The 72,089-nt window shown below is 41.6% G+C and overlaps 1 protein-coding gene across 1 annotated transcript; it reads right to left on the reverse strand.

Moving 5' to 3' along the window:
* Positions 1 to 1,958: 1,958 nt before the first annotated feature.
* LOC132888459 (NACHT, LRR and PYD domains-containing protein 12-like) lies at positions 1,959 to 25,128 on the reverse strand. Its single transcript, XM_060924505.1, has 14 exons — positions 24,992 to 25,128; positions 23,132 to 23,242; positions 21,011 to 21,068; positions 20,349 to 20,553; positions 18,308 to 20,069; positions 11,710 to 11,883; positions 6,171 to 6,347; positions 5,005 to 5,178; positions 4,687 to 4,860; positions 4,372 to 4,545; positions 3,767 to 3,940; positions 3,032 to 3,446; positions 2,775 to 2,896; positions 1,959 to 2,136 (listed from the first exon to the last, which is right to left on the reverse strand). Exons 1-14 carry the CDS (start codon positions 25,102 to 25,104, stop codon positions 1,959 to 1,961), a joined length of 4,011 nt encoding a protein of 1,336 aa, XP_060780488.1. The 5' UTR covers positions 25,105 to 25,128.
* Positions 25,129 to 72,089: the final 46,961 nt, after the last annotated feature.

Here is a 72,089-nt window from a genome sequence, read left to right on the forward strand (position 1 = left end):
GCAGTTTTTGACAAAGTAGCATAAATTGATGGACTCTGCTGTCGATTAGCGCTACGTTAGCATTTTTCAGTAGAACACCACAAACCATCAGAACACCGTCCATTGTAGGGCTCCATGCACACACACTTTTACACACTCATTCACACCTAAAGGGCAGTTTATCTTCACCAGTCCCCCCACTAGCAGGCGCCCTTGTTCTGCATTATTATAAAACTTAGTGTGTTTCATCACTGAGTTACTCACCGCAGTGTCTCCAGTTTACACTCGTGTTTCTTCAGTAGATCACAGAGCTTCTCCACTCCTGAGTCTCCCAGTTTACACCCACTCAGATCCAGCTCTCTGATGTGTGATGGATTTGTACAGAGAGCTGAAGCCAAAGCAGTGCAGGATTTCTCACTGACGCTGTTCCTCAGTCTGCAGAGGGAGACAGAGAAAAGATATTTAGTCCTTTATTAGAGTGAACTCAACACTGTTACAGTATTAAGGTCAATAACTAAAGAATAAACCACTGTGTGTGCATGTGTGAGAGAGAGAGACAGGGTGGTGTGATGAAGTGGAGTTACTGTTCTCACCCTGAAGTTGATTATTTTTCTATAACAGCACATCTTGGAGTGTTATTCTTCTCATACCACAGCAATTTGCCAAAAAAAAAAAAAATCAATTTGTAGTTACATTAAATGTTGCGGAACATCAATGAAAGAAGTTAGCCAGCCAATATTATTATTCTACATGCACACTCTTCTAGTTTTTCAATGTCGGTTCATGTGGTTTTCTCTTGTAAACAGAGGGGAAGCGTCAGGGCCTTCCAGGCGTTCAGAGAAGCCCAAACATATCAGCATTTCAAATGTTATTTCATTTCTTTCATTCTTCAATTGCCTTTTAATTGCATTCTTGAAGGCCAACGCGAATTTAACCATGAATCGGCACCGTCAGCGCAGCAGTGAAGTCACCTTCCAGCCGGTGTAGCGTTCATCAGTAGTGTTAGCGAAAGCTAATAAAGCAGTCAGTGCTATCGAGAGCAAGTAGCACAGGCTAACGACCGAGAAACTAAGATTTCTGTCTCCAGACTCTTCTTCCACACTGCATGCTCACTACAGTATTTTTCACTCAGACTTAAGGATTTATTCCCCTGTGGAATTTACTGAGTTAAAATCAACATCGACAGCTTCACACAACAGAGCGACCTGGCAGCCTGACGCTAATCCCTTACAGAATCCTTTACCCTGTTGCTGTTTTGGTGTCTGAAGTCCCAGCTCTAATAGTAACGGTTCACCACTGCTTGTAAACATGCGTGAAGAATATCTAATGAAGTTTTGGGAGCCTTTCAGGTGTTCAACATGTCTTTAGTTTCAGTTTATTTATTTAGTGTTTAATTATAGCACAGCTAATCCTAGCACTGGATTAGCCGAATCTTTCTCTTTCCCAGCGAACAAAGAAATGGTTCTGTGCAGCAGAAACCTCCCTCATTGGATATTCGCATCAGCTCTGATGTGTGACGTCACGTTGTCTTGATAAATGAAATAGTAGTCTGTTAAATTCATGTGATTCACATTTAGTGGTTACAACTGACCTGTTTATTCTTATTTTTTCTGAAAAATAATGTAAATATATAAAATCTGGAAAATGTTTAAAATAATTGAGTCAGTTGTGTATAATTAGGAGTTGAGGTGAAATGCGGCTGTAGTGCTGTGGCCTACTATAAAAGCCGTGTGACATAATTAGTGAATATCTACAAAACTGAGCTGTAAGAAATGGAATATTTAAGCCTGGGCTTCAATGAAAACAGCGTTTTCTCGAAGAGGCAGGGACTCGGCAGGTTGTAAGGTGAGTACAATTCACTGTCAGCGGCTTTCCAATCAGCACAGGCACAGTCCGCATGGATACAGTCGCTTCTGGCTGTAAAAAACAGCAACTGAGTGAAAACAGAAAATAGAGATCGATGTGTTTATAGTTGTTTCTTACGCAAGTTTCTGCAGTCTGTAATGTGGATCCTGCAGCAGAGCCGAGAGCTGATCCACTCTGACGTCTTCTGATGTTATGTCGCTCAGATCCAGCTCCGTGTGCAGTAAGGGGTTTTTACTGAACATTCGAGTAAGAAGGTTGTAGGCTTCCTCTGCTTCAGCACTTTTCAACAACCTGTAGGGATTTGAAGAGAGAGGTTCTTTTCACAGTATTTATTTATTTATTTGTTTGTTTGTTTGTTTATTTAATATGATGTTTGCTTCTAGACGAATCACCTGAGTGTCAGTTTGTTAGTTTTGCAGTCAGTAAGTTGTTGGACTCCTGATGCTCCAGGGTCGTTCCCTCTGAGATCCAGCTCTCTCAGGTGTGATGATGGGTTTAGTCTCAGAGCTTCAGCCAGAGCAGTGTATCCTTCCTCTGTTATACTGCAGTCTGAAAGTCTACACAAAAACACACAACTCTCTGATTTTTTATGTATAAAATAAATTAATGAAGATGTGATATTGTATACAAATTGAGAATTTCATCTTTTTTCTTGTTAATTTATTAACTCTAGATTGTCATTCAATTTCAATTCAATTCAATTCAATTCAAAACACTTTATTTGTCCCCGCAGGGCAATTAAAAGAGCATCAAGAGCAGCATTAGGGCAGTCGAACATCAGACAACATAAAAACATAAAAACACAAATTAGAATACTCTACAGCTGTCAGTTCTGTGTGCATTCAGTCTGACGAGGGGCTGGACAATGATGTTGGGACAGGGAAGGGTCAGTGTTCAGGAGTCGGACCGCTGTGGGAACAAAGGTGGACCTCCTCCTTTGTGTCCTACAGCGTGGACAGCGCAGCCTGCGTCCTGATGGAAGCCACTCCAACACTGAGTGTAGTGTGTGTGAGGGGTCATGTAGGATCCTGTGGGCGGTGCGGATGGTTTGCTGGTCACAAAAAGCAGACAGAGCTCGAACAGGGAGTCCAATGATTTTAGAACAGACTTTGGTGATAGTGAGTAGTCTTGACCGGTCTTGTAGGCTGATGGAGTGAAACCATGAGATGAATGAAAATGTTAATACACTCTCAATGAAAGAGTGGTAGAAAGTCAGGAGAATGTCTTTATTCACTCCAAATGATCTCAGCTTCCTCAGCAAATATTGTCTCTGGTGGCACTTCTTGAGGATCTCCTCAGTGTTGGAGGAAAACCTCAGAAGACTGTCAAATATTGTGCCCAAATACTTATATTCCTCCACCAGCTCCACCGGCTCCCCCCGGATGGTGGTCGTGTGAGCCTCTGCCAGTTGTCTCTGCTTGATGGAGAATGTCACAATCAACTCTTTGGTCTTATTAGAGTTCAACTGGAGACCGGCTCCCTCACACCAGGAGATGAAGTCCTGAAGTACAGAGCCATGGTGTGGGTTAGAGGCGGAAAGCAGAGAGAGCAGGACTGTGTCGTCTGCAAATTTCACCAGATGACAGTCTGGCTGAGTGGACCTGCAATCATCGGTGTAGAGGATGTAAAGCAGGAGCGATAGGACACAGCCCTGTGGGGAGCCAGTGGAGGTGTGGAGGATGTCAGAGTAGGATCCGTTAACAAACACCCTCTGTGGCCGGTTGGTAAGGAAGTCAATAAGTCCATTAAGTCAATGTCACTTAATGGATTGTGTACAAATTACTGGGTTGTCATTAAAAACTGATATTATAATAATTCAGTGCTTGACTGAGCACGACTTCAAAAGTAAAAGAAATAGTGTTGAAGGATAAAAGCATTTCATGACACTTTGTCATGTTTTTAAGAAATGACATTGACATACTTGAGTGTTTCCAGGAGGCAGTGTGAATTCTGTAGGAGGTTCGAGATGTGCTTTATTTCTGAGTCTCCTGCTTTATTCCCGCTCAGATCCAGCTCTCTGAGCTGTGAGGGATTTTCTTCCAGAGCTGCAGCCAAAGCAGCACAGCCTTCAGCTGCTACACTGCAGTTACACAGTCTGCAGAAGGAAAGAAGGAGCACAATGAACAGATCGCATCTCATTTGTTCAATAAGAACGCAATATTTTCATTCTTTTCTTTAACAGTTACCTTAGAATTACAGCAATAAGACGTTTACATTGGAATAGAACTTTTACACAATTAAACATCTTTTAGTTAAATATAATAAAACTAATAATCTATTTTTTAATCAAAACATGCTGTTTAATTATATTGTGTTCTAGTTTAGTTATTTTTTTTCCTGATCTCTTTGCCAGACTTGGACACAGAGAATATGGAGACTCAGAAATGTATTAACAGCATTAAAGTCTGTAGAACATGTACTGCTTTTTTAATGACACATAATTCTGCAGTCGTTTAAACTCAGAGATTAAAATACTGAATTGATGCTTCACTGAAGGATTAGACATCATTTCAGATGTTCCTTCACCTCAGTGTTCTGAGTGGAGACTGTGGATTCTTCAGTCCAGCAGAAAGCTGAGTGACTCCTGGATCCTGCAGACTGTTGTTGCTCAGGTCCAGCTCTCTCAGCTGGGAATATTCAGAGCTCAAAACTTCAGCGAGAGCTGAACCGCTTCCATCAGTTAGAGCACATGCATTAAGCCTAAAGATGAAACCAGAGGAAGGAAGAGCAACAATAAACTGACACATTCAGAACAATAATCGTGTTTTATACCAAAATTCACCGACATTTTACATTTTTTAATCTGACCCGACTAAATATTCATAACCTAAATGAACTGACCTCAGAATCTCCAGTTTACAGTGACGGTGTTTCAGTCCAGCAGAAAGCTGAGTGACTCCTGGATCCTGCAGACTGTTGTTGCTCAGGTCCAGCTCTCTCAGCTGGGAATATTCAGAGCTCAAAACTTCAGCGAGAGCTGAACCGCTTCCATCAGTTAGAGCACATGCATTAAACCTAAAGATGAAACCAGAGGAAGGAAGAGCAACAATAAACTGACACATTCAAAACAATAATCGTGTTTTATACCAAAATTCACCGACATTTTACATTTTTTTTTAATCTGACCCGACTAAATATTCATAACCTAAATGAACTGACCTCAGAATCTCCAGTTTACAGTGACGGTGTTTCAGTCCAGCAGAAAGCTGAGTGACTCCTGGATCCTGCAGACTGTTGTTGCTCAGGTCCAGCTCTCTCACACTGCAGGACTTTAATTTGAGAACCCTGGCTAAAGCTGAACAGCTCTCCACAGTCAGATTACTTTTATTCAGCCTAGATATGAAATGTGATGTAGACGGAGCTTTATACTCAATCTTAATACTTCATTGTGCAGATATTATGGAAAACACAAGACATTTTATTTTCATGTGCACTGAAGTCCATATTCTGGGTTCATCTGGGTCATAAGGGGTCATTAGAGGTTATTTTTAACATCATTCTATTCATTTATTCCTCTTTTAATTTGTCTTGTCTGTTATGTCTCAGTGGTTAAATCAAGTGATTTATTTGAAAAGGTCAAACGTGTTGATCATTTCTACTCTTCTGTTCCTTTCTAGTTTCAGGAGCTTAACACTTTCCAGTGATGGAACATAACCCAGGTGTTTCTAGAAGGACTATGAGGTTTCTTTGGAGAAACACAGGCTATTATGTTATGTCAGCACTTATAGAAAACAAAAAACAAATCTATAATTAAAAATATATTTGTGCATACTTGGGTCATCCTTAATGGCAGGTCCCACTAGAAAACATTCTGTGAGTAAAACTCAGCTGACAGTGATGCATAAATAAAAATACTTACCGAATTTTCTGAAATTTACAGTGAGAGTCTTCCAGTAGAGCTGAGAGCTTCTTCACCCCTGAGTCTCCTGGTTCCTTCATGCTCAGATCCAGCTCTTTTAGGAGTAAAGGGTTTTCACCTAAAACTGAATTTAGCCAAGTACAGGCCTCTTGTGCAGCAGGACGTTTCAACAAACTGCAGAAAGTAAAATGTTTTTGTACTTGGTGTTTCCAGAATAATAGACCCACATTAACCAGAACAGTGTGACTGCTTTTGCTTATTTCCTGATGACTTCTCTTTAAATTTAAATGATAGTGCCCAATGTCTGTAACACACTGGGAAAAAATTAGGACCAGTCGAATAAACCATAAATTACAGTCAATTATCAACTTTATCCTTTTTTTTTCAAAGAAACTATCAAAGTTTTTGTACAGCATTCCTTTATGTTTAATATTTATATAATTGTGTTAGTTTATAGAAGAATCACCTCAGTGTTGTTAGTTTACAGTCTGGATCCTGGAGTAAATCAGTGAGCAGCTTCACTCCTGATGCTCCAGGGTCGTTCCCTCTGAGATCCAGCTCTATCAGGTGGGATGATGGGTTTAGTCTCAGAGCTTCAGCCAGAGCAGTGTATCCTTCCTCTGTTATACTGCAGTCTGAAAGTCTGTGTAAAATGTTGCCAAAGAGGATCGAGAATAAAAAGGGTGAACATCTTAGAAAACAATATAGAATTAAGAAGCTATTTGGCACACTGGAAAACATGGCACTTCTATTCATAATATTATATTAAACACAATACTGAAGACATCAAAATTATGAAATAACAAATGGAACATATGTGGAATTATGTTGAAAATAAAAAGTGTTAAAAAACAAAATGTGTGATATTTTAGATTCTTTAAAGTAGCCACCATTTACCTTGATGCTTTGCACACTATTCGGATTATCTTAACCACCTTCATGAGGTAGTCACCTGGAATGATAATCACCTCGAGTGATGTGGCAAAATGGCAGCCAATCGCTTTGTCACCATACTACTACTACTACTACAACATCGACCTCAGTCGGACATACAGTGGTGCCTGAAAGTTTGTGAACCCTTTACAATTTTCTATATTGCTGCATAAATATGACCTAAAACATCATCAGATTTTCACACAAGTCCTAAAAGTAGATAAAGAGAACCCAGTTAAACAAATGAGACAAAAATATTATACTTGGTCATTTATTTATTGAGGAAAATGATCCAATATTATATATCTGTGAGTGGCAAAAGTATGTGAACCTTTGCTTTCAGTATCTGGTGTGACCCCCTTGTGCAGCAATAACTGCAACTAAATGTTTCCGGTAACTGTTGATCAGTCCTGCACACCGGCTTGGAGGAATTTTAGCCCATTCCTCCATACAGAACAGCTTCAACTCTAGGATGTTGTTGGGTTTCCTCACATCAACTGCTCGCTTCAGGTCCTTCCACAACATTTCGATTGGATTAAGGTCAGGACTTTGACTTGGCCATTCCAAAACATTAACTTTATTCTCCTTTAACCATTCTTTGGTAGAACAACTTGTGTGCTTAGGGTCATTGTCTTGTTGCATGACCCACCTTCTCTTGAGATTCAGTTCATGGACAGGTGTCCTGACGTTTTCCTTTAGAATTCGCTGGTATAATTCAGAATTCATTGTTCCATCAAGGATGACAAGCCGTCCTGGCCCAGATGCATCAAAACAGGCCCAAATGGGATAAGGTTCTTATGCTGGAATGCAGTGTTTTCCTTTCTCCAAACATAACGCTTCTCATTTAAACCAAAAAGTTCTATTTTGGTCTCATCTGTCCACAAAACATTTTTTTCAATAGCCTTCTGGCTTGTCCACATGATCTTTAGCAAACTGCAGATGAACAACAATGTTCTTTTTGGAGAGCAGTGGCTTTCTCCTTGCAACCCTGCCATGCACACCGTTGTTGTTCAGTGTTCTCCTGATGGTGGACTCATGAATATTAGCCAATGTGAGAGAGGCCTTCAGTTGCTTAGAAGTTACCCTGGGGTCCTTTGTGACCTCGCCGACTATTACACGCCTTGCTCTTGGAGTGATCTTTGTTGGTTGACCACTCCTGGGGAGGGTAACAATGGTCTTGGATTTCCTCCATTTGTACACAGTCTGTCTGACTGTGGATTGGTGGAGTCCAAACTCTTTAGAGATGGTTTTCTAACCTTTTCCAGCCTGATGAGCATCAACAATGCTTTTTCTGAGGTCCTCAGAAATCTTTGTTTGTGCCATGATACACTTCCACAAACGTGTTGTGAAGATCAGACTTTGATAGATCCCTGTTCTTGAAATAAAACAGGGTGCCCACTCACACCTGATTGTCATCCCATCGATTGAAAACACCTGACTCTAATTTCACCTTCAAATTAACTGCTAATCCTAGAGGTTCACATACTTTTGCCACTCACAGATGTGTAATATTGGATCATTTTCCTCAATAAATAAATAAATGACCGAGTATAATATTTTTGTCTCATTTGTTTCACTGGGTTCTCTTTGTCTACTTTTAGGACTTGTGTGAAAATCTGATGTTTTAGGTCATATTTATGCAGAAATATAGAAAGGGTTCACAAACTTTCAAACACCACTGTAATAATGGACTCTCCACTCCTCTCTATCCATCATCAGGGTCCTCAATTCAGTGGTGTCGACCACTCCAGCATCTTCTTTGAGGACATCCACCACTGTTTTGAGTGGCCGCCCAGGGCATATTCTGCCATGTGTGGGCTCCCATAATACCATTACAGATACTGGGATCTCTGGATGTTGGAAGCAGTGGCCGGCTAGCCTGAGTCGCCTTGCCGCTATTTTCTCTGAGACCCTAGGGAGGTCTCCATACAATTCTTGATTGGTGATGTGTTGCTGCCAGTTGATATTGTGAATGGCCCTCAGCATTCTTGTATAACACCTGTCCAGGGACTTCGTAAGGGGAGTGGTCAGGGTCCAGACCTCACAGCCATAGAGCAGGATGGATTTAATGGCTGCTGTGAATATCCTGGCTTTTAACCCTCTTGATAACTTGGATGTCCAAACTCTTTTCGGGTTGTGGAGTGTGGATGGTCTTTCTGTTTCTTCGCGTGCAGCAGTAAAAGACCTCGGAGTGATTATTGACCCCAGTCTTTCATTTGAATCTCACATTGATAACATTACCCGGATAGCTTTCTTTCATCTCAGAAATACTGCTAAGATAAGAAATTGAATGTCACTACATGACGTGGAAAAACTAGTTCATGCTTTCGTTACCTCCAGGTTGGATTATTGTAATGCCTTACTGTCTGGATGTCCCAAGAAGTGCATAAACAAGCTCCAGTTAGTTCAAAATGCAGCAGCAAGAGTCTTTACTAGAACTAGAAAATATGACCCCATCACCCCTGTTTTATCCACACTGCATTGGCTCCCAATCAAATTTATTACTGATTATAAAATACTACTGTTGACCTTTAAAGCACTGAATGGTCTCACACCACAGTACCTGAGTGAACTTCTGCTCCTCTATGACCCACCATGCCTACTTAGATCAAAAGGTGCAGGCTATCTGCTGGTACCTCGTATAGTGAAGGCTACATCAGGGGGCGGAGCCTTTTCTTACAAAGCCCCACAGTTATGGAACAGCCTTCCAAGTAACGTTTGGGAATCCGACACAGTCTCAGCATTTAAGTCTAGGCTGAAAACATATCTGTTTAGTCAAGCCTTGTGTTAATGGTGTTTATGAGGTAAAGGTGTAGATCTGGAGGATCCTCAGACAGAGTGTTTTGGTAAACTGGGATGTATGGATGCTGTCAGTCCCCCACTCGCTTGCTCACTCGAGTTTGTTGATGGTGTAGTGGCTGCTGCTTTATGTCCCGGGGCTCCCTCATGCCTGTGTTACCTTCTGGCTCTCCCCTTTTAGTTATGCTGTCATAGTTAGTTGCCAGAGTCCCTGCTTGTACTCGGTGCAATATGTATACTGTTCCTACTTATTGAGGTGACATTGGGCATACCTAACAACCTGTGTTTTCTCTCTCTCTCTCTCTCTCTCTCTCTCTCTCTCTTCCCCCTCAAATCTGTCCCTCTGAGTTACATATCGGTCCTGGGATCGAGATGCTGAACCTCTTCTGCTCCTCGGACCTGCCTGATCTATCCTGGTGCCCTGTGTCTGGTTTGAGTCTCATCGCATCGCTCCTCTGGAGGATGGCCCCATGTGACAGTTGAAAGTCACACCTGGAGGATGCTCTGGACTCTTACAGTAATGCTTTTATGGCTGAGGACTACAGTTGACTTGCTAACTTTAGGACTGCAGTTGTCATGAACAGTTTTGCACTCAAGTTTCCATCAGTGAAGAGTTTAAAACATCAACAAAACTGACTTCATATTAAAACTGTTAATGTTATAGTCATGTTGTCTGTTGGTGCCCAAATGTGGATGGGTTCCATTTTGAGTCTGGTTCCTCTCGAGGTTTCTTCCTCGTGTCGTCTGAGGGAGTTTTTCATTGCCACCGTCGCCAAAGGCTTCATCATTGGGGATAGATTAGGGATAAAATTAGCTCATGTTTTAAGTCATTCAAATTCTGTAAAGCTGCTTTGCGACAATGTTTATTGTTAAAAGCGCTATACAAATAAACTTGACTTGACATTCTTTGACTGCCTTCCTTGCTGTTTGTATGCTAGGGTGGTCAGAGGCTCTTGCTTTCTTGATGCTTTTAACAGTTGGTAAAAGCTTCATTGCCTCTCTGTTCGCATCAATAAATCTGGATTCGCAGTCAGTGGAGCTTTCTTCAAGGTCAAGAGCCTCAAAATGATTCCTTACCTCGATGGTATATTGGGCTTGGAGTGTAGGATCTCCCGCAAAGGCCTTCCAGTCAATCTTTGGTGCAGGGATTGTCTTTGGCTGGTGTAGGCTGAGCCTAAAACTCATACTGATGACCCAACGGTCTGAGCCTACTGTGCTGAAGCTGTTATAAGCCTCAGTATTGATTACACTGTTCCACCACTTTCTTCAGACAATGATATAGTCTAGTTGACTTTTAGTCAGGGTGGACCTATCCTCCTGAGTCCAGAGTGTGGACAGTAACAAAGTATGACTGTACAAGCAGGATTCCCTTTAAATTCAGTAACTAAAATACAGTTGCAGACAGAGGTTATGCTTCAGAAGGACTTTCTCGCTCTAATGCTGAGCATTAGTCCAACCCCTCCTTGGGATGAATTTGTGATTATTTCTCTCCATACAGATGTGACTCGGTGAAAATCTTCAACTACTTCAAACTTAAGCTCTTCACTTGGGTGTACTCTCCTATGCTCCTGGATACCAAACATGTCAATCTTGTGTTCTTGCATTCTTGATGTAAGCTCTTTTGCATGATTTCTGAGGTGCAGTGTGTTAGCATTGAAGGTGTGACAATGCGCATTAATATGAGACCCTCCAGGCGCCACTTTATCTGGAGAGTCTTGACTTTCTTGACTTGAGAGGCTGTTATATCAGAATTGTTTGAGCTCATGGAAGCAATAATAGACCTGCAATAATAGACTTTGTCACTGTACGTGAGGAAGAATTACAAATGATGAAAGAAAATGCTGTTCCTAAAAGCACTAAAGATGATACGCAATTTGGTCTAAAACTATTCAAAGGTAAGGTGGAATTGTGATTTATTTTATCGATTTCAAAACAAAGTATTTTATGTGACTCGGCTTAAATAAGTGACACAAGTCTGCGCTGCAAAGTTATTACATTTACTTGTCGCTTTTGAAGTTTGAAATACTTTTTTTTTTCCAATATTAAAAAAAAAAATAATCAAATGTATTTTACAATAAAACAATGAGTCACAGGCTCAGTGAATATCGGTGAAAATGAACTTTTTCACGATATTCTAATTGTTTGAGATGCACTAATATATACAGATGTAAAAATAAACATTTCTGTAATTATTTTCCTCTTTATTCTTTGTGTATCAGTTGCAATAAGCAATTCTTCAGATCAAGTCGACTCAATAGGAGAGATGAACTCACCTCAGTTTCTCCAGTTTACAGTTTGGACTCTCCAGTCCAACACAAAGCTGCTTCACTCCTGAGTCCTCCAGATGGTTACTGCTCAGATCCACCTCAGTCAGTTTGGAGGATTCAGAGCTGAGAACTGTGTGTAAAGCTGAGCAGCTTCTCTCTGTCAGGTTACAATCACTGAGCCTGAAAGGAGGGAGAGACATTTTAAACAAAAATACTATTCAACCATTCTTTAAAGAATGATTCACCACCAACACCCCCCCAACATGCGAACGAACAGAGAGAGAGAGAGAGATTGAATGTTAACTTTACCTGGTGCTAGTAAAAACAAGGGAAAATATATTTTGAAAGACAATGATGACATAAACTATTCAATTTTTTATATTTTAATGACGATGTGAATATTTGAAAATCCTGACCCATCCCCACCTGAAAGCTGAAAATATCAGAGGAACTCATAAAACACTGAGCCCTTCATGAACACAAACACAAAACTGTTTGTGCTGTAAGACAGAAAATCACTGCTGTACACAGAATATTCACGGCGTTACCACGACCACAGCGTCACGACTGTTTCACTCTGTGCTGGTTGCTGTCATATCCTGTTCAGAATGAACTCCTGATGAGTTTTGATGATTAAACAGTATATTTAATCGATATTGTGAGGGAGAACTGAACCATGACTCTCTAGCAAGGTATCGACCCTGACAAAAGGAAGTGTGTGTCTCAGTACTCAGTGTATTAGTAATTCACACACACTGTATTTATTCGGCCCGCTTACCTTAATAATCCAGACTCAGAATATCTTTGTATGTGTTCAATTCCCAGCGGCTTGTGCTCATTTTTAATGATCTACTCGCCAATACTGCTCTGTGTGCTCAGCTCAGCCGTCCTCTCTATTTAATACACTGTTTATACACAATAAAGATGTTTTTATTGCGTTACTTGTATTGTAGGAAGATGTGATAGCTCCGCCTCCTGATATTTAATGGTTTTCAATCTGATTTGCTTTAAGCGTTCATCATTTTAGTGCATCAAGAACAGTCATTTCCTGTTAATCTTTTCATTAGTGCTACAACTTACATCACATGGTATCAGATGTTGGGACTGGACACTTTTTTAGGAGTACTGTCAGTAACGGCGCTGAAAACCTGAGTTCAGAGCAGCCTCCACACATGGCCACTCTGGACTACACTTCCCAAGATCCACAGCGACCCTCGTCACCAGAGTTCTAACAACATCACCTGTCTTCAGTCTACCTGCTATCACCTTCTCCATATACAGTGGGGCAAAAAAGTATTTAGTCAGCCACCAATTGTGCAAGTTCTCCCACTTAAAAAGATGAGAGAGGCCTGTAATTTTCATCATATGTACACTTCAACTATGAGAAACGGAATGGGGGGAAAGAATCCAGGAAATCACATTGTAGGATTTTTAATGAATTAACTGGTAAATTCCTCGGTAAAATAAGTATTTGGTCACCTACAAACAAGCAAGATTTCTGTCTCTCACAGACCTGTAACAACTTCTTTAAGAGGCTCCTCTGTCCTCCACTCGTTACCTGTATTAATGGCACCTGTTTGAACTCGTTATCAGTATAAAAGACACCTGTCCACAACCTCAAAGAGTCACACTCCAAACTCCACTATGGCCAAGACCAAAGAGCTGTCAAAGGACACCAGAAACAAAATTGTAGACTGCACCAGGCTGGGAAGACTGAATCTGCAATAGGTAAGCAGCTTGGTGTGAAGAAATCAACTGTGGGAGCAATTATTAGAAAATGGAAGACATACAAGACCACTGATAATCTCCCTCAATCTGGGGCTCCATGCAAGATCTCACCCTGTGGGGTCAAAATGATCACAAGAACAGTGAGCAAAAATCCCAGAACCACACGGGGGAACCTAGTGAATGACCTGCAGAGAGCTGGGACCAAAGTAACAAAGGCTACCATCAGTAACACACTACGCCGCCAGGGACTCAAATCCTGCAGTGCCAGACGTGTCCCCCTGCTTAAGCCAGTACATGTCCAGGCCCGTCTGAAGTTTGCTAGAGAGCATTTGGATGATCCAGAAGAGGATTGGGAGAATGTCATATGGTCAGATGAAACCAAAATAGAACTTTTTGGTAAAAACTCAACTTGTCGTGTTTGGAGGAGAAAGAATGCTGAGTTGCATCCAAAGAACACCATACCTACTGTGAAGCATGGGGGTGGAAACATCATGCTTTGGGGCTGTTTTTCTGTAAAGGGACCAGGACGACTGATCCGTGTAAAGGAAAGAATGAATGGGGCCATGTATCGTGAGATTTTGAGTGAAAACCTCCTTCCATCAGCAAGGGCATTGAAGATGAAACGTGGCTGGGTCTTTCAGCATGACAATGATCCCAAACACACCGCCCGGGCAACGAAGGAGAGGCTTCGTAAGAAGCATTTCAAGGTCCTGGAGTGGCCTAGCCAGTCTCCAGATCTCAACCCCAGAGAAAATCTTTGGAGGGAGTTGAAAGTCTGTGTTGCCCAGCTACAGCCCCAAAACATCACTGCTCTAGAGGAGATCTGCATGGAGGAATAGGCCAAAATACCAGCAACAGTGTGTGAAAACCTTGTGAAGACTTACAGAAAACGTTTGACCTCTGTCATTGCCAACAAAGGATATATAACAAAGTATTGAGATGAACTTTTGTTATTGACCAAATACTTATTTTCCACCATAATTTGCAAATAAATTCTTTAAAAATCAGACAATGTGGTTTTCTGGATTTTTTTTCTCATTTTGTCTCTCATAGTTGAGGTATACCTATGATGAAAATTACAGGCCTCTCATCTTTTTAAGTGGGAGAACTTGCACAATTGGTGACTAAATACTTTTTTGCCCCACTGTAAGCTCAGCTCTCACTCTCAGTATTTGTGAAGTATTGTTCTGTGTCCCTGTGCCTGACTTTACTGAGCCGTTTGACTATCTGCCTGACTTCCCGTTATTGAACTCTGTTTACGTTTACTTTCAACTTCGTCCTCTCGCCTTATCTGTGATATCCTGTTCGCCGAATGACTGACTCTTGCTCGTCCCTGACTACGTTTCTAGTTTCCCGATTTGGATTTGTTCACAGTTCGCGATGCACCCGCTCTCCCCTGCAACTGCATCCGGAAGTGCCTGCACCCTGACAAGTACATGTAACTCAGCACAGTATCAGACTGGAGCGGCGGCTACAATTATCGACACCTTAACGATCTTTTGGCCGTCGCAAAAGTAGAAGACTTTCAATACGTAAATTGTGCATGAATAATTCCTCAAACTTCCACTGAAAAAAAAAAAGAGTTGATTCCTGATTACTTCGCTTATCAGATCACGTGACACTGTTTCACAATCATCGACACCTTTGTCCAGTTATCGACATCCAGATGAATATTTATAGAAAATAAATCAGTATGTGGTATTAAGTTAACAAAACAGTTTTTATTTAAAATTTGTTTTCCATAGACTTATATTTAGGACAAAATATCTTTTATACAAATATATGGATGTCGGTGTTTACGTAAATGAGGAAGTAAATCTCATGTTTGTAAACAAATGAACTGATAATGTTTAACCTGCATCAGAAAATCTTTATGTTCCACTTTCTAAGGATTTTCGTAGATCACATTTTGTTAATCATTCATTGTTGTTTGTATTAATTTCTAGTTTTGTCGTTTAATAATAAATGTCAACAGGCAATCGACACTGTAACCACATTAACATCCAGGTCAAAGGTCGCATCTCATTCCTTGAACCAAAATTAAAAAAAAAATGTCTACTGATACTGTAATATGTGGTAGATTTTTACAACAAACTGAAAAAAAATTAATTAACCAATAATAACTGTTGGAACTGAAACTCACCTTTGTAAAATTTGTTTTTTATTGGTAAATCTGAAAAGGTGTCGATAATTATGGACTGTCGATAATTGTAGCCACCGCATACCAGTATCAATAACAATGCATCCCGAATACATCCTTTAGGAAGAATAAATTAACACGAGCAGTTTGGTGTATTGCTGTGAAATGCAATCAGAACAGCTCCTCTCCCTCCCAAAACCTGAGTTTAATAGAGAACTGAGTTTGTGGAAGCGAAGGCGTGGTCAAGCATCAGTTTGGGAATGGAGAGTGAAGGTGCAGGAGGTGAGTGGCAAAGGGACACCTGGGACTGATTAACAGTGATGAGAGTGTGTGTGTGTGTGTGTGTGTGTGTGTGTGTCAGAGTGAGACTGTGAAACAATAAAGCTGCTGAAAAGTGCAAGTTGAAAGTTAAAGCGAGACGGCCTTTTGATTTCATAAACTCGGTGAAATTTAGTTCCGTCTGAAATGTGGTGATTGTGATATATGTTTATTTCTGTAATATCCCACAAAATATCAGGCCATTCTGTGGCTGGGAGGTTATTTAATTTGAGGGGATTAAAGCAAATAATGTGCATGAAATCGCTCGCTTGGGGCAGTCAAGCAGACAGAGGAAGTCCGTGTGCGCATGCGCAGGTTTACCTTCTTCTTCTTCTTTTGGGTTTTACGGCAGCTGGCATCCACAGTGTTGTATTACTGCCATCTACAGGTTTACCTTTGAGCGTGCACTGACAGTTCCATCATTCTGTCGCTAAACGAACAGCTGATCACACCGAGGTGCTCGCTGACCGCCGATATTTATTAGTTTGGTCCTGCGTTTCCTTTCCTTCATATATAACATAACGTCTTTTCTTCTCGCTTTCCATTACTGTAGTCGATCTTTCACGTTTCATTTGCACACTCACGCCCTCCATTTTTCTCTCCTTTTTCAAATTTTTTATCCCACAATGCCTTGCGTGAACAGGGAAAGCCCACCACGTGATGCATGATGTAGTATCTCGTATTGGGTCATGGTGAAGCAGGAAAAAATAGCGGAGAATTTAGGGCCACGTGGATCTAAATACATTAATTGTTCTATTTTTAAAAAAAAAAGAATAAAATTGGAAGTCTGTGATTTGAATTCAGTAGCTTTCGGTCACTAAACAAAAATAATTGGGTGTCGGGGAAAATTCTTTTTATGACCTACACAGGGATGTGATTTGGGGCTGGTGAAATTATCTGAAAATTTTAGCCGGGGGTCTGGGGGCCGCAGGCCCCCAGCTGGTCCAGGGCAGCACCCTGGTGGGGCGACAAGGGGGGGAAGCCCCCCGAAGCTCCTGGGTTCTGGGGTTTTCTGACTTAAAAATTGTACTAAAATGGCAAGCAAACACACAAGAAAAAACTTGTCATGATTAACAAATTCAAGCCAATTTAATGGTCAACATGCAACTCTGACACACACTCGCTCACTCTCTCTCTCGCGCGCGCACACACACTCTCTTTCTCTCTCTCACTCGCGCTCTCTCTCTCACGCTCTCTCTCTCACGCTCTCTCTCTCGCGCTCTCTCTCTCTCACTCGCGCTCTCTCTCTCACTCGCGCTCTCACTCGCTCTCTCTCTCGCGCTCTCTCTCTCTCTCGCGCGCGCACACACACTCTCTTTCTCTCTCTCACTCGCGCTCTCTCTCTCACTCTCTCGCGCTCTCTCTCTCACTCTCGCGCTCTCTCTCACTCGCGCTCTCACTCTCTCGCGCTCTCTCTCTCTCGCGCTCTCTCTCTCTCACTCACTCGCTCTCTCTCTCTCACTCGCGCTCTCTCTCTCACTCGCTCTCTCTCACTCGCTCTCTCTCTCGCTCGCGCGCGCACACACTCGCTCTCTCTCTCTCTCACCGCGCGCTCTCTCTCTCACACACTCACTCACCCCCCCCCCCAAGAACCAGCGCGGCAGGGCCCGCCAGCCCCGCGCCTTGGGACGTAATTCGCCCCGAGGCGAGCCGCGCTTAGGTTTCGTTTCTATCCCGGGCTCCAACCCGACTTTGGACGCTCGTAGCTCGGGCAGGGGAGGTCCCAGTATCCCCAAACTTGACAGCCAGAGACCTCTGCCCTCTCCCCAAAGAACGAAATCGCTGAACAAATGTCTCACAGTCTCATGTCCAACGTCTGTAGCAACCTCTTTCTCCAACCATTCCCAGCGGAACTTGTTTTTCACTATTCTGTCGATTTCTTTAACTCGATTTGCATCTTTACGCTCGATCACGGAGGCTGCCATCTTTCAACTCTGTTTGAAGCGAGCTTACGTACAGCTATCTAACAAGCGCGTTCATTGGTTGTTACAGAGCGATGGGCCAATCACGTACCTCGTTTCATCTCAATGACGTAATTGCGTCAATGAGATGAAACGAGGTACATGATTGGCCCATCGCTCTGTAACAACCAATGAATGCGCTCGCTTCAAACAAAGAGTTGAAAGATGGCAGCCTCCGTGATCGAGGCGTAAAGATGCAAATCCGAGGCTGCCATCTTTCAAACAAAGTCGGAACAAATAGGATACGAATGTGGATTTGAGGGGAAAATCGGAAACATTTTTTTTTCAAGTTTTGAGGTGAAAAAAGCGGAATTCCGCGAATTCGCGGAAAAATCACATCCCTGCCTACACCTGAAAATCTGAAAGGCAATCTACCTTGAATAAAGCAAAAGTAATCGGCCTGTCTCCATCCCAGCGGTCTCCCAAACCCCGTAAAGTGTCACAGGGTTTTACTTACAGAACTGTTGTGGCTTGCTGGACGACTGGTAGCAGCCTCTTAAAGCATTCATCTGACTTTATGAACTTCTGTAGCTGAAACACTTCCAGATCCTCATCTGATGTCAGCAACACAAAGACCAGAGCAGACCACTGAGCAGGTGAGAGTTCAGCTTCAGAGAGACGTCCTGAGCTTATGTAACTTTGGATCTCTTTCACGAGTGAATCATCATTTAACTCATTCAGACAGTAGAAAAGGTTTATTAATCTCTCTGGAGATGGATTTTGTTCAAACTTGAACTTGATGTACTCAACTATGTCCTTCTGGCAGTCAGAGCTGCTTCCTGTGTGTGGCAGAAGATGTCGAATGAGCTTCTGATTGGACTCCACTGAGAGGCCCAGAAGGAAGCGGAGGAAAAGATCCAAGTGTCCGGTGTCACTCTGTAAGGCCTGGTCCACTGCACCTTTGAGGAAGTCAGGCATTTCTGATGTGTTGAAAAGACCAGACAGAGCAGTAGTTTGCTCTTTTGTTGGGGTTTTGTCAAGAAAGCAGAGAAATGCATACAACGCAGCCAAAAACTCCTGAATGCTCAGATGCACAAAGCTGAACATCTTCCCCAGGTAGAGTCCTGATTCTTTTCTGAAGATCTGAGTACACACCCCTGAGTACACTGCCACTTCTCTAACATTAATGCCACACTCTCTCAGGTCTTCCTCATAGAAGATCAGGTTTCCTTTCTCCAGTTGTTGGAAAGCCAGTTTTCCCAGTGCCAGGATACTCTCTCTGGTCTGCTGAGAATCAGGGTCATATGTTCCATGGTACTTTTGTTCCTTGTGTTTGATCTGAAAGATAAGGAAGTGTGTGAACATTTGAGTCAGAGTCTTGGGGATCTCTCCACTCTCTGCTTCACCTAACATTCTTTCGAGAACAGTGGCTGAGATCCAGCAGAAGACTGGGATGTGGCACATGATGTAGAGGCTTCTTGAAGACTTCATGTGTGTGATGATTTTATTGGCCAGGCTCTGATCACTGATCTTCTTCCTGAAGTACTCCTCTTTCTGAGGATCACTGAACCCTCGTATCTCTGTTGCCTGGTCTACACTCTCAGAAGGGATCTGATTGGCTGCTGCTGGTCGAGTGGTTATCCAGAGGAGAGCAGAGGGAAGCAGGTTCCCCTTGATGAGGTTTGTCAGCAGCACATCCACTGATGCCGACTCGGTCACATCACACAATCTCTCATTGTTCTGGAAATCTAGAGGAAGTCGACACTCATCCAGACCATCGAAGATCAACAGGATTTTGTAGGTATCACTGTCTATTACTTCTAGGTCCTTAATATCAGGGAAAAACTGATGAAGAAGATTCATCAGACTGAGGTTTTGCTGCTTCATCAGATTCAGCTCTCTAAAGGGAAGTGGAAACATGAAGGTGACGTCCTGATTCACTTTCCCTTCAGTCCAGTCCAGAATGAACTTCTGCACAGAGACAGTTTTTCCAATTCCAGCAACTCCTTTAGTCAGCACACTTCTGATGGACGTGTCTTTAAAGAGATCATTACATTTGATGGGTTTCTCCTCTGTTACTGGTCTCCTGGACACTGTCTCAATCTGTCTCACCTCATGTTCATCACTGATGTCTTCACTCCAGCCCTCTGTGATGTAGAGCTCTGTGTAGATCTGATTCAGAAGTACTGATGTCCCATGCTGGGAGATTCCTTCATTTATCCTTTTAAATTTATCTCCAAGTCTGGATTTGAGTTTTCGCTGATATACAGAGGCCAGCTCTAACAAACAGAACAATGTGATGGCCATTATTTTCATGTATAAACACTATACACAGTGTGAAAGTCAATATCGATAAAAAAAAGAACTGTCATACATTCCTAATAAATACATAAATATTATGGAAAAGAAGCAAAACACTAGGATTATCTCGGAGTCGTTTATTTGTTAAAAAAAATAACTGTAGTCATTAGGATAAACAGCAGTATGATAATATCGACCAGTGGGCCAGTGTGTTTCCTTTAAACTGAGAGAATATTGTAATAATCTAAAGCTCTTACTGATCTGCAGTTGGTGAGCGAGATCTTTCTGCTTCAGGTTCTTCAGGATACGCAGTGTGATCTTCAGCACACTCTCTCTAATACGGTCCAGATCCTCCTCCTCCGCTTTCTCCTCCTTCTCAGAGCATTCTGGGTAATCAGCACTCAGTAGCTTCTTTAAATTGTTCAGTTCATTCTTCACCAATGTGATGACTTTGTGCTCCAGCTTGTGATTTAAAAAAAAGCAATAAAATTAAATAAATCAATAAAAATGGGACATAACCTGATTTTACACCACGTTGCTGTTGAATTCTGGATTCTGATTGGTCAGAAGGGGTTAACTGGATTTATTTTCTCATTCTAATACATTTCTATAGCTGATGTACAGCTGTTTCACAGGGACCTGTACAGCAAACACTCCAACTAAATCAATTAAAACTGTGAGTAATCGTTAATATGGTGACATTTTCAGTAAACAAATGTTTATTTCACATGTAGATAAGGAGTCTCCATTATCAGTACTTTGTAAGTCAGAAGCTGATTTTGAAACAGACTGAAATGCAGTTTTGTCCGATTACCCATAATGCTGCTGTAACTGTAAACTGTTAACTGTAAATTACTGCCATCGTTTCAAATTAAAAATTGTGTATATTAATTACACAACAAAACACATACAAACACACCTGGAATACGGACTCTATCAAATTTCTGCAGCTGTTTTCTGGTTCCTGTTTTGGGGTTCTGTAGATAAACAAACATTGGAAATTACTTTTTTAATTTTAATATCAGAACACATCCTGTAGATCTGGTCCACACAGCTGTGATATATAAACCTCTGGAACTCCACACGCGAATCTCTTATCATGGGAGAATTGGCTCCAATGGCAACATGAAGGGCGTTTCCTGTTGAGACAATCTGAAGAGTTCCAAACCGCGATAAATCCACTGTAAGAAACTTTGAGAAAAAGGTATTTTCTTTCCCAAAAAAGTAGTTGCAGGAAAACCACGATGTTCTGTTTGAAACTTTAATATAACACTAAGAAGCTATAATAACATTAAAAATACAAATCAAGATTTTGATTTTTAAATTTTATTTAAAAAACTGATTGTTTTTTTCCCCCAAAATGCGATATATCCATTACATCAATAAAAACATTATTTTTTTTTAGTTTTAAATATAACTAGAAACAAGAAGTAGAGCTGATCACATATGACAGCCTCTGAACTTGGACCATCTCTTCTATTGGACCACAGATTGTCCCACATTACATTCATCTCATCATCTACAAGCAACAATCTATTTTACACACATTACACACTCATCGGGAGCTGCGTTTTTAGGCAGTGCATCAATATATATATATATATACAGTGTCATATCTCCACCCAGGAGGAATCAGGGGCTCAAATCAGAAAATAACACTGGACCACATTCTCTACTGGAATAAAAATATAAAGCATTAAAATAAGAAATGTTTGATTCCATCACCGTTATTCATTTATCGAGTTCAAAATCTCACTAAAAGACAGGAATTCTCCACGATGTTGACAGTCGATGGGAGGGGTTATTACTGTTTCCGTATTTGAATGGTGCGCTGTGATTGGTTGAGAGCAGAGATAACACGTTCTGCTGAAAATCAGTAGTGGCGTTTGTCATATTTTGAAAAGAAAGGGGATATTCAATGCAGAAACACATGGCGAATATCACATTTTGTATAAAATTGATTTTGGAACTTTGAATCGAGATCAAATGCCAAGCTTATTTTAACAGAAACTCAATTTATTTTAATGGCGCTTGTAGTGTTTTGGAACCAAACTCTTCATTTGTACCAGGAGATAAAACACTTGGAACCCCCAACTGTAGCTCGTAATAACTTGTGATTACTGCCAACCAACAAGAGCCCTTCAAGGTCACATGGTGGGTTGGGGAAGTCAACTATGAGGTACTGCACCAGGGAAAACATGGTGGGTTTACCACCACAATTTTAACAAACTGGTGCTTCCTATTTTTCTTGCAATGATAGTGACAGAGAGAGATGAGCTCTGGCTCAGGGCAAAAACATCAACTCTATCATGGCAGTGCTGAAAACAGCACTGGACTACGTTTCCCATCAGGCACTGCACCACACCTGTTTCACGTTTTGGTTAATGAGCAACACTATTTAAGTCACGACTGTCCACACTGTCGTTCTTTAGTCTCTCCTCCCTGATGTGTACCATGTTCCTGTTATGGTTTTGCCTCGTTCACGTTGCTTGGTCTTTGTGTTATCTGTGTTTCACCGTTAATAAACATTCTGCATTTGCATCCACATGCTGTTCACTTTCCCTGACAGAATCTCACTCAGAACCCACTGGGACACCATCTCTAACCCTCCTATGGAGCAATAGTTGCCCAATTGCAAGATAAATGTTTAGGACATTTGCTCCCTGACCTACTTGGTTAGGTTTGGGTTTTGCACTGATCTAACGGAAGACAACACAGAGACTCCTCTGACCACTAACCCCATCCCCCCCACCCCCTCCTGGAGTTTACCAAGGGCTATTGGCAGATTCCCTTCTGGAAAAACTTTTCCTTTTCTACCCAGAAGTTATTAGGGTAGAATTATTATGGGCTTGTTATGAGTAGTGATACGACTAGAACACACGTTCATAACGGTTCATATGAACTCTGAATTTGATACCAGAAATATAATCAAGAAAATTTAGCACAACACATTTTATACTGAAGCGAACAAGAATTGCCCTGTCGGGAGTTATTTCTACAGATATTCAGAGAACTGAGTGAGAGGAAGATAGAGGAATACCTTTCCACAGAGGATGCTCCATCTGTAAACTCGAGAGGGTGTCTCATTGAGCGGTCACTCTGAAAGGACACACAGCTGGGTCCAGGTGAGACAGGCCTTTCTTTTGTTTCACTAGAATGAAGAGAAAGTAGTTTTAGATTTTTATCTATAAAATATAGTGATTTATATCTGAAGATGCCATTATGTACAGTGGGGCAAAAAAGTATTTAGTCAGCCACCAATTGTGCAAGTTCTCCCACTTAAAAAGATGAGAGAGGCCTGTAATTTTCATCATAGGTACACTTCAACTATGAGAGACAGAATGGGGGGAAAGAATCCAGGAAATCACATTGTAGGATTTTTAATTAATTAATTGGTAAATTCCTCTGTAAAATAAGTATTTGGTCACCTACAAACAAGCAAGATTTCTGGCTCTCACAGACCTGTAACAACAACTTTAAGAGGCTCCTCTGTCCTCCACTCGTTGCTTATATTAATGGCACCTGTTTGAACTCATTATCAGTATAAAAGACACCTGTCCACAACCTCAAACAGTCACACTCCAAACTCCACTATGGCCAAGACCGAAGAGCTGTCAAAGGACACCAGAAACAAAATTGTAGACCTGCACCAGGCTGGAAAGACTGAATCTGCAATAGGTAAGCAGCTTGGTGTGAAGAAATCAACTGTGGGAGCAATTATTAGAAAATGGAAGACATACAAGACCACTGATAATCTCCCTCGATCTGGGGCTCCACACAAAATCTCACCCCATGGGGTCAAAATGATCACAAGAACGGTGAGCAAAAATCCTAGAACCACACGGGGGGACCTAGTGAATGACCTGCAGAGAGCTGGGACCAAAGTAACAAAGGCTACCATCAGTAACACACTACGCTGCCAGGGACTCAAATCCTGCAGTGCCAGACGTGTCCCCCTGCTTAAGCCAGTACCGGTACATGTCCAGGCCCGTCTGAAGTTTGCTAGAGAGCATTTGGATGATCCAGAAGAGGATTGGGAGAATGTCATATGGTCAGATGAAACCAAAATAGAACTTTTTGGTAAAAACTCAACTTGTCGTGTTTGGAGGAGAAAGAATGCTGAGTTGCATCCAAAGAACACCATACCTACTGTGAAGCATGGGGGTGGAAACATCATGCTTTGGGGCTGTTTTTCTGCAAAGGTACCAGGATGACTGATCCGTGTAAAGGAAAGAATGAATGGGGCCATGTATCGTGAGATTTTGAGTGAAAACCTTCTTCCATCAGCAAGGGCATTGAAGATGAAACGTGGCTGAGTCTTTCAGCATGACAATGATCCCAAACACACTGCCCGGGCAACGAAGGAGTGACTTCGTAAGAAGCATTTCAAGGTCCTGGAGTGGCCTAGCCAGTCTCCAGATCTCAACCCCATAGAAAATCTTTGGAGGGAGTTGAAAGTCCATGTTGCCCAGCGACCGCCCCAAAACATCACTGTTCTAGAGGAGATCTGCATGGAGGAATGGGCCAAAATACGAGTAACAGTGTGTGAAAACCTCGTGAAGACTTACAGAAAACATTTGACCTCTGTCATTGCCAACAAATGGTATATAACAAAGTATTGAGATGAACTTTTGTTATTGACCAAATACTTATTTTCCACCATAATTTGCAAATAAATTCTTTAAAAATCAGACAATGTGATTTTCTGGATTTTTTTTTCTCATTTTGTCTCTCATAGTTGAGGTATACCTATGATGAAAATTACAGGCCTCTCTCATCTTTTTAAGTGGGAGAACTTGCACAACTGGTGACTGACTAAATATTTTTTTTGCCCCACTGTATATATAGCTCCAGAGTTTCATAATTATTTGCATATCCTAATTTGATTATTATACTGCACCTCTGGAACAGAGCAGAATAAAGACCTTGCTTGACGGACCAACAGGGGCTTTGTAGCTTGGCTGCAAAGTAGCAGCTAGTTATGAGGAGACACTGAGTAAAAGGACTGAACATGTGATATGAACATACTTTTTCGACTTTTCACCCCTGATTCACCCCACACACACACACACACACACACATCCACACCCACACACACCACATCACCTTTGAGAACCATAAGTGATGATAACAAGTATAAAAAATAAACAATTACAGTGGAGAGGGAAAAGAGGAACATATATATATATATATATATATATATATATATATATATATATACACACACACACAAATATATAAAAAATAAACAATTATAAAGAAAAAAATATACCAAAATGATCAGTTTCTCTGGTTTTATGATTTACAGTTGTGTTTGAAGAAATTGAACATTTTTGTTTTATTTATTCCAAAAATTACTGACAACATTTCCCTCAAATTACACATAAAAATATTGTCACTTTGAGTATTTAATCATCACTTAGAGTATTCAGTAATGACCCTGAATATACAACGTTCTTAACTGAGGAGAGAAAAGTCTTATCTATGAAAAAATGATCGATTCTGGAATATGTACTGTGTGCATGGGGGAAAAAAGAGGAAAGTTCTTTGTTGTAAGGAAAAAGGGTCTGCCAGGGGTCAATGCACCCCACCTGGTTCATAAATACAGATAAAGTCATAGCCATTTTAGAGAAAGTCATAAGTTTAGGGTTCGATCAGTCTAAGGCTGGGTCAGTAACAATTCAGATCAACACCTAAAATTAGATCATGCGAGTTCAAGCTAGGCAAGGAAGAAATGAGCTTGTTAGTAAAGCTCACGTAGTCCCATTTGTGTGTGTGTGTGTGTGTGTGTGTGTGTAAAACACGTGTGTTAGAGAGAATTCTCTAAAAAACAAACAAAAACTTTCTGTTTTAAAAGTAAATACATCAACATACAAAATCAAATTTTATCTTTCACAATATTTCATGATCTCTTTAAAAAGATTTTCTCCATTCCAGGTTGAAAAAGACAGACTAACAGTCACTGCCACCAGAGGTCTCTGTCTCACTTTTCTCCTTTTTCAAGTTAGATTAGATTAGATAGATTAGATAAAACTTCATTGATCCAATCTATCTAATCTAATCTAACTTGAAAAAGGAGAAAAGTGAGACAGAGACCTCTGGTGACAGTGAGTGTTACTCTGTCTCTTTCAAGACAGTTGTTATTGTTTAAGATATTTTTCTGACGATCACGCAACATTAATGGTCTTGGTTCTGTTGGTTCTGTTCACAAAGAATTTCTGAGCAGTTCTTTCAGTATACCTGTCTCCCCCCCCATGCCTGTGTTCCATTAACGTACCCTTTTCCCACTAGAAATACAGGACTTCTTCCTCATGAACATTTCAACAATATGTGAAACCTGAACCATTACCAGTTTGTTGCTAATTCACTACTAGGCCCACTTTACACGGGGACGGTCTGAAACAAAAACGCAAAAGTCCGTTTTCGTTCTCACTTTTTTCCGCGTCTACACGACCGTTTTCAAGGAGGAAATCTGCGTCTATACGGTGACGCATAAATGTGTGGAATTCAATTGGATGTGCATGCCAGGCGGGTAGGTGGTGCTGTGAAAGACCTCCGCTATGTCTGCACGCATGCACAACGTCTTCCGTCTTGTCTGATCTGCACATCTGCGCCGCGAAAACTTTGACTACTCTGGCTATGGTAAGTAAGAAAGTAAGTAAAAAAGTAAGAGCATACTATACCCGCCTTTGTTCATTAACGGTATATGTGCAGATTCGGTATAGATGTTCGAAGGACTCCTGGACGTTTATTAAAGCCGCCAGAGCAGCTTGAAGGTCCGTTGGATCGATGTAATCAGACATGCTCTTACTTTTTTACTTACTTTCTTACTTCCCGGGCTGGCATGTACAGTATATGACATATGTATGATGTAAACGCGTACCCGACGTGAGCAGATCCGAGCAGAGTTTTGCGTATTGGGTAGTTTAGACGGATATGCAATGGGGGCTGTTTTTAACTTATACACTCTGGAAGGCGTTTTCAATTTTTTCCGTTTTTCAGCCTTGGAAACGCCGTCCCCGTGTAAACGAAAGGCACTTCCGATAAAATATTTAGTTGTTTTTACCCGACAGCGTCCTCGTGTAAACGAGCCCCTAGTTTTCAGATTTAGTTCCATTTATGGGTCATAGTAAACTTCTCACACTACACATTTTTAATATTTTAAACACTGCTTAAAAAAAACAGTAAAAAAATTATTCCATTCTGTACAATATTTCATTCAGAGCCTCCATGCAGAACTTCTAACAAATCCTTTATAAGTTTATGTTAGTGCATGTAAATTTCCTTTTTCTTTTAACTTAGAACATAGGGAGCAGTAGGTTATATCACATTTTTGCATTCTACATGCTTTCGTTTGTGTCTTGTGACACTCTGATCAGGCGGGCCGGCTCTGTGGTCGGCATGAAGCTGGACTCTCTGGTGACGGTGGCCGAGAAGAGGACTATGGACAAAATACTGAACATCATGGACGATGCCAGTCACCCTCTGCACACCGTCATCAGCAACCAGAGGAGCCTGTTCAGTGACAGAATGCTCCTTCCCAAGTGCAGGACGAACAGACTCAAAAACTCCTTTGTCTCTCACGCCATCACACTATACAACTCCTCTCTGGGGGGGGGGGGGGGGGGAGGGGTAACAGGAGGACAGAGGATGGGAAGCATAGGCGGTTTTAAACGGGGGCCAGGGGGGGCCAGTGCCCCTGTAAAATTGCTCCTGGCCCCTGTTGTGGCCCCTGTCTGAACAGGTAACAAGATTTATTAATTTTGACGTGCGCTGGCTCGAAGATCGGAACTGACATGATGGAGTGTTCTACACGGACTCCTTAAAGCGCTACACGTGCACTGTTATCTGCAGCAGAAAGACCCGCAGCAGCGCGAACTGTAAACTTCGGACGTGAGAGATAACAGCTGCAGCCCTGCAAGGACTAGGCTATTGCAAAGGGGCGAAGGTAAGGAAAATTATTCAATTTCGTAACGTCAGTGTTTGCACATATCCGTGTTTTACTGTTGTTGTTCACTACAATAATAAATCCGTTTTATTGCGCTTTCTTAAAAGTGCGTTGCACAGCAATAAGTAGCCTAACTTAATATTTTTGGGAAATGGGTAAAATAACCGACAGTGTTTAACCTTCTTGTAAAACTTCAATGGCCTTTTGATATGTAGAGGCTACATTCCTCTCCGTTTACTTTTTAGTATAGACCTACTGTAGGCTATCATCATGGAAAGGAACAAGAAGGACATTATGTCCTTTTTTGCCCCTGTTGGCAAAAAGCAACATAGAGAGAGTAAGGAAGATGAAGATTATGAAAGAGGAGAGAGAGCCAGAGGTGGAGAGAGAGCCAGAGGTGGTGGTTGGAGAGGTGGAAAGTGAGGCATCTGAAAGGCAATCTGAGAGTGAGGATGAAGACATTCAGGATCAGATTGAGGGACAGAATGAGGGACAACCCAACGAGTCATTGGGACAACCAGATTCACCATGCATATCAAGTACAGCACCATCAGGTTTGTGATGTTGAACAAATGTATGTGTGTGAGCAGTGTCGACCTACAATTCATATAGCCTACCCTGAAAGTGTGAAGTCTGAATAATAATTAATAAATATAAAATACAAATAATAGATATAATAATAAATTAATAAATGAATAATGATAAATGTTGTTCTCAGTCACCAGAGGTGGAAAGTAACGAATTACATTACTCACGTTACTGTACTTGAGTAGCTTTTTTGTGTACTTATACTTTTTCAAGTAATTTTTAAAGAGTGTACTTTTACTTTTACTTAAGTATGTTTTCTTTTAAGTAGTGTACTTCGGTACATTTTACATCACAACCGTTACTGAGTAAAAATAAATAAATAAATAAATAAATAAAGGCTAAAACGGAGAAGGGGAAATGCGTTCTGGAAATGAATCACGGGAAGGACAGTTGTCGCGCGCGAGTCTCACACAGACGATGGCGGACATGCACCGGCGCTTTAAGTGGGGGGGGCTTCGGGGGGCTCAAACCCCTGGGCCACAGCCAATCAGGGGCCTTGTAATATTAATAAAATAATAAACTGTCGGAATCGTGGGCCTACATTAATGTACGGATAGAAATAAGGTTAGAAATAAATGAGCGCACAGTAGCCTGCTGTAAGAGACATGGTGGATGTGGTTCGCGAAACGAACACCCACAACTGTACCAGAATAAAATGTAACAAAATGTAACGTCACGCACGAAAGCGCGCCAAAGACTGCAGACTACTGAGACACAAATTTAGAGGCTTTGAAAGATGAAGCGTTCACATGTTAGCGGGGCGCATAAAAGGAAAAAAAGAGAGAGATGCAGGTAATGATAGAATCGTTGCCTAAAGTCACAGACTTTTTTAAGGTAAGGATCACCAATCTGTTCAGAATATCAGCTACTTATCAGTTATCAGCCTACCAGCAGCTAGGCTATGTGCAGCTAGGCTAGATATGCTATGATCTGTCCAACAGTAAAATAAATCAGTTGTGATTTGAATACGTGTTGTGTGATTTGAACTTATACGAATTTACCACTGTCTTAGTAGTAAATCCTTATAAATATAAGGATAAATCCTTATAAGGATTTATAAATAAATATATATGCCATGTATGATTTACTCCTGAAAGTGGCCCCTTTTGCATTTTCCTCATACAAATTTTTTATGAAAATCTAGTATGTATGAAGTGAACATTGTGCATGGTTTTTACAGATAATGTGTATGATGAATTACACCGTCTTTGTATGCTTCATGTAATGTTTGTAGTTTTAAATTATATTTTACAGTTTAAAATGTATATGCCTTTTATATGTAAATCCACACAAACATATATGTTTTTGTTTGAATTGTGGATGTATCGTAAAGGTATTCTATGATGGTTCTCTATGTTTTTTATATGTCAACCTACTGAAAAAGACAGGTTTATTGTATGACTTCTTTAGGTTTATAGATGTTTTTATATGTCGATCAATTACTATAAATGTAAAAATAGAAGAGTTTTTTTTGTATGAATTGTTCAGATTTATCTATGTTTTTAAAATGTCAACCAATTACTGTCAATGTAATGTTGACATATAAAAAACGTAGAGAGCCATCATAGAATACCTTTACGATACATCCACAATTCAAACAAAAACATATATGTTTGTGTGGATTTACATATAAAAGGCATATACATTTTAAACTGTAAAATATAATTTAAAACTACAACCATTACATGAAGCATACAAAGACGGTGTAATTCATCATACCCATTATCTGTAAAAACCATGCACAATGTTCACTTCATACATACTAGATTTTCATAAAAAATTTGTATGAGGAAAATGCAAAAGGGGCCACTTTCAGGAGTAAATCATACATGGCATATATATTTATTTATAAATCCTTATAAGGATTTATCCTTATATTTATAAGGATTTACTACTAAGACAGTGGTAAATTCTTATAAGTTCTTTACTGTTTTTTTTCGTATGGGTTATAATCCTGTTAGTATAATAGCATATTTCTATGGGGATAATAAAATGTCTAAAACGGCATCTACCGAAGAAGTTGATGAAAAGATTGTAGCCTATAATGTTCACAGTTCGGGCAGCAGACAGAGTAAGCATAGTGAGGGGAATAGCAATACAAAGCTAGCGCAGATCCACATTTCTCGCTAGCTGTGTTGGGTGTGTTGTTAACCCGTGTGGATTTAAGTGAAATACTTGAGAAGTTCTGTGGTCAAGACAACGTTTTAAGGTAAGGACACTTGATTATTAATGTTTGCCCGCCGTGGCTTGTTGTTGACGAAAGGCCCACGTGATTTTGCCTTATGCAGCTACTGCTAGCGTCATGCTTTGAACTAGGTTAAGCTCATTTGCGCTAAAGGATGGGTTTATTGAAGGACTTTGATGTAGCTAGTTTCTTTTTAAAAAATCGTATGCTCAAAACAGTATGCCCGTGTTCATCATGTTTAACTTTTTTCTTGATGGAGTGCGTAAAATATTGTTCCAAGTGGTATTTCGATGCAGTCATGTCAAAAAGGCAGTTGAATGCACGGTCTTATTCAAGGAGAAGGAAGACTTGCATGATGCTTGAACATAGATCGGTAAAGTAAACCCTAGTAGGACTCGGTTTCGTGTATTTCGGTCTGTAGAGTTATGAATTTGGCCGCTGTCCATGGTGTTTACGTTTCATGTGGCCGCTGAGCCAAGTACCTTGACTTGCAGTGAATGTTTGTTTTCATGCCACCGAGCTATTTTTATGTATTTTATTTTTTAAAAGGCCTTGTCTGTAGTTGTGTGTGTTTTATGTTTACACATAGGTCTACATTATCGCGCACGCACGCTTGTGTGGTTATCTCTGGCCATGCCCCTGCGTGAAAGTTACGCAGCATCACTGTCCTGTCCGTGGTAATAATCAGAATCGGCTCTGTAATGATGATGCGCGCGTTCTTCTCTCCCTCTGTGGTCGGATGTGTTGAGCAATGTGAGTGTGGGCCTTGCGCAGCTACGCTGAGCCAAACGTAACCTATCGTAGGCTTCTAGGCTAATTAGGCGCTTACACTGTAAATGCTTGACACGTATTGCAAATAAATTAAGAGTGTTTTCCTGGCCAACGGTAAGGGTAGGGTTGACAGGTAGCCTATGAGGGGCCTAGCCCCTGGGCCAAGGGTGTTGATAAAGCTCCCCTGCGGACATGGAGGAGACCGAGGAACCTGTGGTGGATGACCCTGCAGAAAACGCAATTTCTTCCAGTAATGAAGTGCACCCCTAGCCCTACATACGTGATCACTTCAGCTTCGTAGAGAAAAGGGGTGACAGTTTCATTATGCAATGCAGATTATGTGTGCCCAAGAAGACAACCATTGCGGCATACAAAAATTTGACGTCTAATCTGCGCAAGCATGTTGAGGTAAGTATTGTCATTGGCATAATGTTTCCTTTCCATAGTAAAACCGACAATAGGCTGGTTATATTCCAAAAATAGTGGATGGCATTGCTAATGTTGAAGTAGCAACCTGTTGGTACTGTAACATAACGGTAACTAGTCTGTTATTTGGTTGGCTAATCATGCAAGCAAGTTAGCTCGCCAACCTGACGTGATCAGTCCTCCTACCATTCTACATCCAACAGGCCAGAAAGGAATATTAAGCAAAACAAATAATGTTTGAATTGAACTGTTCAATAACACACAGTGCACACAGGCAAGCTACGAGATTTCGGTGCAACATTTCACTTTCATATTTCATGTACAATTCTTTGTGTGTGGTCAGGGCGATGTAAACGACATGACTGTGTGTATTGACCTTTTTTGTTTGTCTCAGTTTTAATGTAGCATTATCCTAAGCATTCAATTTGATACACTTCCTTTAAATAAAACATCTGGGTTGAGATGTACATATAACCTTGTTTCCTCTTCTTTTTCATTTTTGCACAACACAATGGAGGCAGAAAACACCCATTGTTAAAAGTAACGTTTTACTTTTACTCAAAGTACATTTTAAATGATCTACTTTTTACTTTTACTTGAGTAGATTTTTTGTCTGGTAACTTTACTTGTACTTAAGTAAAATTTCATCAGAGTAACAGTACTTGTACTTGAGTATAATATTTTAGTACTCTTTCCACCTCTGTCAGTCGCACTCTCATATTTACTGTATTCATCTTTCTCCAGATATCAGCAAGTGCTTGGACAGCACTCCAGTGCAGCCACGTCTGAAGAAAAGGTTCATTGTATGCAAAAATAGAAATCCTATTTTACAAAAAAGAGAAACATGGTTTTAAGATTTACTGAGCACAATTTATTTTATGTTTAGGCTATTGAGACAGAATGTTTATCTCATTGTATTTACGCTCAATGTATTTTGTTTTGGTTTTAAATAAACTAAACAAAACATTTTGAACGCTTAAATATTGCCATGTTTTGCCCATATGTGCCCCCCTGAAAAAACACTGGCCCCACCTCGGCCCCCCTAGTAATTTTGGTCTAGAACCACCACTGATGGGAAGGAGCAGCAGTAGCCTAGCCTAACAAAAAGCAATACTGGACAATGTGCAATATAATGTGCAATACCTCTCCTGCTGGACATTTTTCATATATACAGCTGTATACACCGTTCGAACTACGGGGGTACTTGGGGGATCCGAGATCCCCTGAAGCAGACATGAGATCCCTTGAAAACATGATTTGGGAAATGTTGGGGGGTCTCTAAAATATTGGCAAAATGATGTTTATTGACATAGCAATCGTGTGTAACGGGAAGCATTTGCATATCCGAAGTGTTGTGTTTACATCAAAGATAAAATAAACCGATATGACAACGACTGCTGCTGCCAGGTTGGGGACACAAACTAGTAGAAAGGAAGTGTGCCAACAGTGCCAACACACTTCCTTTCAGGTGTGGAGTCCGCGTGATATGTGCGTAAGATAAGCTTCTCATGTGTTTGGAGATCCGCGCTCTGAGACAAGCTCAAGCACAAGCACCCCCCCCCCCCCCCCCCCAAGGGAAAAAAAGGGACCCCCCGAAAATATCGGCATAGTTCGAACACTGCCTGTATATATATATATATATATATATATATATATATATATATATTTTTTTTTTTTTTTTAATTTGTATATGTTAATACTTAATTTATCCAGAAGCTTTTTCTATTTTCTATTCTCTATTTATCCTGTAATGATGTTGCTGGAATTTTAATTTCCCTGAGGGAACCCTCCAAAAGATCGATTGATCTATCTATCTATCTATCTATCTATCTATCTATCTATCTATCTATCTATCTATCTATCTATCTATCTATCTATCTATCTATCTATCTATCTATCTATCTATCTATCTATTTTGTGCTGCTCATCTTAACTCATTTCAGATGTTCCGAGTTCCTCACACTCCCCAGACATTATTTCAGAAGGTCTAATTAGCTTAGACTGGTCCTGGTGTGAAAACAACAGGGGAAAATGATATTACAACAAATATGATTTATACACACACACACACACACACACACACACAGTACTGGTCAAAAGTTTGGACACATCGACTCATTCATATGTTTTTCTGGACGGTGACTATTTTCTACATTGTAGAACAATACTGAAGACATCAAAACTATGAAATAACATCTGGAACATACGGTACTAGTGCATCTCAAAAAATTAGAATACCATGAAAAAGTTCCTTTTTTTCATAATTTAATTCAAAAAGGTAAACTTTCATATATTCTATATTCATTACATGTAAAGTGAAATATTTAAAGCCTTTTTTGTTTTAATTTTGATGATTATGGCTTATAGCTCATGAAAATCAGAAATCCAATATCTCAAATTATTAGAATATTCCCTAAGATCAATCAAAAAAAGGATTTACAATACAGAAATGTCCAACTTCTGAAAAGTATATTCATTTATACACTCAATACTTGGTTGGGGCTCCTTTACCATGAATTACTGTATCAATGCGGTGTGGCATGGAGGTGACCAGCCTGTGGCACTGCTGAGGTGTTATTGAAGCCCAGGTTGCTTTGATAGTGGCCTTCAGCGTTTCTGTATTTTTGGGTCGGGTGTTTCTCATCTTCCTCTTGACAATACCCCATAGATTCTCTCTGGGGTTTAGGTCAGGCAAGTTGGCTGGCCAATCAAACACAGTAATATCATGGTCAGCAAACCATTTGGTAGTAGTTTTGGCACTGTGGGTAGGTGCTAAGTCCTGCTGGAAAAGGAAATCAGCATCTCCAAAAAGCTCGTCAGCAGATGGAAGCATGAAGTGCTCTAAAATCTCCTGGTAGATGGCTGTGTTGACTTTGGACTTGATAAAATACAGTGGACCAACACCAGCAGATGACATGGCACCCCAAATCATCACAGGCTGTGGAAACTTCACACTGGGCTTCAAACACCTTGGATTCTGTGCCTCTCCACTCTTCCTCCAGACTCTAGAACCGTGATTTCCAAATTAAATGCAAAATGTACTTTCATCTGAAAAGAGGACTTTGGACCACTGAGCAACAGTCCATTTCTTTCTCTCCTTAGCCCAGATAAGACACTTCTGACATTGTCTCTGGCTCAGGAGTAGCTTGATATTAGGAATGCGAAAGTTGTATCCCTTTTCTTGAAGATGTCTGTTCGTGATGGGTCTTGATACACTGACACCAGCCTCAGTCCACTCCTTGTGAAGCTCTCCCAAGTTCTTGAATCAACTTTTCTTGACAATCCTCTCAAGACTGCGGTCATCCCTGCTGCTTGTGCACCTTTTCCAGCTACTCTTTTCAGCAATGACCTTTTGTGGCTTACCCTCCTTGTGGAGGGCATCAGTGATCATCTTCTGGACAGCAGTCAAGTCAGCAGTCTTCCCCATGATTGTGGTTGTGTGTACTGAACGAGACCGAGAGATACACTGTGTTCATACTGTTTTACTCAAACTCGAAATTAAATATTCTAATATTTTGAGATTTTTTTTATGTTTTTGTACTGTATGCCATACTGATTAAAATTAAAATAGAAAAATGCTTGAAACATTTTAGTTTATGTGTAATGAGTCTATAATATATAACATTTTCACTTTCTTAAATAACTGATGGAAAATATTGAACTTTTTCACAATATTCTAATTTTTTGAGATGCACTAGTATATGGAATTATGTGGTAAACTAAAAATGGTCAAAAATATATTTCATATTTTATTTAGACTCTTCAAAGTAGCCATCATCTGCCTTGTTAACAGCTTTACACACACTTGACATTATCTTAACCAGCTTCCTGAGGTAGTCACCTGGAACACTTCAATTAACAGGCATGCCTTGTCAAAAGTTAATTAGTAGAATTTTCTTGCCTAGGTCATTAAGAGGTGAGCAAAAAAAAAAAAAGTCAGCAGAAGTACAGTATCATCTGCAAATTTCAGGAGTTTTACATTTGGGTTCCTGGAGGTGCAGTCATTGGTGTAAAGGGAGGAGAGCAGTGGGGAGAAGACACATCCATGAGGAGCACCAGTTCTGACTGACCGCATGCCAGAAGTGACTTCCCCCTGCCTTCCTTGCTGTTCCCTGCCTGTCAGGAAGCTGGTGATCCACTGACATATGGCAGGTGAGACACTGAACTGGGACAGTTTGGAGGAGAGGATTTCTGGAAGTATGGTGTTGAACACTGAGCTGAAGTCTATGAACAGGATTCTTGCATAGGTCCCTGAGCAGTCACGATGTTGCAGGATGTAGTGCAGCCCCATGTTAACTTGCATCATCCACTGACCACTTTGGCCTGTAAGCAGGGGGTCTAGCAGGTGACCTGTAATGCTCTTCAGGTGAGCCAGCACTAGTCGTTCAAAGGGCTTCAAGACCACAGATGTCAGAGCGACAGGCCTGTAGTCATTTAATCCTGTAATGGAGGGTTTCTTGGTGGAGCGCTTGAAGCAGGAGGGGACTTGACATAGCTTGAGGGATCTGTTGAAGATCTGTGTAAAGATTGGAGCCAGTTGGTCAGCACAGGCTTTAAGACGGGGGGAGAGACTCCATCTGGACCTTGTGCTTTCCTTATTTTCTGATTCTGGAAGAGCCGTGTCATATCCTCTTCACACACCTTGAGTGCAGCCTTACCATCAGGGGAGGGAGGGGGGTTGCCAAGGGTGTGATAAGGCTACTGTTGGCTTCTGATCAGGGCTGTGTCTCGCTGCTTGTATTGCTTGACCTTAGTGCAGCCAGGACACCCCCCCCCCCCCCCCAGACAAGGGTGCGACTATGCTGCACAATCTGATCTACCACTTTTCCTTCTCAGTGGGTTGGAAAGTATGTAATTTTTGTACACAAGATTGTGAAGCGTTACATCTCTCTGGTCTTAACAGGAGATGTGTAAAGAATTTAAACTTTTGAGTTGAACAACACTGAGCAACTAATCTCCTGTATATTTCAGTGCTCTTCCATATAAACGCAAGCACAAATACATAGGTTTATTTTTTGTTAATATGGGTAAGTACTTTGTCAAAAAAAGTGTGTATAAATTGCATGATGCTAAAAAGCTATTTTACTTCATAGAGATTGATATTTATTATTGAAAGAGCTTTAAGTTTCTGAAGCACAGTTCTCTGGTTGCTTATATGGCAGGTGAAGGCTACACAGATATTTATCCGACTTGTGATTGAAATGGTTTTATCAGGACAGAATCGATAAAAATCATTGCTGCTGTGAGATATTTCGATCTGACACAAATGGTATCGAGGCCCAATGACATTTCAGCATTTCAATCTAAAATGGCTCTGTGTGTGTGTGTGTGTGTGTGTGTGTGTAACCAGGAAGTGGTGTTGCGTTTGTTGCTGTTTGTGTATGTTGGAGAAAAAGAAGAATAAATAGTGGAAGTATGTCAGGAATTGTTGTAATAAATATGAATATTCTTCCCTCTCTAACAAGTAACAGCTGTAAACTTTACACACATGTAAGAAACACCACAGGACACACAGGTTTCCTTCCTTCAAGTTAAGTTACTGCGTCAACACCGAATTATCAAATTAAGAATAAAGTCAACTGTGTCAGTTAAGACAGAAATGTTCTTCATTTAGAAAATAATCCAAACATTCACATATTACAGCTTTATATTCCTGTACTCACTCTGATGATTTTTTCCCCCAAAAGAGCCACATGTTTTTCTGATCACAAAAAAAAAACTCTTGCTGACTTTCACCTGAAAACACTTTCACTTTCACCTGAGATCCGGAGGAGAAAAGGCGGGGTTTCAGAGGGTGGAGTCACAGCCTCTCTCTCTCTCTCTCTCTCTCTCTCTCTCTCTCTCCTTTATATAAACATAGGCTACATCCACACTCATACGTTTTAGTTTTTAAACCGCGTTAAAGTAAAAACAATCTCTGTTTTCGCTCTGCATTAGAAATAATCTCTGTCCACACCAGTGGCGGTAGTCTTTCAAACAGGGGAGGCTGGTCGGTTACGATATTTCCAGATTTTAAAAGAAAAAAGAAAAAACACATCAATTTTGCCCATACTCTTGCCTCTGATCTGGCTGATTGTTGGCAGGGTCACAAACTGTGAAATAACAGGTTCTTTTGGCCCATTAGCCTACTGTCCAATATGCATGATGGTGGTGTTGGGGGGGGTATATTTTAACATTTTATATTTTAAAATTGTGACATGTTGTTTAAAAATTGATCATTATTGAAAGCAGCTCTTTGTCAGGAACCTCAGCAGTAACAGCAGAGTGTTCTGTAATAGGCACAAGCACTGACCTTGGGGAGCCAAACATAGAGCTGGGTGCCACACATTTCATTCAATGACACTTTCCCTATATTTTACTTATTTTGACTGAGAAATGTTTTATTGGCAATTTTGATAACCCTTCACTTTTAATCCAGGTCTGTAGTGTGAAATGTTCTCGGCTGTGTTTTTGTTTAAAAATGTTTTCCAAATTGTAGCTGTGTTTAATTCATATCCAGAGAAATATATATTCCAATATAATATACTCGGCATAAACATTTTAAATAGATTCTATATTTTTGGTCCATCCATGACATATTACTAAAGTAGCCTATTTACTGTTGTTGATGTGGGTCACTTGCTGTTAGCCAATTCACTTTCTCGTACCAGGAGAGCTGAAAGGAACGAGTATTATTCCCTACCTTTTTCACCAAGTCAATTTGAGGCGTTGGTCTACCCTGCTCTTTAATTTTAATTTTTTCCTCGAAAGGAAGACTGGCAAATGGCTTCGCCAAACTTAAATCAGCAATGCTTGGCATCCGTGTGCAGCTTTCTTGCTAGCTGACTAGCCCCCTCAAGTTCAAGTTCAGTCACTCAAATAAATGAAATTTCTGGAACTAAGATAGCAAACTTGACAACACTATATTTACACTTTATTTACAATGAAAATATATACAAACTAAAAAAGCTGGTAGAAACCGTATGTAATGAATGAAATCGAAATGTAAGCTGATCTCTTACAATACACCACAGCACTTGCGAATCCGCATGGGACTGAACTGAAATTCACCGCTGCCTGTCTATAGTTGAAACGAGCTGCCAATCAAAGAAAATATCCAGCCGCTTTCACCAATCACCAGTCTCCTCTCGGAAACTGCCATGTCCCTCCCACTGTGAGGCTGGGAGTCTGTGGGGCGGGCATTTTCGTGGTATTTGTCCAATAACCGTCTTGCATTTTGAGATTGAAAAGCGCATAGCTCCCAAATGCCATTGAAGTCCACTGAGGCTGGGAGTCCTTGGGACTCCGTGGGCGGGCGTTTTCGCAGTATTTGTCCAATAATCATCTTGCATTTTGATATTGAAAAGCGCATAGCTCCCAAATGCCATTGAAGTCCACTGAGGCTGGGCTGCATTGCGCTGTCACGAGGGGGGAAAACTCACACGCACATTAGGTGAACTGGGGAAAGTTATAACGGAATGATTTCGCGCTGTAGTTGGGTTGAGCACATATATTTCTATGATTCTGGATCTGAAATAGCAATGTTATAAGGTCGGCTATAACATAAGCCTAGCGCAATTCATCCTACATGAAGTTCGTCATTTTTAGAGGAGGCTGAGCCTCCCTCGTTGTCTTAGAGCAATCGCCCGTGGTCCACACTAACACGGCAGAAAACGCAGGGCCATTCACGTCCATTAGGCATGCGCATGCCGGCAGAAACAACTGGTGTAGGGGAGACCGGGGATGAGTGTAACACTTTTTGTCTTAGCACCTCTAACTTGCAGAATTTTTGTGATAAAGTGCTCAAATTTTGACACAAATATCAATATTTTCACAAACTATATCACAGAATTAATTATTTGATGTCAAATGCAAGGAGTGCAATTGTTACAGCCGACTCCACTAACAGAGTATGTTGTAACACAACCTGGGGTTAATTGTAACAGTAAAAAATTGAGACCACACTGCAAAATATGCATCTATGTAAGTTTATTGTGCAATTACCAACACTTGAGCATCTTCCTGTGGTTCGCTAAGAACAGAAGGAACTCATTGTCATCATCGTCATCATTGTCAGGTTCCATCCTCGGGTCGAGGGTTGGATGCAATAGTTCTCCAGCCACTTCTGTTGTCCTGAGCCATTCACACTACTTTGGTGTAACTGAGGCCTGTCCATCTACAGAGGTTGGATGTCCATAAAATTCTTAGCCTTCCTCTTCCTCTTTTTCCATAAATTTTTCCCTCTAAAAGCATGCGATGAAAAGTATTGTGGCAAATAATATGCCCCAAATACTTGAGTTTCTTGATTTGTATAATGTTCATGAGGCATTCCTTGATGTTAATCCTCTCTAATATCTCCTTGTTGGTGATTTTTGGAAGTATTAGAGAGGATTAACATCATGGAATGCCTCATGAACTCAAATGCCTCATGAACACCTCAAAATATGCATTTACATTAGTTTATTGTGCACATGCCAACACTTGAGCATCTTCCTGTGGTTCACTAAGAACAAAAGTGTGGCAGTTCATAGGAGGGGGAGGAGCACAGAAAGATAGCAGGCCAGAATAAAGTTCCATAACTTATGGTTTATTTGTTCTTTTCAGACACAAAATAAATCTCCCAGTCATACACACACACACACACACACACACACAAGTCGTCTGGTTCAGGAGAGAGGTCACTTCCTCTGCTCTCTCTCTCTCTTTATATAGGGCGCATTCACTGGGAAGACACACAAACACAGGTTAATTGACATCAGGTGTAGTGATTCTGCCACTTACCTTCCCTGACTCCACCCTCCGGTCACAGACCGGCACTTGACCACGCCCCCGCTGCCACATACCCCCACCACCCGACTCAGGCCGGGCAGCCGTCCGGCCTGCAGCCAACTCCCCCCCCCCCGACAGGAGAGAAAATCCGCCACAACCATCTGCGCCGCCGGCCTGTGGATCACCTTGAAGTTAAAGGGTTGGAGTGCCAGATACCAACGGGTGATCTGCACGTTGGCATCCTTCATGCGGTGGAGCCACCGGAGGGGCGCGTGGTCCAAACAGAGGGTGAAAGGGCGTCCCAGCAGGTAGTAGCGGAGGGCGAGGACCACCCACTTGATTGCGAGGCACTCCTTTTCGATCGTGCTGTAGCGCCCCTCATGTACTGACAGCTTTCTACTGATGTACAGCACTGGACGGTCCTCCCCCTCCACCTCCTGGGACAACACGGCCCCCAGCCCTCTGTCCGACGCATCTGTCTGTAACATAAAAGAGAGAGAAAAGTCAGGGGAGTGTAACAGTGGCCCCCCGCACAGTGCAGCCTTTACCTCAGAGAAAGCCAGCTAGCATTGCTCCGTCCACTGGACCGGATCTGGTGCCCCCTTTTTAGTGAGATCAGTCAGGGGGCTGGTGACGTCCGAATAATTAGGTATAAACCTACGATAGTAGCCAGCCAGCCCCAGGAACTGTCTCACCCCCTTTTTGGTCTTGGGCCTCGGGCAGGTCGCAATTGCTGCAGTCTTGTTAATTTGGGGACGCACCTGCCCGTTGCCCAAGTGGAAGCCCAGATACCGTACTTCCATGCGCCCAATCGCACACTTCTTTGGGTTGGCTGTGAGACCCACTCGCCTCAGCGACCTAAGAACGGCCCTCAGGTGTTGTAGGTGCTGCTGCCAGTCATTACTATAAATAATGATGTCATTGAGGTATGCGGCCGCATAGGTGGCGTGGGGGCGGAGGACCCTATCCATCAGCCGCTGAAATGTAGCGGGCACTCCAAACAGCCTGAAAGGAAGTGTGACAAAATGGTGTAAGCCGAACGGTGTGGAAAAGGCCGTTTTTTCTTGGGATAATGGAGTCAAGGGGATCTGCCAATAACCCTTTTTCAAATCCAGTGTCGAGTAAAAGCGAGCCGTGCCTAGCCGATCGAGCAACTCATCAATACGAGGCATTGGGTACGCATCGAATTTAGACACTGCGTTGACTTTTTTGTAGTCCACACAGAACCGGACCGACCTGTCGGCCTTGGGAACCAAGACCACCGGGCTGCTCCAGTCACTGTGGGACTCCTCGACGATGCCCATCTCGACCATGGCCTCGAGTTCTTCCCGAACCACTTTTTTCTTGTGTTCGGGTAGCCTGTATGCACTACCACCCCTGGGGGCGTCTCAATGTGGTGCTCTATGAGGTCGGTGCGGCCGGGTAGGGGCGAGAACATGTCCAAAAACTCGGTCTGCAACTGGGCAACCTCCGCGAGTTGGGTCGGGGAGAGGTGGTCTCCACAGGGGACCAGAGAGGTATGCGATGCCAATGCTCCCTTTTGAACCTCTGGCCCCAGCTCCGTCTTCTCCGGAACCACCGACATCAATGCTACGGGGACCTCCTCGTTCCAGAGTTTGAGTAGATTGAGGTGGTAAATCTGTAGCGCCCCACCCCTGTCCGTTCGGTGCAAACTCCCTAAGGCGTGTACCCCTGTCATACAGGCGGGTTTGCCGTTCTTGGGCCTGCCGCAAATTCTCCTGGGTTAGGTGTGTGAGTGTGTGGAGTTTTGCACGCAGGTCAATAACGTATTGAATTTCACTTTTACTTGGTGAAGGTCCCTCCTCCCAGTTTTCTCGCAGCACATCTAAAATGCCGCCTGGCTTATGCCCAAATAATAATTCAAACGGGGAGAACCCCGTGAAGGCTTGGGGGACCTCTCGCACTGCAAATAACAAGGGTTCGAGCCATTTATCCCAGTTATGTGCGTCCTCACTTACAAATTTTTTAATTATATTCTTGAGGGTGCGATTGAACCGTTCAACTAAACCGTCCATTTGTGGGTGATAAACGCTGGTGCGGATCGGCTTAATACCTAATAACCCATACAGTTCATTCAGTGTACGTGACATAAACGAGGTACCTTGATCAGTCAGAATCTCTTTCAGGATTCCAACTCGGGAGATGACACGGAAGAGTGCCTCCGCAATACTGTGTGCTGAGATATTGCGGAGAGGCACTGCTTCTGGGTATCATGTTGCATAGTCCACCAGAACTAATATAAAGTGGTACCCTCGTGTTGACCAATCTAATGGCCTGACGAGATCCATCCCAATTCTTTCAAATGGAGTCTCAATTAATGGTAGAGGGCACAAAGGCGCTTTTGGAATGGCCGCTGGATTTACTTACTGGCATTTGCGGCACGCCGTACACCACCTACGGACATCGCCGCGAATCCCCGGCCAATAGAATCGGGCCATTATTTGGGCTAGTGTCTTATCCTGCCCTAAGTGTCCAGCCATGGGATTAAAGTGAGCCACCTGGAATACCAATTCCCGGCGGCTTTTTGGAATCAAAAGCTGTGTGATTTGCTCTTTCGTCTGCTTGTCCTGTGTCACTCGGTATAATCTATCTTTCATAATAGAAAAATAGGGGAAGGATGGGATGGCATTTGGCAGGATCATTTGACCATCGTTTGACCATCGTTTGACCATCGCAAGGGATTCCCTGAGAGAAGGAGGAGGGGCCTGTGGCTTCTCACTCTGACGCGGAGATGACGTAGATGGCTCTGTGACAGCTGCTCCTACCAAGGCGACACCGGGACCTTCCCCTGCTGAACTACGGCAGGACCCACTCTTCACTAAATGACTCATCAACTCCCCGAATCCCAACCAATCAGTCCCCAAAATTATCGAATGGGTGAGGCGAGGATTAACCACTGCCTTTACTATAAATTTTTTCCCTCAGAAAAAAATGTGGACCGACACCAAAGGATAACTGTGAACATCCCCGTGCACACACAACACCTTCACCCCCTGTGCTCCCCCCAATGCCTCATCTTGCACCAGGCTTTGGTGAATTGAGGTCTGATTACAACCAGAATCCACCAACGCCTGATATGTATCCCCTTGGATACTCAGCAGTATGCGATACGCTCCGGCCCGATCGAGGGCAGCTCCTGGCGCGTCGGGGATCTGAACCACCACGCCCACTTCCATTGCCGAACACTGCTGTTGGAGGTGGCCCGGCTCCCCGCAGCGCCAGCAAACCGGCCCGGGCTTCCTCTCTGCACCGGCGCCCTGGGGCTCACTCACCTGAGGGGGGAAGAGACAGACACAGAAGGGAAAAATGGGAGGGCACCACGGGTGAGACGAGCGGGCTGGGGTGGGGCCAGCCCCCGTGGTGGGGGAACAGGGCGAGGACAAGACACAGGAGGAGAGAGAGAGAGAGAGAGAGGAGAGGAGAGAAGAGGATGTCCACTGTCCTGCCGTTGGAACAGCCACCAAATGGTCCTCCACCAACTCGATGGCCTGATCCAGCGACGCTGGGCGGTGGCACTGGACCCACTCGATGTTTCCCTCTGGCAGGCGGCCGATGAACTGCTCCAGCACCACCTGATGGAGGATTCCCTCGGTGTCGCGGTTGTTGGCCCTCAATCACTGCCAGCAGGCGTCCCGGAGCTGCTGGCCAAACGCAAACGGCCGGCCGACTTCCTCCAGCCGCAGAGCGCGGAAGTGCTGTCGCTGTTGTTCGGGGGTGTTCCCCACCCGCTGGAGGATGGCCCGGCGAAGGTCCGCGTAGGCCAGCCGACGGTCGGCGGGGAGCTGTAGCGCGGCCAGCTGCGCCTTGCCTGTTAGCAGGGGGAGGAGGCGCGCCGCTCGCTGTTCCACCGGCCAGCCCGAGGCCTCTGCTGTCTGCTCAAAGAGTGTGAGGAAGGCCTCGGGGTCGTCCTGCAGGCCCATCTTAGTTAGGGTGAGGGAAGAAGGGCCCGCGGTGGTGGAGATGGTGGACCCCGCCGACGCGAGGAGGTGCCGGAACGCCTGTCGATCTTCCTGCTGCGTCAGCACCAGGGCCTCCAACCGGCGCTCTTGCTCCTTCTGGAGGGTGACTAGCACCTGGTGCTGGCTCTGCTGGGCCGTGGTGAGGGCATGGACCAGGTCTGCAAAGGGGGAGGACTCCATGGGGCTCTTCTTTTCCTGTACTCCGTCCCGGGTTTCGGCACCACTGTGGCAGTTTGTAGGAGGGGGAGGAGCACAGAAAGACGGCAGGCCAGAGTAAAGTTCCATAACTTATGGTTTATTTGTTCTTTTCAGACACAAAATACTGTAAATCTCCCAGTCATACACACACACACACACACACACACACACAAGTCGTCTGGTTCAGGAGAGAGCTCACTTCCTCTGCTCTCTCTCTCTTTATATAGGGCGCGGTCACTGGGAAGACACACAAACACAGGTTAATTGACATCAGGTGTAGTGATTCTGCCACTTACCTGCCCTGACTCCGCCCTCCGGTCACAGACCGGCGCTTGACCATGCCCCCACTGCCACAAAAAGTAACTCGTCACTGATGGCTAAATGAAGAACAGTGTCAGTGGTGTGCATCCAAATATTAGAAGAGCTTTCTTAAAATAAATGATCTCCCAGAGTTATCAACTTTGATTGGGTCACTGTCAGCCCCCGCAGAACTTGATCAGGCAACTGTATGCTTAGAGTCAAAGTTCTGCTTTACTTTAGATAATGTAGCTCCTCTTAAAAGGAAAATAATCAGAAGAAAAATAGCAGCCAGGTATAATGATGACACTCACACTTTAAAACAGACCACTCAAAAACTGGAACATAAATGGTGCCAAATAAAATTGGTAGCATTCAAATTAGCTTGGGAGGAGAGCTTCCTGAAGTATGGACCCTTTTCAGTCACGTGACCTTCGTAAACACGACCGCCATTTTGGACATGTAGTGGACTTCGGCTCAAATCGGTTTGAATGCAAGGAAGGCGACAAACATAAAAGAAAAAGGAGCGAGATGCAGAAAACTGTATTTACTAGTTTACTGTAATTATGATCTGGCAGCTATTTACACCGGATCCAGTGTAAATAGCTGCCGGAGCCAACGTCCGGCCGGGCCGCGAGCCAGCGCGCGCCGGCTCTGCGGCCGCCGGCTCCGGCCGGGCCGCGAGCGAGCGCGCTCCGGAACCTCGGACATTGGCTCCGGCGGCTATTTACACTGGATCCGGTGTAAATAGCTGCCAGATCATAATTACAGTAAACTAGAATGGAATGTTAACAGCAATGTAATGCCTTTTCTGGCTAATTTTATTCGTCTTACCTCCAACAAAGTGGTCACTACACAAGCGCTGGTATGCCGCTATCCATCTTCTCCGTCGGTCAGCATCTACCGGGATCCGATAAAATGATAACCCTTGCCTTGTTTGTTGATGGTTACTACATCCAGGTGCACAACAACATAGTGTCATGATGGAAGTCTTGCTGAAAATAAACACTTTCTTTGCTGCCGTTCCTCAATGCTGGCTGTGGTAAACTACTGGTAGTACATGTCCAAAATGGCGGCCGCGTTTGTCGTGACATCATGTGAAAAGGGTCCATAGAAAAGCTCTCAGTGCTGCTAGATCAACATATCTCTCCTCTCTAATAGAAGATAACAAAAATAATCCTAGATTGCTATTTAATACTGTAGGAAAATTAACCAGGAATAAGTCCACTATAGACACATGCACACCTACAGTATGTAGTAGCAACAATTTCATGAATTTTTTTAATGACAAAATTTAAAATATCCGACAAAAAATTCAAACTACTAATTTAAGGTCAGACAATGGAAGTGGGGCAGCACAGTGGTGTAGTGGTTAGTGCTGTCGCCTCACAGCAAGAAGGTCCGGGTTCGAGCCCTGTGGCCGGCGAGGGCCTTTCTGTGCGGAGTTTGCATGTTCTCCCTGTGTCCGCGTGGGTTTCCTCCGGGTGCTCTGGTTTCCCCCCACAGTCCAAAGACATGCAGGTTAGGTTACCTGGTGGCTCTAAATTGACCATAGGTGTGAGTGTGAATGGTTGTCTGTGTCTATGTGTCAGCCCTGTGATGACCTGGCGACTTGTCCAGGGTGTACCCCGCCTTTCGCCCATAGTCAGCTGGGATAGGCTCCAGCTTGCCTGCGACCCTGTAGAAGGATAAAGCGGCTAGAGATAATGAGATGAGACAATGGAAGTGACAATTTAAGTAACCCTGTAGTTAACTATTGTTAACTCAGATCAGCAATTAGAATGTTTTACTCCCCTTAGAGAAATCGAGCTACTTTCATTAGTCTCATCTCATCTCATCTCATCTCATTATCTCTAGCCGCTTTATCCTTCTACAGGGTCGCAGGCAAGCTGCAGCCTATCCCAGCTGACTACGGGCGAAAGGCGGGGTACACCCTGGACAAGTCGCCAGGTCATCACAGGGCTGACACATAGACACAGACAACCATTCACACTCACATTCACACCCACGGTCAATTTAGAGTCACCAGTTAACCTAACCTGCATGTCTTTGGACTGTGGGGGAAACCGGAGCACCCGGAGGAAACCCACGCGGACACGGGGAGAACATGCAAACTCCACACAGAAAGGCCCTCGCCGGCCACGGGGCTCGAACCCAGGACCTTCTTGCTGTGAGGCGACAGCGCTAACCACTACACCACCGTGCCGCCCACTTTCATTAGACTCCGCATCAAAATCCTCATCTTGTGTACTAGATCCCTTACCAACACGTCTATTCAAACACATCATACCTGAAGTAATTGAACCACTTCTAAAAATAACAAATTCTTCTCTTAGGATTGGTTATATACCCAAATCCTCTAAACTAGCAGTTATCAAACCCCTGATTAAAAAACCTGACCTTGATCCCTGTCAGCAATTATTGGCCAATATCAAACCTCCCCTTTATCTCCAAGATCCTAGAAAAAGCTGTGGCACAGCAGTTATGCTCATATTTACATAGGAATAACATCCATGAAATGTATCAGTCAGGATTTAGACCTCATCATAGCACAGTGACAGCTCTGGTTAAAGTAGTAAATGACCTACTGTTGGCGTTTGATCAGGGCTGTGTCTTGCTGCGTGTGTTGCTTGACCTTAGTTCAGCATTTGATACCATTGATCATTCCATTCTTCTGGATAGACTAGAAAATGTTGTGGGAGTTAAGGGAACGTCCCTCTCCTGGCTCAGGTCTCATTTAACTGGTCACTATCAGTATGTTGATATAAATGGTGATTTTTCTAGACATACTGAGGTAAAGTTTGGTGTTCCACAAGGTTCTGTCTTAGGCCCACTGCTTTTTCCTTTATATTTGTTACCTCTGGGTGATATTATTCATAAGCATGGTATTAGTTTCCACTGTTATGCTGATGACACACAGTTGTATGTTTCTGCAAAACCAGATGAGAGACACCAGCTTAATAGAATTGAGGAATGTGTAAAGGACATGGGTGGACAAGTTGCCACATCATCACAGGGCTGACACATAGAGACAAACAACCATTCACACTCACATTCACACCTACGGTCAATTTAGAGCCACCAATTATCCTAACCTGCATGTCTTTGGACTGTGGGGAAAACCGGAGCACCCGGAGGAAACCCATGCAGACACGGAGAGGACATGCAAACGCCACACAGAAAGGCCCCGTCAGCCACTGGGCTCGAACCCAGAACCTTCTTGCTGTGAGAAGAAGAAGAAAAGAAGAAGAAACCTTTATTCGTCACATGCACACTTCAAGCACAGTGAAATTCATCCTCTGCATTTAACCCATCTGAAGCAGTGAACACACGCACACACACTCAGAGCAGTGGGCAGCCCAGAGCGCCCGGGGAGCAGTCAGGGGTTCAGTACCATGCTCAAGGGCACCTCAGCCCAAGGCTGCCCCACGTCAACCTAACTGCATGTCTTTGGATTGTGGGGGAAACCAGAGCACCCGGAGGAAACCCACGCAGACACAGGGAGAACATGCAAACTCCACACAGAAAGGCCCTCGCCAGCTGCTAGGTTCGAACCCGGAATCTTCTTGCTGTGAAGCGACTGTACTAACTACTACACCACCGTGCCACCCTCATTCAATATATTTAACATTTTTTTTTTCCACGAAATTGAGTCATACATGAGGCTATAAGCAGTGTTGGGAGTAACGCGTTACAAAAGTAACGAATTACTGTAATGCATTGCTTTTTGCGGTAACGCGGTAATGTAAGGCATTACAGAAAAAAATTTGGTAATATTTTACTCGGTAAAAATGTCAGTAATGCGCGTTACAATGCATTTTTTACCTGGAATGAAGTGGTGGGGTGTTTTTTTCCTTCATACAAATTCACCAAAATCACCGCGAGATCAGCAGAGGTGAAACGTCTGTGCAAAATGTTTCACTTCCTTTTCCTTTAGGCTAGTCAGACGGGAAAGAGATGAGTGAACCTGCAGCTGATCTAACGTCGGATAGCACATTCTCCAGATGGGCACACGCCCATTACTTTAAGTTTGTGAAAAATAAGGATGTGAAGAACATCGTAGTCAAATGCACTTTGTGTGCTAAACCTAAAGAACTGTCCACTTCCCAAAATAGCACCAGTAATTTAACTAAACATTTACAGAGGTGCCATAGTAACATGAAGTTAGCAAGGAAGCAAGCAGAGGATGAGAGTGGCGATAAAAATCACAAAACAGCCAAAATGAACGTTCTGCTGCTCTGAGATGCTACTTCAGCCTCAGGAGGTGAGGAGACTTGTGGCAGAGTATGTTGTTGAAGATATGCTGACAGTTTGTTTACATTTTTGTCCTGTATAACTGAGTTTTTTTTCTGGTCGGAAGTCAGACTAAAGTGATTGAGCTGCCTTTCCTTCGAGGGCTAATATGCCTAAGCACTTCAATATCAGTAAAAGCACTTTGATTTTATTTCTAATTCTGTTTTTTGAAATGTGACTGGGTCGCCTCATATAGCTAATAGTCATTGTCTAGCCGTGATTTAAAAGGCTTGTGGGTTTTTTTCAGGCCAGTTTTATTGTAGGCTACGATTTGCCATAATATGTTCATTTTTGTTAAATTTCTGAAATGGAGTCATATCCCTTAGGGCTAATCTTTTTTTTTTTATGAAGCATAAACTATGCTTAATGCTGTAAACTTGAAAACAATAAAGGCATAGAAATGCTAATTTTGTATCCTGTCATATCTTTAGACATTACAATACAGTTCAATTGATGTTAATATGAATAGGCCTAAAGTTACAGTATTTCTATCACAATTTGCCAGACTTTCACCTTTTGTCTGTTCTTGCGATGATTGTTCCTTGTATTGTGCCATGAGCCGTCACTGTGGCTATTATATTCTAGTGTTTTTAACCATAAGCCTAGCTCAGTCAGATACCACATCACCTTCCACTGGATGTATGATGAGCTAATTGAGCGTCGTGAGCTACATTTAGATTGCCAAATCCATACTTCCAGTTATTTTGGTGAGAGTAACTTAAAAGTAATGCAATAGTAGTGTAATGGCTTACATTTTAAATACAGTAATATTGTAATGTAACTAATTACTTGAAAATGATAGTAACAAGTAATAAATAATGCAAAACAGTTTTGAAGTAACTTGCCCAACACTGGCTATAAGCCATGTATGACAAGATTGAGTGGAATAACAATTTTATTCTATCCACATTCACTGGATTTTGAGAAACAGAGCATTTTTATTTTTAGCAAATTTGATAAATAAAAACTTTATACAAAACATCCATCACAATCATTTCCACTTGTAGTGTAAACAAACTGGTGAAATGACAGGAGCAATTTGTGAAAAATACTTTAATAATAATCAGTTTAATTTATATAGCGTCTTTATCATCCCCAAGTTCACTTTACAATTAGGAAAAGAAAAAGTCCACCAAAAGAAAGTCAGGATGTCATTCCAATGGTGTAGCTGCCACTGTCCCACCAAAAGGCACATGAAGATAAATCCCACACTGCCTGCACAACCGCCGCGACACCACCGGGCAACATCGCTCAGAACACTGCACCAAGCACAAAAGCACCATCACACAGAGCGCTTGACAACCATGATGTTAAAAGAGCAACGAGCTCACTGCAGTCCATAGTGAGGAGCACAGGCATCACTAATGGCGAACCAAGGCCTGGAGGGAGCCGATGTCCAAAACTGGGTCCGGAGCTACATCACAACCAGTGGACAAAACACTCAAACGAAAAACAAAAAACAAACAGCAAACTACACAAACACAAAAAAAGAAAAACAAAAGGGAAAATAAAATAAAAAGCTTCAGTGAGAAGCGGCAGCCAAAATGTGCACAGTGTACTCTCAACTGGAAATGGAAAAAAACAAAGAGATATTTTCTTACCATCAAATATTTTTATTCCATGTTTTGTTGCTTTTTTTGGGATTTTGGGGGGGGGGGGGTTCAGCAACATGGTATTTTGAGGGTTCCTTGGCTGGTTCAGCAACACGCTCAGCCATTTTCTTTTTCCTCTTTACGTTTTTTTGGCTGTTGGCAAAACAACTTACAGTACAGATGCATTACCACCACTGACTGGGCTGGAGTGTGGAACAGGTGATATTGGGGGGAAAAAGAAAGCTATATTCTTTCAGCTATTTCTATTTCTTTTAAATACTTTATAAGAAGGTGATATATCTGACTTGATGCACGCCACCATTTTGTTTTTCTTTACTCATGGTATATGAGCTAATATCGTAGTCGTCAATCAGAGCGTGCGATTGCTCATATCCAGTGAATGTGGATAGAATACACGAGGGTAAGTCAAAAAGTTCTAAGACAAATTGAAAAAAAATCTTTATTTATGAAAATAACATCTTCAATCCTGGCGACTTGTCCAGGGTGTACCCCGCCTTTCGCCCGTAGTCAGCTGGGATAGGCTCCAGCTTGCCTGCGACCCTGTAGAAGGATAAAGCGGCTAGAGATAATGAGATGAGATGAGACATCTTCAATGAAAATTATGAAAATCTTTAAGGTTTGTAAACCCTGGCGCACATGGGTGATTTTCCATTGCTTGGTCGTGCAACTTTTTGACGCAAGCAAAAAATTGCTTTGTGTACAGATATTTGTGACAGCGATTTTTTTCGCTTGCGACAGATCACAGGTATCAAATGTGCTTGATATTCTGCAACAAAAATTCGCCAGTCACTGACTTGCTGCAGAGATATCGCCGTGTGTGTGTGTGTGTGTGTGTGTCTTTACGATAATGAAGCGATCACTTCCAAAGGCTAAGCCAATCCCTGCCCACAAAGTAGTCACGTGATTTCCATGTGATTTGCATCCCCCTCCCCAAATTGCCCACTGGTCACAGATAACGCGCACACACAGCTACCCGAGAGGGGAAACTTGCGTCCAAAAATCGCAATACGCTTGTGACGAGAAGTCGCCCGTGTGCACCAGGTTTAAGAAGTATGTGGAAAGTCTAACTAAATATATAAGGAGTAAAAAGTACTTCTTTCATGGAAATGTAATCAGGTAAGGGTACAAGTATTCAGTTTCAGTAATACTGAAGTAGCTAAATGTGCCAAAAGTAATATTTAAGTATTGTAACAAAATACAATCAGTCAAGAATTCTCCACCCCTGTATACCTTACATTTTAAAATACAGCATTTCCTTTCCTAACTCCTAGAGACAAACAGGCAGCTAGATGGATAGGTCAGGTATATGGGTTTACATTATATTACATGAATTTAACAGACGCTCTTATCCAGAGTGATGTACAACATATCCAGAGCAACCTGGGGAGCAGTTCGGGGTAAGGTGTCTTGCTCAAGGGCACTTCAGCCAATCCTGCTGATTCAGGGACTTGAACCAGCAACCTTTTGGTCCCAAAGCTGCTATACCATTCGGCCATGGCTTCCCATGATTTAGATTGTCTGGTATGTAATGTGTAACTAGATACAGTCAGAGTAAAAAGTATGTGAACCCTTTGGAATTATCTGGTTTTCTGCATGAATTGGGAATAAAAAGTGATCTGATCTTCATCCAAGTCACAGGTACTGATATACACAATGAGCTTAAGCCAATAACACACAATATTCTACTTTTTCATGACTATTATAGAAATGCATTCAACATTCACAGTAGTGGTGGAAAAAAAAGTAAGTGAACCTTTCAGTTTCACAGTTTGAATGATTTCTTCAATATGGTCAAACATTCTTTGAAAATCTGTGTATCTTTAGTTATAGGAGACTGTTTTTGTTCATTATTGTGACTTACATGAAGATATGACCATGTTTTATATGGGAATTAGACATAAATATAGAAAATTCCAAGGGGTTCGCAAACTTTTTTTTTTTTTACTTTGATTGTAATCTTGTTCTTTTAACGTTGTTTTCTTCCCCTCTTCCTGTCCTATCTGTTCATTTTGTCCTGCTCTTTGTTTAAACATCAATCTGAGACATTTATTCAGTAATGTCCTGTTCTGGTTAAATGTAATAAACAGTGTTTGTGATGGTCATGTGACAGAATGATGTAGTGACCCATATCCATAACTGACAATCACACTTCTGTTCCCTTCAGAGTGAGAAGGAAGCCATTTTGAAGTAAAAATACAAAAATAAACCCACACATAATCGGGGATTCCCTTTATGGATGTAGAACAAACAATATTTAAATGATAAATAAGTGGAAACCCAGTCACACGGTGGTTTTATTCGGCCAGTCTGTTGTGTTTAGTTCTCCAGATTCCTCATTGATTAAATCTAATCAGCACACTGACCACATTTACCTCACAGAGACCTTTTTTTTTTTGGATAGGACAGTGTAGAGAGAGACAGGAAATGAGCGGGAAATGACCTCGGGCCGGAATCGAACCCGGGTTCCTCCGGATTTATGGTAGGGTGCCTTAGCCATCTGAGCCACGACACCCCCGCCGTACTTCACGGAGGAAGAATGCGGTGTCATAATGCAAAGCTACGAGGAGTTCAAAACAACATTAAGAGCAAAATCTAACACAGCGGCTGCCAATAAGGAGCGGCAAGCATGTTGGCAACGAATTGCCGATCGGGTAAATGTGCAAGTACATTCTCCCTTCTACATGTTCCAGAACAGAAGTATAGGATGAGAGAAAGCTTCATGATCAATCACAAGTCACAGAAAATGGTCCTTCGACGTGGCCCCAGTCATATATAGCTTGTTTAATGTCCGAAAAATCCTGAATAAAATTTGGTATGGTAAATTCATGGAGTAGCCTACTTAAGCTGATATGTGCACAGAGTCACATGAATTAGGATGACTGACTGTTCAGTCCCTTTGACTAAGTTGGTGTATGTCCTGTGAACATTTCAGAGGCAACAGCAGTGCCAAACGCACCTGGCAACAGGTGAAAATGAAATATGAAAACATCATTCATAATGGTGTGTGCGCGTGCAAGCAAGCATTCATTTGCCTTTTATTTATTCAAGTTTTATCTGTTTGCCTAATAGTTCAAATTGTTTTGTATATAGTTTATAATGTTGTTGTGTGATATTAATGATAATATTGTGGGGAAACTACTTTGCACGGACGTTCATTTAATTTATTCTATCGTCATTTTGTTTGTTCTATTTTTGTGTATTTTATTTATTTATGTTTGTCTAGTTGTATCTATTTTTCTAATAATAATAATAATATATTTTTGCATTAATAGTTTGTTTTTTCCTATTAAAATAATCTTGTGTTCTTGTTATAACTTTATCTATTTATCTGACTGTTTAGTTGTATCTATTTTTGTTACAATTTCAATATTTTTAATATAGAAAGTTTTTTTCTATTAAAATGTTCTTGTGTGATAACTAGTTATTGTGTTATATTTATTGTAGTTGTATCTATTTTGTATCTCAGACTTAAATATTTTTGTAAAACAAGTGTTTTTTATAAAATATTCTTGCGTTCTTGGTAACTATGTTCTTGAGTGGGTTCTTTTTTTTTTTTACAGAAAAGCCGTTCTGCATGGACATTCATTGAAGCCCTCATTGTTTTTTAATGGTTATTTATGAGCGTTTAGGGGTTACAATAATGTAAGTCTAGGTTGCTTTATATAAAAGGTATGTCCAGAAATATTGATGTCACTGTCTAAGCAGAGGGATCTGGCTTCTTTAGACGCTGTCTTCTTAAAACTGAATAAATATTTAAAAAGAGCCAAATGAGCCAGTCTTTTGAACGGCTCTTTTCAAAGAACGGATCACAAAGATGCGGATCCCATCAAAGAGCCATAAATCCCATCTCTAATCTGCGCTCCGATATCGCACGGGTCATCCAGGTACGCTGGCATTGTCTCTAGAGGAAATGTCGGTGGAGAGGTGGTGTTTAAAAAGGGTGTGGTTAATCAGAAACCTCGGGTTAACCAAGAACATAACCTGAGACGAGCAGGTTTGAGATGCAGCATAAGTTGCCATGGCAGCATACCTCGGTTTGAACATAGCCAACTTTCGTAGTATGGGTTAATCGGGAAGTTACGCTGCACGTGATCAAGTTACTCTCGAAGTTACCCTGGTAAGCCAGAAAACCCGCTTCGTAGTACAGGGCCCAGGTTGGGTCCATGTTTGGTGTCGGAGAGGATATTGAGAGTTTTATTTTTCCTCCCCACAGAAAGAGGCCAAGCGCGCACCCGAGAGAGAGGGAGAGAGAGGGAGGCGGATGGGATTCCCGGTTAGCTAATAGATGGAGACAGTGAAGCGGCGGCTCGGTGTTGTTTTCATCGCTGTGAATTATTAAAATAATCGTCAACCCTCGCAGACAGACAGCCGCGGAGGAGCAGCGATGCATCTCCACCAGGTGCTGACGGGAGCCATGAACCCGGGAGACTGCTGCTATTCGGTGGGGAGTGTGAATGATGTCCCGTTCACGGTAGGTGAACCTGCGGGGCTGTACAGTAGCGCTCATGCTAACACATCACTCTGCTCTGCATGCTAAGCTAGTTAGGAGCGCTGGCGTGACTAGCAGGTTCGCTAGCTATTGTATGATCAGTGTGACACCGCCAGCAGATCAGGTGCGCGCGCGCTCATAATGATCTCTGCATTGAGAAACCCTCCTCTGTGTTCAGCGGGGCGTTGGGCGCGCGGTATGACGTCACTGCGTACAGAATGACATTTGGTGCAACTCAAGCGAGCGGCGTTCGGAATGGCATCCAGCTCGCTTTTCCTCCATGTTCCGGAAGGGGTGTGTGTGTTCACCGTGAAGCCTTCTTCTTCTTCTTTTTAATGGCAGATTATCACAATCTGTGTATACCGCCACCTACTGTACAGGAGTGTGTGAAGGAACTGGACAGATTCTATGTCAGATTACTAGGCTACAAAAAAAAACTATATTCTTTTCATTAGGTCCTGTATCATTAAGATAACTGATTAGTGCTTTAATTCTATTTCGCTGTATTCCTTCTTCCTTTAGTATGTTGTGAATGTCTGAACCTGCTTCAAGCTCCAACCATTTCTGTCTTTGATAACTGTATTTACTACAATGAAATAAAACGTGCTCAACATCTTCCTTAACTCTACATCCTTGACAAAGACCATCACTTTTACCTAATATCTGTAATGTTGCATTAAGACCTGTGTGTCCCAGTCTTAATCTTGTATATACTACCTCCTCATTTCTGTTAAATCCCATTGATGTTATTCTTTTCCCCCATACCTGACTCTGCATATTAAAGTATTGTCTACCTTCGGGTTCTGTTTCCCACTCTTTTTGCCATCTTTTCATAATCTCTATTTTAATTAAAGCTTTAGCTTCTCCTTTTCCCAGTGGAATATGAATGTCTATCTGTTCTTTATCAATGGATTCTTTGGCTATGTGGTCTGCTATTTCATTACCTTTAATTCCTATATGGGCTGGTATCCAACAAAACTCAATAGTAAGTCCCATATTCCTTATGTGAGCTAAGAGATGTTTAACTTCAAGTCTTCCCTTGTTGAGTTACCTGATAAAAAAAAACTTTGTAAAACTGACATTGAATCTAACTGACTTGAGTGGTTTGATTTCTTCAATCCATCTTAATGCAGAAAGAATTCCAGCCATTTCAATTGAGTAAACTGATAGGAAATTATTCAGTCTATAGCCATATGTTGTTGTTTTTTTTAATTCTGGAATATAAATTCCAATGCTACATTTACCACTTAATACATCTTTTTGATCCATCAGTATAAATTTGGAGATATCCATAGAATGAAGAAGTCAAGTATTGTTTGCAAAATAATGCAAAACTCTTTTGATTTGGATAATCTTTCTTTGCCTCTAGCAGTTCTATATTAACCTCAGGGGTAGGCAGAATCCATGGAGAGACACCACTTAAAGCTAATGCAGGGCTGTATGTTAATTCCTTCAAACCATACTGGTTTGCAGTATTGTCAATGTTCCACCCAAACCCATTATGCTTCTTGTAATATTCCCAGCAATCTTTAAGTACTGATATGGCTGGATTGTTAATACTGCTCTGCAGTATGACCCAATACATTAAAGAAAGCTTGTTAAACCTTAAATTAAGTGGGGTTTCCTCTGACTCCACCAGAAGAGCACATGCAGGAGTTGTTTTAATAGCACCCAAAGCTATTCTAATGGCCTTTAATTGTATTCTTTCCAGCTTCAGAAGGGATGTTTTACAAGCTGAGCTATATGTAATACAACCATAGTCAATAGCTGATCTTATCAATGCTTTATAAATATTCAGCAAAGATTGTCTGTCTGCTCCCCAGGTAAGACCAGATATCATCCTCATCAAGTTCAGTACCTTTTTGCATTTAGTTTCAACATGTTCAGTATGAAGTTTCCATGTCAGTTTACTATCCAACCACATACCTAGATATTTAAATGCATTCCCCATTTCAATAATATGATTATATAGCATTACTTTAACATTTTCTGGAACTTTCTTTCTTGTAAAGTATGTGACTTGAGATTTTTGAACAGAGAACTTAAAACCCCAATCTATCCCCCATTGTTCTAGGATGTGTATGTCCTTCTGGATTGATTCAGTAATGTGCGATATGTTACGTCCCCTTTTCCATATAACAGCATCATCTGCATATAGTAAACCTTCATTCATTTCACCCAATTTCTCAAAAATATCATTAATCATAATGTTAAAAAGTATTGGACTAATGACACTCCCTTGGGGTATTCCATTTTCAACAGTAAATTCTTCTGAAACACCTTCACCCACTCTGACCCTTAAGGTACGTTAAGAAAGAAAGTTTAATATGTAGTTGTACATCTTCCCATTAATTCCCAATTTTCCTAATTTTATTAATAATCCTTCCCTCCACATGGTATCATAAGCTTTCTCTATATCTAGAAAGACTGTTACCATAGCCTCCTTCATAACCAATGCTTTTTCAATTTCATTAGTAAGTTTGATTAATGCATCAGTTGTTGATTTCTGTTTCCTGAATCCAGTTTGATAGCTGTGAAGTGAACAATTATATTCTAAATAGTAATTTAATCTTGACACAATCATTTTCTCCGTCAGTTTCCCTAAATGTGAGGTGAGAGCTATTGGTCTATAATTCCCTGGGTTGCTTGGGTCCTTTCCGGGCTTATTAAATGGGAGGATTGTAGATCTTTTCCATACATTTGGTAGTTTACCCTCATTCCATACTTTATTAAATAGATTAAGAATCATTTGTAGAACTGCATCAGGTAATTGCCTAAACATAGCATAACATAAGTAATCACTGCCTGGAGCAGAATATGCAGTGTTATTTAAAGTCATTTTTAATTCTGATATATTAAATTCAGCATCCATGCTGGACATGTTTGGTTCCTTCATGACTAGAGTATCTTTATTTACTTCCAAGACTTCTTTTTTCCTTTTCTTAAAACATTCTTCCAGATGGTTACCTTTATGGATATCTGCAAAGGTTTTACCTAAAAGGTTCGCTTTATCAGAATCAGCAACATATTGATTATCACCTTCCATTAGCACAGGGATATGTGATGGTTTATATCTTCCGGTCATCTTTTTAATCATCATCCATACTTGGTTTATTGTAGTTTCTCTACCTATTGTTGAACAAAACTGCCTCCAGGATTCTCTTTTTGCTTCTTTAATAACTTTCCTGGCTATGGCTCTTTTCTTTTGATAATTCAAAAGATTATCAGATGTTAATGTTTTACACAGGATCTTAAAAGCTTTATTTCGTTCTTTAATTGGTTCAGTACATTTATCATCTCACCATGGTACATTTATTTTATTCTTTTTACCTTCACTAATTGGAATACTTTGGCTTGCTGCAAAGTATATAAGAGAGCTTATGCTACTATTCATATCATTCACGTTTTGATCAACTTCTGGTATCATTGAAAGCATATCTTCAGAGATTTCTTTAAACTCATCCCAATTAGCTTTGCTAAACACCCATTTGTGATGTATATAATTTGGATCAATCTTAAACTCCATATCCATTTTGTACCATATTGGAAAATGATCACTTCCAATATTAGTTGATTGATCTACATCCCACCTACATCTATAAGCAATTCTTCTGTCAACTAAGGTTAAATCAATGCAAGATGTCTCATTCTTATAAATATTGATCCTAGTACCAGAACCATTATTTAAACAAACTAACATTCTGTCATTGGCCATTTCTTCAACTGCTGAGCCATTCATGTCTGTATGTCTACTACCCCATAAGTTGTGGGCATTAAAGTCACCACACCATATTTCAGGATGTTTTTTTCTCAAAGATATTGTTTAGCATGTCAGTTGTTAAACTTTTACATGAGTTATAATAGTTAACAACACTATATATTTCCTTAGGTCCATTAAATATTTCTGTGATAATACATTCATGTTCTTTATCTATATTAATACGTCTGTAAGGAATCCCATCTTTTATGAATGTCGTACATCCACCACCTCTCTCATTACTTCTATCAAATCTAATGCCTTTAAAGCCTTTGATGATAAAATCTAGGTGTGGTTTCAACCATGTCTCCTGAATACATATTATATCAGGTTTATCTGTCAAATTTTGAATGTAACTTTTGAATTCTTGTCCATTAGCTAATAAACTCCTTGCATTCCATTGTAAAATGAAAAGAACCATAATTCATTCAACTACCTTGAGTCTGTCCATATTTAAGATTTATCATTTCATGAATTACATCAGCTTTACTCATAGGCCCCAAAAATCATTGGCAATGTCAACAATTGATTTAATCCTGTCACTTTTCCTTGAGTGTTGTAATGCTGTGTTCATCACTGTGCAAATAAACGCAATGAATTCATTCTTATCCACAAGTAGTGTTTTTGTGATTTTTGTTTTGCATTCACACTTACATGTAACTGAAGCTGAAACAGGCCTAGGCCTGTTAACATGTTGAGGATTCCCTTCTAATTGAACTCTGTTTTTCAGTCTTAGCGTGTTATCAAACTGGCTCCAAGTGGATTGTTCTGGTGAAGTAGGAACACTAGTAACGCTCTTATCCTTCTTAACTATCTTAATGGCATCTGCATAAGAAGTCTTGTATGTAACTCTGTATTTCTGTATTTCTTTGGCCTCCTTTTGCTTCTCACAACCACCATATGCAGCACTGTGTGGCCCTCCACAATTGCAACACTTTAATACAGTTTCCCCACACTGACCATATTCGTGTTGACCACCACATTTTGCACATCTTATTTTACCTCTACATTGCCCTGCCACATGACCAAATCTTTGGCATTTAAAACACCACAATGGAGGTGGAATGTATTCACGGACCATGTAAGACATATATCCCATCTGAACTCTAGTCGGCAAGTCTTTACTGAAGCTTAATAAAATTGATGTACTTTCAGTTTTTTCTTTTCCCTTGGTCAGGCGTTTAGCATCAGTTATTGCATACCTTGCCAGATTCTCCTTGATCTCTTCCATTAAGACTGATGTTGGTATTCCTGTTATGACACCTCTAGCTTTAGATGCTGCCCCTGGAATATGTGAGGTAATTTTAAGTTTGTTAAGTGACTCCTTCATCAGGATGCTATTTCGCTGCTTTTCAGTCTTAGCAAAAATCAAAAGCCTCCCATTTCCCATGAATCTGGCATGATTTATCTTTCCTATTTCTCTCTCAATTGCCTTAGATGTGGATTGGATGTAAATCTGGCCCTCCTTTTTGTTCAAAAACTACCATAACTTTCCATACTTCTTCGCTTGACCCCTTAGACATCTTTCTATCAACCTTGGTTCTTTTGATAACAGATTTTCCAGACTCGTTTCCACTGCTATCTCTATCTGACAGTTTCCTAATTCGACTGACTTCTTCCCAAAACATATCCTCATTCACATTAACTTCATTATTTCTTAAACAACCATCTGACTTTTCTGCCATGACCACTTCACATTCACTGTACAGTTAAATGTCTTCCTGTGGCTTACTGCACGCCTTGTTTCTTATTCTTCGTTGAATTGCCGCCAAACAAAACAAGCCGCCGACAGCTGTCCACTCAATCCTCGGCGGGACTTCAGGAAAACCGTTGTATGCTTTTGAATAGCATTTGTTACCTTAACAGTAGTACTAACGTTAGATTTCGGGTAACTCCACCATGAAGCCTGGGTGTCTTTCTAAAGTCGTGCCATGTCATGTACTGACTGACGGTTTAGTGAAGAGTCAGAATGAGAACTGGCTAGATTATGCAATCAGAGATAACTGTGTATTTATCTCCATGTCAGCATGACATTTGGGTGTGCAGAGTGATGCCAGTTATAATGACATGTCATGCATGTGCAGAACATGTGTTAGTGTTCAGGATGATCTTTGACACAGTATCCACAATGAGAGCCTCATATGTTCAGTATGCCGTGACGTTTCGGTGTCCGCAATGACTTTTTTTTATAAAGACCTGTCATGTCTTCACAGAGTGTGATAGTGTAGTGTTCAGAATCAACACACAGACTAGCTGGATGTCAGAGAGAGAGAGAGAGAGACACACACTTGTGTGTCACCTGTTATGGTCAGTATAATGATGATTAGTGGTTCAGAATGATGTCTCCTGACTGTGGGTGGTAAAAGAGAGCAACTGGACTTGCTTGAAGATTCTTGAAGACGTTTCGCCTCTCATCCGAAAGGCTTCTTCAGTTCTGTCTGCCTGGTAGGGAGTATCAGGTATTTATCCTCTCATGGATGTTTTCATAAATACCTGATACTCCCTACCAGTCAGACAAAACTGAAGAAGCCTTTCGGATGAGAGGTGAAACGTCTTCAAGAATCTTCAAGCAAGTCCAGTTGCTCTCTTTTACCACCCACAGTTTACTATGACCTGGATGACTGAGAATCTTCAGAGATGTCTCCTGACGTTTGCTTCATTAGAGTGACAACAATGACATTAATGCGTCAACATATTATCCTGGTATGATGTTCAGAATGACATTCGTGCCTTAACACTTCCAATCGGTGTGTGCTGGCGCTTCTCAGGCCTGAAGTTTATTTCTGTTTTGTCACCTTGTGCAAGATGTTTGCGAGATCTAAAAGGGAAAACGAGTGCAGAAGTATCTTTGTTCTCACCTCCATCAACCAGGACGCAGTGACTCTGTTCTGATTTCTTTTTGTAACACACTTTGTTTGGAAAGCAGTCTGTTATCTTTATGCTGCTTCTTCAGCTCCAGTGAAGTGCTCTAGATCATCAGATGAGGGGACGAGTCGGCATTAGAGTGGACTTCAGGAGTGCACACTTCTGTGTAATGAGGGAAAGTGGACGTTTTTTTTTTTTAAAACAGTGTCATTGTCATATTAAAGATTTATCTCAAAGTCCATGACTGGTCCCTGTATATGTGCACTACTGTACATAGGGAATGAAATAAAGGGTTCTTCCACTACACTATTCAACTCCCTTTCTATGTGCACTACTTGGGTGTTAAACCCTATATAGTGCACTATGTTTCCACTGGGCAAGCATCTCGGAGTCTGTTTAGTTTATACAAGTGCACTAAATAGGCTTTTCATGACTTCTGCACTAAATGAAAGGAGGGAGCAATTTGGAATTCCCAATCTCTCTGGAAGGGCACACTGTATAGGGGATGAAATAATCCCTATATAGTGCACTATAAAGTCACTTAGGATTCAGCTGCCTATCTAGGGAGTAAGTATTGGTTTTTATACCCTCTGTAGTGCACTATATATCCAGTAGGTAGCTATATGGGCTCTGTCTCTGTTTATAAGCCCCCTCATGTTTGGTGACAATGCTCAGGTACACTGTGGTGTTTAAACGATGCTCATTTGGTACTAAGGGGCCCAAAGCATGCTAAGAAAGTATCACGCCATTACACCACCAGCAGCAGCCTGAACCATTGATACAGTGCAGGATGGATCCATGCTTTCACGTTGTTTATGCCAAATTCTGACCAAAAATTGAGACTCATCGATCAAGACCAGGCAATGTTTTTCAGGTCTTCTGTTGTCCAATTTTGGTGAGCCCATGCGAATTGTATCCTCAGTTTCCTGTCCTGAGCTGACAGGATTGGCACCCGGTGTGGTCTTCTGCTGCTGTAGTCCATCTGCTTCAAGGTTCGATGTGTTGTACGTTCAGAGATGGTCTTCTGTATACCTTGTAATACCTTATAACGAGTGGTTGAGTTACTGTTGCCTTTCTATCATCTCGAAAATCATGACTTCGGGCATCGACAAGGCATTTTCACCCACAGAACCGAAGCTCACCGGATATTTTCTCTTTTTCAGACCATTCTCTGTAAACCCTAGAGTTGGCTGTGTGTGAAAATACCAGTAGTTCTGAAATACTCAGACCAGCCTGGCTGGAACCAACAACCATGCCACGTTCAAAGTCAGTTAAATCACTTCTTCCTCATTCTGATGCTTGGTTTGAACTTCAGCAGGTTGTCCTGACCATGTCGACATGCCTAAATGCATTGAGTTGCTGCTGTGTGATTTGGCTGATTGAGATTTGTGTTAATTGAACATGTGTACCTAATAAAGTGGCTGGTGAGACATATATAGTGTGTGTGTGTGTGTGTCCAGCTCCCTACCACAGGCTTGCTCATTGGGGATAGATTAGGGATAAAATTAGCTCGTGTTTTAAGTTGTTCAAATTCTGTAAAGCTGCTTTGTGACAATGTTTATTGTTAAAAGCGCTATACAAATAAACTTGACTTGACTTGACCTACCTCCCGTGTGAACCGATGACTCGCTGCTGTTAACTAATTGCCCTGTGTAATAAGGGCCCTTGATGAGTGCGGCACAGATTTGTGGCTGTAGGAAGAGGAAGTGAGAGTCGTATATTGCACAGTGAGAAATATTCCGCAGTTACAGAATGGCTTGGTGTCAGGAATGTTTATTTACACACACATGCCATGTCACACACTGATAAATGTGTTATTGTTAAGTTCTGACCTGTAATTAATCATCCTGTTTGATTAATCTAATCATTAATTATATTTAACCTTGCATAGCAGATTTGTCAGTGTAGTTGTATAAAGCTATAATCAGACGTCCTCTGTGTCGTCTCTCTCTCTCACCCACACACACACACACACACCTGCCCAAATACGGCCGCTTTTGTCTGTGGGAAAAACTGAATCAGTAACTTCTCGTTTCCACTCTGTGTGTGTTCTCTCCCAGACGTGTCTGTCTCATTCGTTCTAAAGCGCCGATTCTCGGTCCTGCTCCTGAGCCCCGCTGCTCTGCATGTTTTCCATCTTCTCCTGCTCCACCTACCTGACTCAACTCCTCAGCACTTTTGTTTAACTGAACACGCCTGATTCTAATCAAGAGCATGCTAATCACACTAACACTCAGGTGTGTTTGGAACAACGATAGATAGAAGAAATTCAGGACGGGGGAGGAGGGCTCTAAGATTGAGAACCACTGCTCTGAAGAACCTGTCTAGTGACCCAGACCAATGAGAACTACGCAGTGTGATTTGGGACATGTCCACGCTGAGATCCACTCAGTCTACATACTACAAGGGTTCCCTTTTTATAACTAAATGAGTTTGATGAACTCTTAATTTCTTTCCTTATTCACAGAGTAAAATGATGCCACTTCATCAGTTTGTCAACAAAATTCAAAATCTATCAGTTATTTTTCTCATTTTTTAAATTCATTTTTTCAACATTTTTATTATTTTTTTATTTTTTCTCAGACTAAAAATAATTTACTTCAGTTTCTCCAGAGTGCAGTTTGAGTTGTGCAGTAGATCAGAGAGCTCCTTCACTCCTGAGTCTCCAATCGTGTTCTCACTCAGGTCCAGCTCCTTGAGGTGTGAGGGGTTTGTTCTCAGAGCCGATACAACAGCACCACAATCTTCCTCAGAGAGACGGCACTTACACAACCTGCAGGGGGAGCAGATTAATTTCATTGTGCTTTTCCTTCCTCATCTTAACTGACTTTACTTAAAGAGTGTGAAGCTTCCTATCAGGCTCCTGTTCTGCTCTTCTGGATCTGTCTCTGCTTGTTGCTCTGATCATGTCTGGGTATCGTATGACGATATCTCACTGTGTGTCTTGTGTGTTTAAGAATTCTTGACGGTGGTAAGTGCAGTTCTCACTGTAGTCATGAAATAATCTGACAGGTATGTACTGTACATTACTCTGTTACTGTAACTTCTTCAACCTGGAGGATTTTATTATCTGCAGATCAACTGGTGGTTTGTGACCAGTGTTTAACATTTCTAGAAGGTTTTCTGTTACTTTTAGTAATAATTATAGTTTCAGTATAAACTTTAATCCAGCTGCTGGTGGCAGGAGATTATTAATAATAATAACTCATTCTTTTTCTTATTATTTCAGGTGTGACGGCTTTAAACACAGAGCTGATGCCAGAGCAGTACAGCCTTCATTTCTCACCCTGCTCTTATTTACCCTGGATACAGAGAGACAACAAGGAAGAGAAAACAACGGTCTTATTTTATATACAAAATAAATGAATGAAGATGTGATATTGTATACAAATTGAGGATTTAATCTTTTTTCTTGTTAATTTATTAACTCTAGATGGTCACTGAATGGATCATGTACAAATTACTGGGTTGTCATTAAAAACTGATATTATAATAATTCAGTGCTTGACTGAGCACGACTTCAAAAGTAAAAGAAATAGTGTTGAAGGATAAAAGCATTTCATGACACTTTGTCATGTTTTTAAGAAATGACATTGACATACTTGAGTGTTTCCAGGAGGCAGTGTGAATTCTGTAGGAGGTTCGAGATCTGCTTTATTCCTGAGTCTCCTGCTTTATTCCCGCTCAGATCCAGCTCTCTGAGCTGTGAGGGATTTTCTTCCAGAGCTGCAGCCAAAGCAGCACAGCCTTCAGCTGCTACACTGCAGTTACACAGTCTGCAGAAGGAAAGAAGGAGCACAATGAACAGATCGCATCTCATTTGTTCAATAAGAACGCAATATTTTCATTCTTTTCTTTAACAGTTACCTTAGAATTACAGCAATTAGACGTTTACATTGGAATAGAACTTTTACACAAACACTTTTTAGTTTAAAATAGTAAATCTAATAATCTATTTTTTATGAAAGCAAGCTGTTTATTATATTGTGTTCTCGTTCTAGTTCTACTTTTTTAATGACACATAATTCTGCAGTCATTTAAACTCAGAGATTAAAATACTGAATTGATGCTTCACTGAAGGATTAGACATGATTTCAGATGTTCCTTCACCTCAGTGTTCTGAGTGGAGACTGTGGATTCTTCAGTCCAGCAGAAAGCTGAGTGACTCCTGGATCCTGCAGACTGTTGTTGCTCAGGTCCAGCTCTCTCAGCTGGGAATATTCAGAGCTCAAAACTTCAGCGAGAGCTGAACCTCTTCCATCAGTTAGAGCACATGCATTAAACCTAAAGATGAAACCAGAGGAAGGAAGAGCAACAATAAACTGACACATTCAGAACAATAATTGTGTTTTATACCAAAATTCACCCACATTTTACATTTTTTTTTTTTAATCTGGCGTGACTAAATATTCATAACCTAAATGAACTGACCTCAGAATCTCCAGTTTACAGTGGCGGTGTTTCAGTCCAGCAGAAAGCTGAGTGACTCCTGGATCCTGCAGACTGTTGTTGCTCAGGTCCAGCTCTCTCACACTGCAGGACTTTAATTTGAGAACGCTGGCTAAAGCTGAACAGCTCTCCACAGTCAGATTACTTTTATTCAGCCTAGATATGAAATATGATGTAGACAGAGCTTTATACTCAATCTTAATACTTCATTGTGCAGATATTATGGAAAACACAAGTCATTTTATTTTCATGTGCACTGAAGTCCATATTCTGGGTTCATCTGGGTCATAAGGGGTTATTAGATGTTATTTTTAACATCATTCTATTCATTTATTCCTCTTTTAATTTGTCTTGTCTGTTATGTCTCAGTGGTTAAATCAAGTGATTTAATTGAAAATGTCAAACTTGTTGATCATTTCATCGGGCGGCATGGTGGTGTAGTGGTTAGCACTATCGCCTTACAGCAAGAAGGTTCTGGGTTTGAACCCAGCAGCCGGCAAGGGCCTTTCTGTGTGGAGTTTGCATGTTCTCCCCGTGTCTGCGTGGGTTTCCTCCGGGTACTCCGGTTTCCCCCACAATCCAAAGACATGCAGGTTAGGTTAATATGGGATGGCCTTCGGCTGAGGTGCCCTTGAGCGATGCACCTAACTCCCTGCTGGGTATGTGTGTGTGCGCTCATTGCTTCAGATGGGTTAAATGCAGAGAAGAAATTTCACAAGTGTGTGATGAATAAAGTTGTGCTTTCTTTTTTTTCTTTCATTTCTACTCTTCTGTTCCTTTCTAGTTTCAGGAGCTTAACACTTTCCAGTGATGGAACAGAACCCAAGTGTTTCTAGAAGGACTATGAGGTTTCTTTGGAGAAGCACAGGATATGTTATGTTATGTCAGCACTTATAGAAAACAAAAAAAATCTATAATTAAAAATACATTTGTGCATACTTGGGTCATCCTTAAAGGTCCCATGGCATGAAATTTTCACTTTCTGAGGTTTTTTAACGTTAAAATGAGTTCCTCTGACCTTCTTAAGTCACCCCAGTGGCTAGAAATTTCATAATGTGTAAACCAAACTATGCCCAACATTTGAGAATGGCGCGTCAAAATGGCGCGTTGATAGGCTCTTCCCTTTACTACATCAGCAAGGGAGATGATCCCCACGCCCCCCCCTCTGGATACCCACCCACTGTATGGATTGCCCGTCCTACCAAGCCTACTGCGCATGCGCGAAATCCAGGAGGGTAGGAAAATTCAACAGTAGTTTTGTCCTACCGATCAGCTGGGCTGATAGAAAATCGGTGAGTATTTCACGCATGTGCCGATTTTTGTTTTGTGCATATTGGTCGAGTCTTTGGCCGAGTCAAATAATTTGTAATGACTTGTTTTGTATAATAAAACGGTCTGTATGAGAACTTGCTAATTGTAATGATGTCATGTGTTCTGCGCATGCGCAGTAGGCTTCGCGCGTAGGCTTCGCGCATGCGCAGTAGGCTTCGCATGTGCGCAGTAGGCTTAGTACTGTAGGACAAATTGAAGAGGTAGGATAACTTTACACCACCTATGTGAGCGAAACATGGAAATTGCGCTGCATCCCTGCCGCATCAGCCACAAACACCGAACAAGTACGGTAAGTGTATAACTGTTAAGTCGTTTTGCCGTGTTTTAAAATCGGTGCGTTAGCCTAGCAATGGCTACATTAGCTGTGCAGCTAACCGCTTCCTGCAGTTAGCCAGGTAGCATGCCCGCAGCTTGGTCAAGCCCCGCCCCCTCCCCCCATGGCCCGCCTCCATGCTTCTCATTAGCAAAACGACGCACTGGGAAAAGGGCTGAAATGGGGCTTTCTCCCAGGAGGCTATATCTACCTGCCGAGGGTTCATTTCGAGAAAAGCTGCGGATATAACATCCGGAAGCCTCCATGAGCCCATTTAAAGCATCAACAAACCACCATGCCATGGGTCCTTTAATGGCAGGTCCCACTAGAAAACATTCTGTGAGTAAAACTCAGCTGACAGTGATGCATAAATAAAAATACTTACCGAATTGTCTGAAATTTACAGTGAGAATCTTCCAGTAGAGCTGAGAGCTTCTTCACCCCTGAGTCTCCTGGTTCCTTCATGCTCAGATCCAGCTCTTTTAGGAGTAAAGGGTTTTCATCTAAAACTGAATTTAGCCAAGTACAGGCCTCTTGTGCAGCAGGACGTTTCAACAAACTGCAAAAAGTAAAATGTTTTTGTACTTGGTGTTTCCAGAATAATAGACCCACATTAACCAGAACAGTGTGGCTGCTTTTGCTTATTTCCTGATTACTTCTCTTAAATGATAGTGCCCAATGTCGGTAACACACTGGGAAAAAAATAGGACCAGTTGAATAAACCATAAATTACAGTCAATTATCAACTTTATCCATTAAAAAAAACAAACCCTATCAAAGTTATTTGTACAGCATTACTTTATGTTTAATATTTATATAATTGTGTTAGTTTATAGAAGAATCACCTCAGTGTTGTTAGTTTATAGTCTGGATCCTGGAGTAAATCAGTGAGCAGCTTCACTCCTGATGCTCCAGGGTCGTTCCCTCTGAGATCCAGCTATATCATGTGGGATGATTTCAGAACTTCAGCCAGAGCAGTGTATCCTTCCTCTGTTATACTGCAGTCTGAAAGTCTGTAAAATATTGTCACAGAGGATAGAGAATAAAAAGGGTGAACATCAAAAGAAGCAATATAGATTTAAGAAGCTGTTGGACACACTGAGAAACATGCCATTTCTAATTCTAACAATATATTAAAAACAACACTGAAGACAACCAAACTGTGAAATAACATCTGGAACACATATGGAATGTGGGAAACAAAAAAGTGTGGAGAAAAAAACAAAAATGTTTGATATTTTAGATTCTTCAAAGAGCCAGTGTTTGCCTTGATGATGCTTTGTACACTACTGGCATTATCTTAACCAGCTTCATGAAGTAGTCACCTGGAATGCTGTTTGTGTGAGTGTGTGTGTGTGTGTGTGGGGGGGGGGGGGGGGGGGGGGTAAGCCTTTATTTGTGACATGTACTTTCGAGCAGTAAAATTCTTTCTCTGCATTTAACCCATCTTGGCATGTCAGCACACACCCCCAGAGCTGTGCTGCAGGCTTCCCCTTCTTTCCTTAAAGTAAAACAAAACCCAAAAATAAACACTGTTTCCTGATTACGGCAAGTGCCCTGATGTGCCCTCTGCACATTTAAATTAAAAAATAAAAGACAATTTATCAATTTTAACAGTGATGATATTGCTAAAAATAGGCTTACCTGGATGCAACCACTTGCACTGGAACTGGGAATCTGGTCATAACATTCATGGTACATGAGAATGCTGTTAATCTTCATTACAAAGAGCCATCAAATAAAGGCTTCTAATTCTCAAAAAGAAAAATCGCTGGGTGCTACTGTGCTCTGTGTGTGTGTGTGTGCGTGCGCGCGCACATGCGTATGTTTTCACTGCTTCAGATGGGTTAAGTACAGAGAAAGAACTTCACTGTGCTGTAATGTATATGTAACAAATAAAAGCTTCTAATTCTAGAAATCTATTCAGAAATTCAATGGAACCATGTGATTTTTACTGGCAACAAAATCCTTAAATCAAAAGACTCCACTTTGATGAAGTTTAAATTTCACTCGGCTAGATAAAGCACATGCAGTACTGACACAGATATGAGGACTCAATCCCGTTGCCATTGCAACACAATTATTGCCATCTAAAAAAATCGCTTTGTTCAGTGATTAATATATAGATTTAGGCACTGCCTAAAAGCGGAGCTCCCGTCTGTTTCTGGGTTGTAGAATTTTCTTATATCATAGCCAGCCTCTTGTTTTATTTCTTTACTGGCTAACACTGGCCACTAGGCGGTGTGTGTGACTGGTAATTACTAACACTGGCCACTTGGTGGTGTGTCTAATCTCATTATCTCATCTCATTATCTCTAGCCGCTTTATCCTGTTCTACAGGGTCGCAGGCAAGCTGGAGCCTATCCCAGCTGACTACGGGCGAAAGGCGGGGTACACCCTGGACAAGTCGCCAGCTCATCACAGGGCTGACACATAGACACAGACAACCATTCACACTCACGTTCACACCTACGGTCAATTTAGAGTCACCAGTTAACCTAACCTGCATGTCTTTGGACTGTGGGGGAAACCAGAGCACCCGGAGGAAACCCACGCGGACACGGGGAGAACATGCAAACTCCACAGAGAAAGGCCCTCGCCGGCCACGGGGCTCGAACCCGGACCTTCTTGCTGTGAGGCGACAGCACTAACCACTACACCACCATGCCGCCTTAGGTGGTGAGTACGACAGTTATTTACTAACACTGGCCACTAGGCAGTGTGTGTGACTGGTAATTACTAACACTGGCCACTAGGCGGTGTGTATGACTGGCAATTACTAACACTGCCCACTAGGCGGTGTGTATGACTGGTCATTACAATAACACTGGCCACTAGGCTGTGTGTATGACTGGTCATTACTATAACACTGGCCACTAGGCTGTGTGTATGACTGGTCATTACAATAACACTGGCCACTAGGCTGTGTGTATGACTGGTCATTACTATAACACTGGCCACTAGGCTGTGTGTATGACTGGTCATTACTATAACACTGGCCACTAGGCGGTGTGTATGACTGGCCATTACTATAACACTGGCCACTAGGCGGTGTGTATGACTGGTCATTACAATAACACTGGCCACTCGGCGGTGTGTATGACTGGTCATTACTTTAACACTGGCATGATGGAGGCACGTACAGGACCGAAACCATCAGAAAACAAACTCAATGGGTTTCTTTATGTATCCATACTCTATGCCTATGCATGTCACATACAGTGATCCATGAGTGGGCTGATTTTTACACAATTGACACTCGGCATCTTCAGGGTTGTTTATAACAGTTTAAAAGTGATGTATTCACTAGATCTCAGTCTCAGTAAGTCATGCAGCATGTAAGTGACATCACAATCTTGGATTCTCTCATGTAATTTGTACTCAGAGCATGATATTTGTACCTCGGAGAGTAAGATGTCAGTGCCCAAGGACACTTCTTCCTTTAAAATAAAATCTGTACACAGTATACAGGTACAAATATGAACAGTGAACACTCAAACATGTCTTGTATGGATATTGTCTGTCATTATAAAGGAGTTTATTTTCGGGGGGGTTTTAATCCTTCAATGAAAAATGTGGAAATGCTCATTTTCCTTTTGTAAAAACGTCTCAGGACGATTCAATAATTCACCTCAGTATGTTAAAGTAGAACATCACAATTACTATTTTCTTTAGAATATACACTTATCTGCAAAATTATTGATTTTATTAATGCTTGTGTGTATGAAAAAAAATTATATAATTTG

The sequence above is a fragment of the Neoarius graeffei genome, chromosome 6 (genome assembly GCF_027579695.1).
Source record: "Neoarius graeffei isolate fNeoGra1 chromosome 6, fNeoGra1.pri, whole genome shotgun sequence".
Taxonomy (NCBI): domain Eukaryota; kingdom Metazoa; phylum Chordata; class Actinopteri; order Siluriformes; family Ariidae; genus Neoarius; species Neoarius graeffei.

What these genes read in the sequence shown, in the direction of transcription:
- LOC132888459 (XM_060924505.1), bottom strand. Translation starts at nt 25,104, where the DNA reads ATGTTCAGTCCTTTTACTCAGTGTCTCCTCATAACTAGCTGCTACTTT. An exon ending in CGCTCACCAACTGCAGATCA is followed by an intron (nt 20,070 to 20,348) that starts GTAAGAGCTTTA and finishes TCTGTTTGTTAG; the next exon opens with AGCTGGCCTCTGTATATCAG. An exon ending in TGCCTCCTGGAAACACTCAA is followed by an intron (nt 3,447 to 3,766) that starts GTATGTCAATGT and finishes CGATGATTGCAG; the next exon opens with GTCCACTCAGCCAGACTGTC.